The 66419-nt window shown below is 37.8% G+C and overlaps 2 protein-coding genes across 3 annotated transcripts; both read left to right on the forward strand.

Moving 5' to 3' along the window:
* Positions 1 to 4217: 4217 nt before the first annotated feature.
* Positions 4218 to 29222, forward strand: sema3a (semaphorin 3A). The gene is made up of 17 exons (XM_011476200.2): positions 4218 to 4335; positions 11881 to 12041; positions 12394 to 12456; positions 15618 to 15737; positions 17285 to 17375; positions 18068 to 18187; positions 18968 to 19110; positions 20940 to 21054; positions 21172 to 21241; positions 22023 to 22167; positions 22275 to 22494; positions 22571 to 22662; positions 22729 to 22770; positions 23276 to 23433; positions 25568 to 25635; positions 26407 to 26552; positions 26892 to 29222. Exons 1-17 carry the CDS (start codon positions 4218 to 4220, stop codon positions 27408 to 27410), a joined length of 2391 nt encoding a protein of 796 aa, XP_011474502.1. The 3' UTR covers positions 27411 to 29222.
* A 14237-nt stretch (positions 29223 to 43459) lies between these two features.
* Positions 43460 to 59602, forward strand: sema3e (semaphorin 3E). Of its 2 annotated transcripts, none has more exons than XM_011476202.2 (17): positions 43460 to 44383; positions 51100 to 51260; positions 51454 to 51513; positions 51865 to 51984; positions 53311 to 53404; positions 53584 to 53700; positions 53956 to 54098; positions 54188 to 54302; positions 54528 to 54597; positions 54675 to 54819; positions 55114 to 55339; positions 56193 to 56284; positions 56663 to 56704; positions 56917 to 57083; positions 57264 to 57331; positions 57591 to 57724; positions 58214 to 59602. In XM_011476202.2, exons 1-17 carry the CDS (start codon positions 44266 to 44268, stop codon positions 58712 to 58714), a joined length of 2373 nt encoding a protein of 790 aa, XP_011474504.1. In that variant the 5' UTR covers positions 43460 to 44265; the 3' UTR covers positions 58715 to 59602. The 2 variants fall into 2 exon arrangements, with proteins under 2 accessions (XP_011474504.1, XP_011474503.1); XM_011476201.2 differs by having other exon boundaries at positions 43463 to 44383; positions 57261 to 57331.
* The last annotated feature ends 6817 nt before the right edge of the window (positions 59603 to 66419 follow it).

A 66419-nucleotide genomic window follows, 5' to 3' on the forward strand; every position in this document is an offset into this window, starting at 1 on the left:
ACAGAAGATGTCTTGTGGTCGCGTTTAAGAGTTTAAGATGATGCAATGTAATTTATTCATAGGCCTGACATTTTTTGCCTATAGTTGTCATACATTTTTAATTCAGAATGCGTAAATCAGAAACTGTACATCGTTGTTTACTCGTGAATATTGTATTCCAGAGTTTGAGTTGATCTTTTTTGGTTTTGTTGCTTTGCACATGAAGATCCTCTTTTTTCCCCCAAGGTATTTTTATAAAAACATTTTAAAGAAAAAGTGGTTGGGTTACATTTTAATAATATTAGAAAATATTCACCATCTTACATTCTGACTTCAATTCTTCTCAGATAACTCTGCAAAATACCCCCCAAAAAAAACAAACTCCAATGGATTTAATTCAATAATTCACTCTAATTTCTTTCATAATTAGAGTGGAAAAGAGTATGCTTCCCTCACCAATTCCTCAGATATGATTACAGTGTTTAACCTAGAATGGGTAAAAAATGTCCTACTAATTCTCAACAGCGTTCATATTTGATTTGTTTTTCTTGTATTTTGTGATGCCCCTTGGGTAAACTGGGGAGGATTTGAGCTGATCCCAGAGCTATGAAAGTTCCTGGGATCAGCATTTAACCCAAGACCTGCTGGCTCAAGCAGCTGGCTTCCATCATTGCAACCTTCTGTCTGTGTTACGCCTATGACAACCAAAATTTCAATGCGTAAAATCTGTCAAAATCAGCAACCTTATATACTTGGGAGCTGAGCAAAGCTGAATCGACATAATCATCCCACCTGGCTGCTGAGATTGCATATGGACATATACATATTAAGACTACATCACTTTTTTTTTAATGTGAACTATTTATCTGTGATGACTAAGTTTGCTTCCATTTGAAAGGATAGATGGGTGGCAGACGTACGTGCTTGTTCTGTGATTCCCTTTATTGGGCCAATTCCTTTTATCTTGAATACTGCGTTCACAAATTTAAGAGAAAAACTTGCAGCCTAAAAAAACGAAGGGGTGTTGTCCGTGGGTGGAGGACTGGACAGAGGAATGAGAAAACTGGAGAGTTTTCAGTTAAGTGTGTGGTTGAAGGGGGACGCCGATTGTCATTAATGTGTGTAGTGGTGTGGAATGGAGGGAGGTCATGCTCCAAAACAGGACAAGGGAAAAGCCGCTTGTATGTGAAGCATTTTGGGGGTTAGTGGTGTGGCTTGTTGGCAGGAGCTTTGGTGACGTGGGGGAGCATTGGTTAAGCACTGTTAAGTGATCTTTTGATGGTGGTAGCTCAAGTTTTCAAGGGGGCCATCAAAGGATCCACTGCTGTCTTCCCTTCGACATCCCATCAGCTCCACTTTAAGGCATAGCACCCCACTCCACCGATTAAAGGAGTCTCCCCTCTTGTGTTGTAGTCACACACACAAACTGATGAACTTTATCAGGAAATTTGTAAGGCATCTGAGTCATCTGCTTTAGTGAATAGATGAGACTAAACAAAGCTGAATGGGGCTTCAGAAAAAGGCTCTTTCCTGGAATGTCACAACTCTCCAGACTTTGGTAAAAAGCCATACATTGTCAAGGATATTCCAGCACTAGCACTATTCTAATAATAATAATAAAAAACACAACTAACATTTTAGGCCACACAAAAACAGGGGATCCATGGTTTATACATAATTAGATCTTATTATTTTAAAAGCTAACATAAGGAAAACATGTCAAAGATGCAGATTACTTATATATATTTCTTCCATAAATTGTTGACGTTTGAAATTTGGATGCATATAAACAGCTCTGAGCAATTAAAAAGGAAAAAAAAAATCTGAAATCTAAAACTAACATTACATTTCAGATGCTAATTCATTCCAGTTCACCGCTAATTGATCTCAGGTGAAAACCTTGTGTGGTGCCTGCGGGTTACCGCAAATATGTGGTAACCCGCAGGCACCAGATGTACTGAATATTGCCAATTAATGTGCTGAATAATGAATCCGTTCATCAACTCTGAATAGCAAAAAAAAAAAAAAAAGTTGGCATGGCTCTTGTTTATCACAGCCTCCATGCCGGAACCTCGATGCACCAGCATTAGCATAACCGTGAGGCCCATCCCTTCTCTACCGGATTAGTTCAGCTCTCCTCCCACTGTCTGATGGCTCTTTACATAGATAGATGCAGACTTAAAGGTCTTAACAACACCAACCACTTGAGTCATTATCATGCACTATGAGAAGCTTGCAGAAGATCTGCTGTTTAGCATGAGAGTGACATCTCATTTGGGATGGTTTTCAGGAGGAAAACCCCTTTGGACAATGATGAAGTAACTAGCAGGAGCTTGACTGATCAGTCTTTCTGCCAAAGAGAACCTATACATTTTTGGTTCTACCGTCTGTTATACATGGCAATATATAAAAATCACATCCAGTAGGAATTGAATGGATGTTTAACAAAGAATCACTTTCAGTCAAGCCAGAATTTTAATTTTAACTTATGTCAGATGCAAACACTGCAAAAAGAGGAATAACACAATATAAGGAGGACATCTTTAGAAAGTAGTTAAATGATCTGTCCATGCCAATTTTTATTTAACAAAAACTCTTATTATATAATGTTTAAATCTTTTAACAAGGTGTTCCACACAATTTTATATATATATATATATATATATATAAAACTAACTGATGGAATAATTTCATAATAAATGTCGTACAGTGCAATATTAAAGTTTTTTTGCTAGTTGTAGTCAAATGTTTTGTATATTTGACTTGTTATTAATCTAATTGTAGTTTATTTCGATTACAGTGATAAAAAAGTGTGTAATATTTGGAATTGACTAATCTTAGAACAAAATAGGAATATCATAGTACAAGTTGGTCCGTAAATCCTCACAAAATCTAAAACTGGCATTTATTCTTCTTGAAATAATGACAATAAAAGCCTGTCAAACTTGTTACCAGTTATTACCCTTCGAAATACCACCCTTAAAATAAGCAAAGAACAGTGCAGTTTGAGTTATTTAAGGTATTAAACATAGTTTTTTTTTTTACTGTGAAGAGTATTGGTCAAAATGATCTTGACTCATTTTAACGATAATGTCTTACATTCTAGCTCTTAATGAGACAGGAAATAACTTAAAATCTGTTAAACTATCTTTAATGTTTAAGACAGTATTTTAAATCTTTGGAGGTTTCAACTAGTTTGAAACCTTAAAAAAATGACAAGCTGTTCAACTTCTTGTTTTTTTTAAGTTTTGTTTATCATCCTATTATTTTTGTTTTGTTTGTTTTCTAAAAATGTGATGATCACAATGAGCTGTGTTTCTATGTGCTCTCTACATAAAGTTTTAATCTTAATCTTAATAAAAATAGATTTCTTTTTTGAAGATGTTCAATGTAGTTTGTTGTTTTTTTTCGTTTTCTTCACACTCTTTCTAACCTTCTGTATTGCCCTAACCTTTTCTTCCCAAAACGACTGACAGTTTTCCTTTCTCTCTTTCACTCTTTCTCCCGCCTACACCAGGGCACCGCTAACGCTACATTTCCCAGTGCCTCTCTGCCTCTCTCCCTCCTGTCGTCTCTGGCAGCCTGACTGTGCTGTCTGCCTCAGCTGTTCTCAGTTCCACTGAGCGTCTTGGGCTGTGGGGACGGAACAGAGCCGCACTGAGTGGGGCTGAACTAGTTCAGAGGAGCGTTAAGCAGAGAGGGTCAGGCAGACTAAGTCATCCAGTGAGGATTTTGCTAACCAAGCAGACAGAAGGAACAGCTGAACCAATCTGGACCTGTTTACTTTGGTTAGTTAAAGGTGACACTGAGTGCTCATGTGGATGGCTCCTTTGGAGCTACAAGCTGGTTTGGTGTCAGAACAGATAACCATGGAAGACAGACCTAGATTTTCTTTGAAAGGCTTTTGTTGGTAAATTTTTAACTTGGTTGAGTAATTAATTGGAGTTGGAAGCTTGTGCGCAGAGACATTGATATATGAACCTCAGCTCAGCGAGTTCTGTTTTTTGCCTTGAGTTGGACTTTAATTTGGGCTTTTGACTTCTGGAGCCGGAAAGACTCTTGCAAGGACAGGACCTACTGTGACCCAAACTGGACAAACCCTGAGGCATTTTTCCATAATTATTGTGCAACAGGACAATTTCTCATAGATCCATTTTTTTCTCCTGCCAAACTCGATTTCTCTGCAGAGGAGTTGTTTATTTTAAAGGACCTGTCTGGACTCTTTTTACCCCAGGACCATGGGCTTTCTGTGGGGCAGCATTGTGCTTCTCTGTGCAGTGGCTCTGCTCAGGGTGGAGGGCAGCGAAGCCCAACAAACCAAGAACAATGTCCCCAGGCTAAAACTCTCCTACAAAGGTAAGTGTGTGAGTTGTGTTGTTCTTCCCTGAAGTGAGGCAGTTGTTCACCGATGAGTAAAAGTTACACCAAATTTTCACGCTCCATCTTGTGGCTCATCTAGGCTAACAAGCCCTCATTGTTCTGAATTATGTCTAGATGTGCACATCACATTGAAACCATGTTTTTGCATCAGTCAGAGTGAGATGCAAAATTTTTCTGAATGTGAGTTTTTAAATATTTAATACATGTATTATTGTTAGCATTTCGTATTCATGATTTGACAATAACACAGTCGTCAGATGTTTTGTTAATAATTTCAGGCATTCTAAAACTTTTGGGGTTTGATCAAGAGAGGGTTGTATAAACATGATAGTCACTTTAATAAATGTGTTTTGAGGGAACAATTCATTATTTGTCTCTTTCTAACTTTTATTCCTTTGAAGCAATTCAGTGCCAACTAAACAATCTTGTAGCCAAAGTGACATATTTCCTTGAACACACCCCTCCATCCTAGTTTTGATCAATTGCAGCTGTCTTTTTTGCGAAGAAAAGCAGTGCCAGATAGGGACTCTAACTCCTCTGAGCATCATTTATCCTCATTTTTTTTATTTTTCTGAATGTCATTTTTGCTGTTCTATTCTCTTCTGCATGGTAATTATGCTAAGGATGAATGGCGCAGGTCTGTTTTCAGCAGATGGCCGCACAAAAGTAAAGTGTTTTCTGCGTAGCACTGGGAGATCCATAATTATACACACAAGTACGCACAAATGCGCTCGCATGCGCACAAAAGTACATGATCATCTGTGGATGGCAAATGATACCTGTGAGGGAATCAATCATTTGAAAGCATACCCTGTCAGTTTGGTGAAACACACCTTTACACTGACATCTTCATTGAAAGTCTTCATGCAAATGACTTGCCTGCTTGGTTTTGCTGGCGTTTAATAATTGATTTAAGTAAATCTCAACCTTTCCTGTTGGGGACAATGACTGGCACCAACCCTGAATGAATAATTTAATCAAGCAGTTATGATTTTAATGTATAGAAGGAGTTAAAGTGATAAAAACGAATGATTGAACAGCCCTTTAGAATACTGACATTTACTCTTAATGTCATCACGCTGCACGATACTTAACTTTTATTATATAATTAATGTATCACCCAAAACCAATGCAGTCATAGAAGAATAATGGTGATTTCAATTTTCTAGGTAAATTAAAGAAATGGGACTTTCCTATGGAATCTAATAGACTGTAAAAGCCCTCGGGAAGCAGTGTCTGATGATCTCCACATGAAAAGTTATGAGAAAGAACTCTGACCTCTACAGGTCACTGTGAATACTGAGAAACCCCTTTTGCATTCTCCTAAAGTCTGACATGTTTTCAACTTTACCACAGTTCTCACTGATATATGCACAGCATGGGTTAGCATTTATCTTCAAATCCTGAACTTATGATCCAGCCTAAAGAGCCCCCCAGTGAACACAGAAAGACATGCACACCAACATCCCTGCTCAGCCCCCCCCCCCCACCACCCTCACACACACAGCCTCCCTGTTGAAATAGAGTTTCTAGCAGACCTTTGAAAGTGAGGGTCGAGGGGCAGGAGGCCAGTGGAGAAGGAGGAAAGAAAACAATGGTATCCTACTGCTACCTAAACATCAAGTAAAGCCCAACTGTATCAACAGCTAAGAAACTAACTGATAATGAGGTGGCAATGGAGTTATGGTACACAGAAGCATAATGAAGTGCAGTAAATGTCTCGCAGTATGTTTTTTTGGGGAATAAACAAATGCCAGAAGGCCTTGAGCCCTCAGAGTAAAATGATTTGTAAGCTACTGAGTAGGAATTTGTATTATTTTAAAGTTTATGGGTCACAAGAGCACATGTTCTCAACTGTTCACAGATGAATAGACAATGTACTTGAGTTAATAAATGTGTTCTGCCAAAAGTCTTCTTTTACTCAATTCGATCCACCTTTTCTGTGCCTAGCCCTTGAAGCCTTACACAAAGAAAGCTATGCATTAACCATATGGTAACAAAAATGATGGCAGAACAGCACATATTCATATAAACTAGTGTTGAAAAATCCTTGATCTCAGTAAATACATTTAGCATTTTTACGATTCAATCCAATGTTTTCCTGTTCTGTATGTGAGAGCATTATTGACTCTGAACTGTTTAGACAAATAATTAGCCTTTGACAGTTTTATGTCGACAATCATTATAATCAGTCTTTGTTTTGTGCTAAGCAACAGTACAAATTAGCTATTAAAATATACAATTTGCAACATTGACAAACAGCGAAACGTTGTGAAAAACCTTGCTATGTCAAAGACAATGTGGTTAGTATGTATTTTAATATGATAGATGTTTTTCTTCTTTTTTAAAAAGAGAATTGACTGTTGATTGTGGTGCATTTTTTTTCAAAATAAGACAATATTAGGTAATGTATGCTAAATTCCTTTCAAGAATCCAAACATGTGCCTGGTCATCAGAATAAAAGACGTGACACTGTGGAAACACGAGTAAGCAGTTCAATATCTATGTCTTGTGCCTAAAGAAACGGAGAAACGTCTGAGCCGCAAACCAGTGTTAAGCTAATTTGCCATGTGTCAAAAAGGTGTTTGTCTGCATTTCTGCTTGACATTGGACAAATCACTCGACCGAGGCTTTGTGACATTTTCACTAATGCACGAGTAAATCAGAGCCTCTATAAACGTAAAATGATTCGTGGATATGTTGTGTTGGTCAGCATGCACAGACTTTAAAATTGTGTGAGTGATGGACGGCACAGCGGTTGTTGAAGCAAGGCCAAACACCAACGTTCCCACTAAAAACCCTGGCATGTGTGGTTATTATGAGGAAGCATTGCTGCTTTTTTTTCTTAGGGAGCATTCAGATAACATTCCCTGTGGCCCACAGTTGAGCAAGAGGAAGAAAGACGGAGAATGTAGGGTAAAAGAGTTTATTTTTATCAGTCTCACATGGGACTGTTGATACTTTGCATCTTTCCCATCTGCGCCCCTACCGCTCTGTCTTTTTGTTTCCTGCTTTCCATTATTGGCTCCACTTCTTTTCCCAGATCTAAAATAAAGGATTAAAAAATACCTAATATTCAAATATTTATATTTATTTATTTAAGAAGATATGAATGAATCTAAAATATCTGAAGGAAGAAATCGGGGCTGCTTAAGATATTAGACATTGCAGTGATTTAGACAGGGTTACCAAGACAATTACAGCCTAAAACTACAATATTTGTCAAGAATGGCAGGGCCACGGCTAACACCTGTTACGAGCTAAAGTTTTAATCTTCCTGTACATCTGATAGACAAAAACTAGAGGATATTGAACATAAATGTGAACATTTCTTCACTAGATAACATACAAATAATTAGTTTGGATGTGAAATAAAAGAGTGTTTGAGTCTGTACAAATACTGCAGGAAAACACTAGTTCAGACTTGTCCTGGCTACTGCCTTTGCTGTGACTTTAAAGGCTTTGCTCTCTTTCCATAAACACAACACAGCCTATTCCATAAACACGAATACACAAAATACCCGGAGAGCACCCGTCTCTAGATGATTAGCTTTTAATAAGTTTGCCCAAGTCTCTGTTGAATAATCTGTTGCCATAGACATCACTTCCACCTTTCACAAATCCAATGGGTGTAAGCGTGAAATACAGATGCTGTTTATCTGTTCTGTCAGAAAGGGATGTTTACGATCAGATGATTCGCAGACGTCCCATGTGGGCAGTTTTCCCACAGGTGCTTAACACCTTTGATTGTCTAGAAAAACACAATCTTCCACTGGTCACTTCATTTTTTTTTTAGATAAACAAGTTTTAACACAGGTGCATTTAGTTGGGAAACGGAGATCATAAAACTGCTGCTTCTTTGTAGAACAAGGCATTGTTAGATGGATGTTTGAGTTTTATTAAATATATTTGCACTTTAAAACCATGTTGATATTTGTATGTAAAAAAAATGTGTTAGTGTAACACCTGATGTAATTGGTGAAAAATATAAAATACAAATCTGTACCTTTAACCAGCTGTTTTAATGGATGTTGTCATCAATTGGAAGATTTTCAAGTTCAAAATTTCCTAGAATTTCACTCCAAAGCCATACTTACCAGCCATCTTCTTCTGCAATTTGATTTTCACTCCCCATTTGACCCTAAGGTTTTATCATCTTCTCCAGTGCAATCAAGTAAAATCTCCTCAACTGGTTCCCTTTGTCTATATTGGGCTTGGTGCCTCCTTTTTCAGCACCAGTTCATATGATGGTGGTCTAACTCATAGTCATGAAGTAAAAAATATATGTACTCTGCATTTTCTCTCTGTAACATCACATCCTTCTTGGAGTTTCATTACCTTGTTAAGAGGAAGAGGGAGATGTGTTGCAGAATCAAACTTCATTTTATAAGAGATTGTACTTGCCAAACTTGCTTGTGGGTTGTCCATCCATCAAAAGCATTCTGAGATAAAAAATTAACTAAAAATATTTATTAGAAATCTGAATTCACTCATACAAAGCAGTGTTAGTGTAAGTGCAGAAAAATGTCTTTATTTTATTTTTTTTACCATGGCTACAGTGCTAAGTACTTTACTTTTGGTTAATTTGTAACATGCCACTTATAATATCTGCAACATTTTAGAATTTAAAGGGTGAAAATTATTCAATGGTTTATGTAGTATTAGTTGAAGAAACTGCTCATAAATACTTTAGGGTCAGGAATTTGGAGATACATCTTTCTATATACACAGAGATTTGAGTTTTTTACGTGTTTTCAAATGTATCTGCAACAAAATACTGTGACATTTTTGATAACCAACTGAATCAGCAAAACGTTAACATGACAAACTTGTCTAGTTATATGGTGTTTTCAATAAAAAAACAACACATTTTCTTTTAATTCTTTAATTCCATTACAATTTTAAAAATCTTGTTGCTATAAATTTGTAGTTTTTTCTTACTAAAACTGTCATTGTTTTCCTCTGTGTTTATAAAGAGAGCACACAGAAGGTTGCTTGTAGTCCCTTAACAAGGAAATGGCCTTAGTGAGACCACCTCCAATGCTTTCACACTCAGACACAGAATTGATGATTTAGGAAATAGGATCTTTTTTATTTTATCTAACAGTATGGGTGAAAACAGTCACCACATACACAGAATGACTTGAAATCTTTGTTTATAACATCAAAATGTATTTAGATAAATAAATAAAAACCTTTATTAAAAATGCAAGAGTGTTTTCATTTTAGATTTGTTGACATTTGATTTCAAATATGTAATATACCAGACTAAATAATGTAGTATAGAAAATAATGCCTAATTGTCCTCACCTTACTTTCACATTTTGCCCTTAGTTAGCAATAAAATTCTCATGAATATTGATTTGTTTTTCTGATCCTCATCTCAGTGCATATTTAAGTGTATTATCAATGTTGTCTTTACTATTCAAATTTAGGCAATACTCAGGGTTGAGACAAATCCCATCTATAAGATTCATTTGTTTGTCACTTTAAGTTGCTCTGGGGTTGCCAGTAAAAAGAATTGCAAAGTAATTTAGCTGAAGTTCAGATGCTTCTGCTGATGTTCCTGCACAATAACTGGATGTTGACTTAAACTGTTGACTTAAATTACCAAGGTAGTTTTCAGCTGCACTGCATTATAGCCCAGGGGTGGATTATAATACATTCCATTATAAATGAACAAATACTGGCAAAACACAAAGAAGGCTTTACATAGAATTAAAGTATTTGTTTTATGGAGAATTAGTGGCCATTAAAAAAACGAACAATAAAAAGAGACTTAAACGAATTAGTACACTTTAACTTCTAAGATAAATGTTTCCGTCATTTGAAACAAACACACCCCATAGGACAGCATGACACATTTGAAGGGAAATGGCAGCACATTTGTCTGTGAATGCAATCTGAACAGGAAATGCTTTATTTAAAAAAAAAAAAGGCTACGTCAAGGCCTTGACATAAAAAGAACATAGCCCAGACGCAAGCAATAGGCTCATGTTGGAACTGTAATTACAGAACATGAAGTTCACAATCGTCTAAACAGGCAGAGCGATTTCAGGAAATATTTTGCAGCAGTTATATCTAAAAAATGATAATTCAGACTTTATTTTTATAGTTTAGGACAAGTGGAACTTTTCTCTAATATGTCTCTCTTTGTAAAAATACTAAACATGAGTGTGGTTATAAAACACTGGTCAAGCTGAAGAAAACCTTTTCCCTCATAACATTTTTACCTCTTACTCCAACTTTCAGTTTCTTATTCCCCCATGGCTCTGACACACTTTGAGGGGGGCATTGTGTCTGACTAAACATTCATAACTTTTGTTCTTTTATTTTTCTCTCAGAAACAAAAATAAAAAGAATGTTTTTATTCTAAACCATTGGTATGTAGTACAGCAAAGTGAACAATTTGAAACCCTGTCAGTTAAGGGAACTCATGAACTTGAGCTTGATTTTTAAAATCACATTTTTAAAATCCTAAAAGCAATAATTGTGTGGCAAAAGTACTGCTGGACAGTCAGTGAAAGGTCTTGGCCTGGTGCTGATCCACAGAGACATAGATGGCTAAAGTTTATTGTCAACATACAGCTTGTAACTGCTGTGACACAATAGCATACCGTTGGTTCACCGCAATTTAGGATGACCACATTTCCTCTACTAGTGAGCTCATGCTTTATCAGGAGGTTGTGGCTTCCATGAAGGTGGAAGATGCACACAGTCAGCAGACATACAGAGAACATGTCACATGTTCCAGACAGAACAAATCACGTTGGTTTCTTGTGATTGAGTAATTAAATAAGCTTTTTTGGTGGGAATTGTGTCAATCATTGATCCTTTAAACAGCTTCAATTTGCTTCCATTCTTCCGGCTGTTTCAAGATATAAAAAAAAAGGTTTTGTCCATATGTATAGTCAATATAAATGTGAAATTTGAATGTTTGCATAATGGGCACTTTGGTTCACAGAGATTTAATTTAACATATAACCAACTACAAGTATCACTAGCCAGTATGCAAAATAGAAAAATATTTGAAAGATCCACTCCAAAATCTTTCCTTTGGTGTTTTGAACATGTTTGTGTGGTAATTTCTTATGATAGAGGACATATATAAAGAAAATGAAGCTTAAAATGGAATGTTTGAGTATTTCTCTATTTAAATTGTTGTGAATCAGGAGCAGACAAAAAGCGAGGGGCTGTAAGCTAACGGGATTGCATTTAAATAGATGGATGATGGAAAAGGGAGCGGCCTTATTTTGTACCGTCCCGCTCACAACTCAAAGGCAAATTTCTATTGAACTCCTTCCGCTCAGCAGAAACTATATCCCACAAAATGACACAGGCTTTTTGATGTTTGGCTAAACGGCATAATTATAATTAAAAGACCACTGGAAACACTTTGAAAATAGATGAAAAGATGATCTGAGTGGGACTTTAACTAACTAAACATATGTGATGGGCTTTCTCCATCATTCATTGCAAGATGTTCATCAGTTTTTATTTTATTTTATTTTTTTAATGCAGAAATGTTGGAGTCTAAAAACCTTGAGACGTTTGAAGGCCTTTCTAACAGTTCAGCTTATCACACTTTGTTCTTGGATGAGGAGAAAGGCAGACTGGTGGTGGGGGCCAAAGACCACATCCTCTCTTTCAACCTCCTAAACATCAGCAAAGGTTACGCACAGGTAAAACTAAGAATTTTGATTTCCATCTGTCTTCATTCTTATTGTTTGGCCACCTTCCTGTGTCCTGACTTTTAGGACGTGCTGTCTTCAGAATTATTTTCAGTTTCAACGGAAAAGCACCTCATGCATTTTTCATGATCATGTGCTTCTCTCGGCATGTTAGCCGCTCTCTGCACACCTGGATGAATAATGTAGTAAACAGGAACAAAGCGGATGACAAATAGCAAAGTGACCCCTTCAACTTGATACACACCCATGCACACAAGCTGCTCCGTTACTGATTCAGGACAACAAATGCAGGAATGAATGAACTCTTTCCAGTATTAACGGGGAATTTTGTTTTTTCTTGCAGATTCCCTGGTCTGCTTCTCCCACAAGAAGGGATGAATGCAAGTGGGCAGGAAAAGATGTCTCAGTAAGACATGGGTCTTCATATCTCTTGATACTTTACTAAACATTGACAAGTTAATGTCTTATTGAGAAAATCAAACTTTTGAAGCTTTGTTTTTTACCAAAAAAAACATGAAACATAGGAGATCACACAGCTTACCAAAACCAACACTCACTTGCCAGACCTTTGGGCACCCTGTTATTGATAAAACAAAGTCTTTAAAAAAGTGTTTTTTGCATGAGAAGTTTGAATATGTAAGATATTGCCAAACGTGTAAAATAAGTTTTGACAATGGCCATGACAAAGTGGCCTGGGCTGCATAAACAAATAGTTCAGTATGTTATGAAGGTCTGTCTGCCTTGGGCTCTTCACTTTGTTTTTGTTCCAATAATGTGGTTTTATTGAAAACAGTTGGACCTGGCAGCAACTGCTATATTGGCAATAAACCAAGTTGTGCTGCATTAAAAATACAGTCTCTTGATAATCGAAGCAGAACATAATGCCCCACGCAAAATACCTTTTTTCATTTGGATTTTCCAACAGGAATCTAAAAAGCCTTCCACAACACCAAACAATGCAAATCTATCTAGTGCAGGATTTTTGTGATACTATACCAGTACTGTTGGATCCATTCTAATCCAGTAGTTATGGCAAATTTGGTTTATTATCAGAAATATCCGATATGGACTTGTCGGAAACATTCTCTTTCCCACCAGAGAGAATACAAAGTGTTTACCGGTATCCTCTTTTTTTTCTCTGAGCAAGCTCAGCATATTATATTAAATAAAGAATGTCTCATTAACTTTCAATGAGCAGAGGCTTAGTCTAATCTAAAAAAATAATGCGTTGTGGTTAAAATTCTTGGATTTTCAGCATTTTTACCTTGTTCAACCATTTCATAACAAGCCTGGAACTATATCTCACTGCATGCAATCAGTCACAGCAGATCGACGTGCCTCTCACATACAATGAGAGGATGTCTATTCACCAAAAGGGATGTGGTAAATCTTACTTGCAAAAAGCCCAGGGCAAGAAGCTTGGATAAAACCATAGAAATAATATCTGGGACTCAGTTTACTCACCAAAACAGACCGAGTTCCCATGGACAACAGCTATACCCTGTGGCAGATCAGCGTGTGCACGGTCTTCTTTGTTTTCAGTGAACAAATGGATGAAAAGGAGCCATAAAAAGTGGTTTGAAACATGTATAATTTGAGAATTAAAAGTAGAAATAAAGCAAAGAGAAAAGAAAGAATTCAAATTTAATGAATGCACATATGTTTTCAAGGACTAAAAATAGCTGTTGTTATTGGATTGTTTATCAAGTTAGAACCACTTTCTTGGGTATAAAGAAACATTTAAAAACTTACTTTTGCTAAAGACCCACCCTGATGAAGATCTTGTTTTTGATGTTCTTAACATGTTCTGGTACCATTTTCATGATTATATATATATATATATATATATATATATATATATATATATATGACAGAGAGAATATTGCTCAAAGTCTGTTAAAAAAAATAGAATTTCTAATGAAAAAAAAAAAATTTCTAATGAACGTCTGCAGAAATTATGTCCTAGAAAACGATACAGGTCTTTTGACTTTGACTAAAAATCGCATAATTATAATTAAAAGACCACTGGAAACATGTTGACAGATGAAAAGATGATCTGAGTGGGAACGGAGGCAGATATTGACTTACAAGACACATATTTTACATCAATAACTGGACATTTCCGAAAAACCTGACTTTGGTTTACACACACGGATCAATAACTTTCATCAAACAAATAGTTTCCTTTAAAAGCCTGGAAAAAAAACTCAACAAGGCAGTGGGAAGTAACCAGATTTCACAATAAAATAACCCAAATGAATCTGCTTCATATTTCAATTTTGATGATCTCAATACACTGAAACCTTTTAGTGTGGCCTTGTTATGACTATCTGTATAAAAACACATTGTGGAATGTCTGCCTGTTTTATAACCAAATCAGTTAACACATTTTGTGAAAACAAAATCAATTCAAAAAAATAATTTAAAAATTCAGAGAAATCATAAGCAAAAGGTATCACATATCCATTCTCCACTGTTCTTCTTTAATTGATTCTTCGTAAAAAGGTATAAAGAAAAGTTCAATCATCAAGTGAATGAGCAGCTGCTTGCTGAGGATTTAGTGAATCAGAATAACTTAGTCTTTAGCGCTACGTACTTAATGGCTAGCGCTCTTGCCTCACAGCAAGAAGGCCCCTGGTTCATGTCCTGGCTTGGGGACCTGAACCAGAACATCAGTGGGGGACCTTTCTGTGTGGAGTTTGCATGTTCTCCCCCCCCTGCGTGTGTCCTCTCCAGGGACTCCGGCTTCCTCCCACCATCCAAAAACGTGCCTCATTGGTTAATTGGTTAATCTAAAATTGTCCATAGGTGTGAATGTGAGAGTGCGTGGATGTGTGATTGTGGACACTCTACCCTGTGACAGACTGTCGACCTGTCCAGGGTGTCCCCTGCCTTCACCCACAAGTGGCTGGGATAGGCCTCGTGACCGAAAGGGAATAAACGGTAGAAGATGAATGAATGAATGAATGAATGACTTAGTCCAGCATGATTTGTCGTACAGATGTCCTTTAAATTTTCTGTCCTTCCTTTGTATCTTCTTTTATTTTAGGTGTAAGTCAGTTTTGCTCTGGGAAACTCTTTATTCTAGCCTGATAACTTTTCTTATTTTTTTATTTTAGTATTTCTTTCTATTCTAGTATTCACTGCAAGTACAAATTTCTCCCCTAAAAGCACTAGTCTACTATTAAAGAAGGGAAGAAATAAACAAATAAAATAAAATCCAACACTAACTAAATGCAAAGCAACAAAAATGAAAATAAAACCAGGTGATCCTCACTTTAACTACTATCTTTGAGTTTATTTTTGTTTTAATTTTATAAGCCAACATCCCTCATGACATAGAAGGGCGGAGGGACATTATGGCATTATTGCGTAAGATACTTTCATACAAGAACATATTTAAAAAGTGTCAAACAAATATTCTTATGACAGCATATTCTGCCCCTTTTTTTTATTTTCACAAGAAAATCCCTAAGCTGGTTCAGCTCATGTAGCATGTATCCATGGATCATTTGTAACAGATGTTGTTTATGTTTCTTTTTCTTTTTTTTTCTTTTTCTGCATTAGAGGGAGTGCGCTAATTTCATAAAGGTGTTGCAACCATTTAACCAAACCCATGTGTATGTGTGTGGGACGGGAGCCTTCCATCCTGTGTGCTCCTACCTGGAAGTGGGCAAGAAGCCTGAGGTACCAACACTTTTCTATGCTCTTCTTCATGTTTTTTTCAGAAAATATAAATACAAAGTTTAGATTGCAGGAAAGAAATCTTTCAAAGTTGTGTGTTATGACTTTTAGATTAGGGTTGCTGAATTTGTCGGTGTAATAAACATAAAAATCGTTCACCCAAAAGAGGTTGAAAGTCAGACACATGCAGGGCTTTGCTTCATCACACATGGAAATGGTGTGCATGCTTGGGTGTGACTCTATGAGATGGAAATTGTTCTCTTCTCCTTCAAATGTCAGACCAATAAATGTGACTTTCCCCATTCATTAGATCGCTATTTACAGACAATTAGGGAGAGAAAATGTCCCTGAGAAAAAATGCCTGTACTTTGTGTGAGTCATAAACTGCAGATGCAATTTCTCCAGTGTCAAGGTCGCAGAGTCACCACAGTAATTAAATTTATTATTGTCATGTTTCATTTCTTTATTCTTTTGAGCCCTGCGCTGGGGCTTCATAAAATAACAGCTCTGTTGGGCAACACATTTTTTGCTTGAGGGCATGTCACGTAGACACTACATACATTGTGTGTATACTGCAAGGATCGAATTCGTCATTTGTGAATATACGTGGAAAAAGTGCGAAAAGTTGTGGTATTTACATGAAATGTTCACAGATGTGACACGAAAGAACCACGTTGAAACCACGGAAGAAGTACGAATAAACCACGCAAAGAACACGTAAATCAACGTAGAACATGAACCGTTCGTGATCGTTACGCGGTTTATATGCAATTCATTAGAGATTTGTGTGTCAGTTACATTATTTTTAACATGATATGTGTATATGTGATATAAAAGTTATACATCGGTGGTAAATGCATACAAAAATCTGTTGGACACATGTCGACATAAGTGGAAGGGTCTATGAAAGCCAAAAATTAGCATATGCATCTTGCAAAAACCATGCACAATTGCTTAAGATTAACGTTATGAGTATAAGCTACGTAAAATTTGCATAAACTGCACAATTTCCTCAAATGAGCAAAAATTTTAAACATCTCAAAACCGAATTCATGCAAAGACCCGTCGGCCGACACCTTCCACAGACATCTGCGCACATCGATGTATAAAATAGCAAAAAGCGCACAAATTAGGTTTATCATGCATGTATCATAAAATAAATTTAATACATAGAAAATGTGCAAAATATAAGTAGTGGCTGTGTGACATGCATGGCATTTGAACAGCAAAGTAGCACTTTCAACATATGTATACATATACAAAATGTGTATTTTTTGTGACTGTCATATGAAAAGAAGGAGACATGGTCAAATATTTCAAAAGATAATAGTTTTTAGGCAAGAAAAAAAAGAAAATATGTCAACTGCTTATTTTCATAACAGTCTCTAATATTATAATCATTTGGACATCATGAAGTGCTGACAGCCAAATAGACTCCCAAGAGAAAGCTCTGCTGAGACAATGCATTTCTTTGTCCTTGATATCTTTCATGCCAAGAAAATAAATACACCAACCCATCTAATAGTCTGTTTTTGTGTTTTTTTTTATAGGATGGTGTATTCAAACTTGAGCCCCATGTGGAAAATGGCAGAGGGAAGAGTCCTTATGATCCCAAGTTGCTCACTGCATCCATGCTAATTGGTAAGTTTTAGGACAGAGCCTTACTCTGTCATTGAAGCCCATGTACAGGGTGTAACCTCAATAGGGTAAAAGCAGGAGTCTTTCTTGTCATTCATTAAATGTGGACCCACTTCATCTTTACACACCTATAACCACTCATTGAAAAACTGTAAACGTTATTTTAATCTGACTGCATTTCCTTTCAGCCGTGGCAGTGACTTTTTATTACTCCAACCTCCCTTTTCACAAATAAATCAATAAAAACTGGGCATGGTGTTACGTTCCACCCCCAATTATCACCAGCCACACTCTGTTATACCACAACACAACCAAGCAGATGGCCATTTTCCAGCCCATCACCCCCCGTTTCTTCTGTCTTTTTTTCTCTCCATTCTCACCAACATTATAATGTACTCCCCTTGCCTCACACCTCCGTCCTCTCCCTGCTCATCTGTCCCACCATGCGTTCAACCTCCCCCCCAGCTCTTGCGTTAACCCCCCCCAGCTCTGGCTTCTGTTAATGTCAATTTCACACTCCTAATGTTCTTTACATCTGGCTCTCTCTGTGTTCTGTCAGGAGTGCCACTCTACCTGTACTGCTAAGCCTCCACACAATTCATTACACTTTTCCACGAGAACTGATGAGAGAAAAAAAAGAGTGTGATCTTGTTTCATGTTACTATGCAAACACCAATCATTTCTCTCCCTATCAGATGGGGAGCTGTATGCTGGCACAGCAGCTGACTTCATGGGGCGGGATTTTGCCATTTTCCGAACTCTTGGCAAGCATCATCCAATCAGAACAGAACAGCATGACTCCAGGTGGCTAAATGGTGAGTATTAGGGTTTTGGAGTTTAAAGACCAATTTATCTAACATATATCTAACAATTTATTAAACAAGAGATGCAGATAAAGATTTAGATAGAAATATAGTAACAAAACACACCGATATGCAGAGTTTAAAACTCTTGTCCTATGGTTGGAGTTGATAGCAGCTCTGCTTCAGTCAGGGAACGTAATGCATGCTCATCCACAGCATAAAATATAAACATCCAAAGAAAAAGAAAGATTCAAAAGTGCATTTTAAGTTTAAGTGCACTTTAGGGTGTTTTCAGACTGGACACATTTGGTTTGCTTAAAGTGAACCAGAGTTTGTTTCCAATAATCCGGAACAAATTTTTAGTAATTAATTAAGGTAAGTCAATTATTTGTCAATTCGTTTCTATGTCAAATATTTATCCATTTCCTTGTGTTCACAGTTTATGAGTAAGGTATATTTACACTTCGTAAAATATTTAAAATAAATTAATAACATTTTACACTGCAAAAACAGAATCTTAAAAAAGCAAAAACACCCTTGTTTAATGTCTACAAGAAAAATTATCTAATAAAGCAATTTTTTTCAAAATAATCTTGGTTTTAGTAAAGAGGTTTTATAGATTGTATATTTTCTTTTAGCATATGAAATTACTGGTAAGACCATTTTTCTTACCCCGTTGTAATTTTTTTTGTGCTAATTTAAAGAACATTTTTCAAATCTAAGAATCTGGGGTGGGGGCTGCACCAGTGTAAATAATAGTGTTAAAACAGCGCATGTATGCTTCTTTTTCAGATCCTAGATTTTTGGGAATCTATCTTATTCCAGAGAATGACAATCCAGAGGATGACAAGATTTACCTGTTCTTCAGAGAGAATGCGATGGAGGGAGAACATGCTGGAAAGGCTGTGTATGCTCGCATCGGGCAGCTCTGCAAAGTAAATAAATACACAGACAACAGCTGGCTCCATAAATAAGGAACATTAAGGCCCACACAATGAAATAGACTCACTGTGAAATTGCTTCTGTTCTAACGGCTAAGCTTTTAGATTTTTTCTTTTCATAATTGTCGCTTTTAGAAGAGGTCATTTCTCATTTTTGCCTTTTATTTATTTTTAGCCTGAAGAATTGTCAGGCTTGGTGCATATGCAACAATTGCTTTCAAAGACAGGACCTGAGAGAGATGTTAAATGTCACCAGAATCTTAAGGAAAGTTTGCATTAATTCAGCAGCACATAGCTTCCATGCCAGGTTTTGACTTTTACTGGATCTGCCACCTGCCTGGCTCCAGAGGAGGCTTATGTCAAAGATTTATGTGCAAATTCAGAGACATTGGATATCAAAATTTACATTTCTACTTTACCTTCTTCATAAAATATGGTCTACTAAAAAGACTCAGTCATCTTCAAAATAATAAAAAAAGAAACTTAAAAAAAGAGCTGTGTAGAATGAGAAATGTGGATTTAATTAGAGCCTTTACAAATCTGTGCATGCTTTAATTTACTATAATGAATCATTGCAAGAGCAAGGAATTTTTTTAAAGTCAAAGTCCCACTACTGTCACACTACGAAAACGAGCTGCAGTCTCAGATGGACTCAGGAACCATTTTGTTGGTTCATATATATTTATTTTAAGAACTCTCACTTTGTCAAGCTGTATTACTTTATGTCTGTTTTGTTTTTAGATTGTTTTTGCCATGATTTACAGAGACAAGCTAAGGCAAAACCATTAGAAAAATATACTGAACTTGAGTTTAAGGGGTCAAAAGTTTAAAGCCAAAATTAGTTTGCATTCAAACCCCACTTTTGAAAAAAGAAAAAAAAAAACGCTTAGAAATATGAAAACTATTGATTAGATATTTTTGAGCAAATGTCCCAGCAAATGTGTGCAGTTTTTATTTATTTATTTATTCCCCTTTCTTATCTAAAAAAGGTTTTCCCTGAAAGCCTCCTTTGCAGACAGACAAACAACCAAACTAAACAACAGTTATGAAAAAATACTTCTTCGTTTTAAATTAATGTAAACTCTAAACTCTACTGATGTATCAATAACCTAGTAAAAAAGCAAAACACTTTAGATAAACACTAAAAGGGCAAGCACAAGCAGTTAATGACCAGAAAGTAAAATCATGACAAGCACTCTGTCAAAAAGAGGGATGAGAATTCAACAGGCAACATCTGAAGCCAGGCTTCCAATGGGAAATCTAATGAACAACCAGAAACAGCTGTGAGGACTGGCACAAACCAGGTGTAATCAATTAACTGGAAAAGACAAAAGGCAGAACATAGAGAGTAAGAGGTAAAAAAATATTTAGTGATCTGAACAAGAAATAACCAAATGTGATTTTAAAAAAACATAACATTAAAACACTAACATCATAACATTAAAACATGTTTTATGTATTTGAAAAAATCAAAAAGAAAAGAGAATGCAGTTACAGATCCTGACCAAAACAAATTTTAAGATTTGGGTCAATGTCAAAATTATTTGTTTTTACAGATGACACCTCTGCAGGAAACAACATACAGCATTTTTTTTAGATGTTGTCACAACCAAACTGCATTTTTATCCCATCATTTTTGAATGGTCCTCATGATAACCCCAAACAGCTGGTTGACTCTTTCTTTAGAGATTATGGTATCAAATGATGAAAAGGCCTCTGGCTTTTAGGCATTTCAGACTGTAACCTGCTTTTTAACTGATCACAGTTACAAACATGGTAAAATATTTTTGTTGCTAATATTCTACATGTTGTCCACCTGACAGAATGATCTTGGAGGCCATAGAAGTCTTGTCAACAAGTGGACTACCTTCTTAAAAGCTAGACTTATTTGTTCTGTACCCGGCAGTAATGGAATAGATACACACTTTGATGAACTACGTGAGTGACTCTTTTTGTTGAATGTGTTGAATTTTTGCAATTTTTGTCTATATAAACATAATTATGTTTTCACAGATTGACTATTTTTAATTTATTTGTCATTCATTTGGCTTTCAGAGGATGTTTTTGTCCTGAGCACAAAGGATCCCAAGAGTCCACTTATCTATGGGATATTTACAACATCAAGGTAAGTTACAGTAGTAGGGACCACAAGCCAGAGACAATGGTCGGTGACCACAAATGATAGAGCTTCCAATTCTGTACACAGAAACAAATAAAATAGACCTAAAATTAAGCATGTTATTATTATATTACGTCTTGTGGGAAAACTTGTTTTTTTGTCTTTTTAGATACTTTATCTTCCCCATTTTTGCTCTAAACACCATCAATTTGTCACAGGACATTATTTAAGTACATCAGCAATATTTAATATATTTTAGAAGATTGTTCTATTTATGTTGTCATATGCTTTACGTCTGCCGAGTGCAGTTTATTTTTCTGTAATAAGGGCCTAAACCTGCAGCCTTACCGTTCTCATTAACATTGTTCATCACGATGTGACGTGTGGTACTCGGGTCTGCAACGACGAATGTTCTGCGTTTCATCAAGTTTCCTTGATGTTTAGGGGGTGGTTTTGGGGACCTAATTTAATCATCTTGTACCTTTCACGAAGCTGTGAAATTGATCCAAAGTCATAAGAAGGCTGCTGTTGGTTCACAAATGTCCGTTAAGTCCACCCTACCTTGTTACAAATTTAAATCAAAGTATAAGCTATCCCAGTCACTTTAAATTTTTCAATGCAGAAACAAAGTTATTGAATGTTGAACATGTGCAAACGGCATGCGGAGTGACACCCTTTGCAGTACCTGACAGTAGCCTTTAGAAAACAATTCCCATGACCATAAATTGCAAGATTTGTTAGTGTTTTTTAGATCCTGCCTCATTTTTGCATTACTTTTTCTTATCAGCAACATCTTTAAAGGTTCAGCAGTGTGCATGTACAGCATGACAGACATCAGAAGAGCGTTTCTGGGTCCATACGCTCACAGAGATGGACCAAATTATCAATGGGTACCCTTCCAGGGTCGTGTTCCCTACCCGCGGCCTGGTACTGTGAGTACAGAATGTTCTTTCTTTGAGCACACGCTAGCTATGTAACCTGCATTGTGCATTTTTCTTCTCTTAACAAATGTATTTATCAAAGATTGCCTTGCTTTTAGTGTCCCAGCAAGACATTTGGTGGATTTGACACAACCAAAGAGCTTCCTGATGAAGTAGTCACTTTTGCCAGAAGTCACCCAGCCATGTTCAATCCAGTCTACCCAATTAACCATCGACCCATCATTGTCAGAACAGATGTGGACTACCAGTTCACCCAGATAGTGGTTGATAAAGTGGAAGCAGAAGATGGCCAGTATGATGTCATGTTCATAGGCACAGGTATCTATGAAAAGAACAAACATTAATACAGAGTCATGTATTTGCTTGTATACTATAACACGTGTGTGTCTCCTAGACATGGGAACAGTTCTAAAGGTGGTATGCATCCCTCGGACCTCCTGGCATGATTTAGAGGAAGTCCTTCTGGAGGAGATGGTTGTTTTCAGAGTAAGTGACCCCCCCCCCTTTATCCTTTTTAGCAAGAATTTGTAAACTGTATTTATTTCCTTTTAGGAGCCAGTTCCCGTTAGGGCCATGGAACTTTCAACAAAACAGGTATGGACTTTTCCATTCTTGCTTGCTTTGCATGGATTTTCATCATCTAAGCCACTGAAGTTGAACTTAATCTTGTGGGATTTATGACCACAGAGAATCTCTGTAAATGGACCTACTGTTTATACACAAAATGTACATGTCTGAAAACCTTTTGGCTCTACTGTGGTGATACACCTTACTTAACGGCAGAGAGACAGAACAAAGACACTATTGAAACATTTTGAGATAAACAACTGTGTCCTCAAACAAAGACCTCAATTGCTGGTTTTTTAGTGACTGTTAACGTGTCATCTTAAATGACAAGGAGTTGAAAGATGAGCTAGATAATTTGCAGGTAGGCCTAGCTTAGTGCTTTTTCTGTTACGGACCGTTTGTTAAGATAGGAGCAGGAGATGTGTTACAGAAAAAAAAAAAAAAAAACTAGTATGGACCCAAAGTTGAAACTGTCGTTGAGGGAAGAGGACTTAGATAAAATAACCGAATGCTCTTTATTTTCCCTTAACAGCAACAGCTTTACCTCGGGTCAGACATCGGTGTGTCTCAGATGCCTCTACATCGGTGTGAAATTTATGGAAAGGCCTGTGCAGAATGCTGCCTAGCAAGGGACCCTTACTGTGCATGGGACGGCACAGAATGCTCTAGATATTTTCCCATGGCTAAAAGGTATTTACTGACATTCTGTAAGTTACAAACAAGTCAAGTTATAACCCACATGACCAGCAAATACACATAAACAAATAGAAGACTTGCATTATGAAAATATTCAAATGTTCTCATTCAAAGGGGGGATGCATTTTGTAAAGGCCCGTACACACCGGGACGAATATTCGCCAGGCGTTATTCGCCAGCATTTTTCGCCACGTTTTTTGTGTTCACACCCAGGCGATTTTTGCTGACGATGAGCCGAGCGAACATGCAATTTCCTTCCCTGACATTAGATGGCGCTTAATGTAAACAGAAATACTCCTGTACACAAGGTGGCGCTGCGCAACTTTACGCTTCTTAAAGTCGCTTTTCACTCAGAAGAAGAGAGCAAGTATTTACGCACTTGTCAGAATAATACAAAGAAAACATGAATACTTCAAGCACCAGTTGCTCCAACTGGTGCTTGGTTCGGGGATATTTTAGAATGTCCGTCATTATTTCTTCGCGGCAGTGTAGACGCTACTTGGCGTCTAACTTCTTCGCTGGTATGTGTGCTCAGCAAGGCAGTTTTGTGTTTGAGCGCCCCCAAGTTGTGTTTTACTGTAACTTCAGAAGCTCCAGACACGTGTGCAAAAGCACCATTCTCATTGGTCGAATAGATTTCGACGCGACGCGTCGAAAAAAAAAAACGAACCCGAGGCGGTTTTTTTTTTTGACGCTTTGGCGCGTGGCGTTTTTCCGCGTCGGTGTGCACACTCTCATTGGTGCCCTTTGTTTAGTCACGAGGCGTTAAACGTCGGCGAAAATCGCCGGCGAAATTCTACCCGGTGTGAACGGGCCTTAAGGTATCTCATTCTTGGTCTATGCAGGGCCTTGACACACTGCAGATATAAAAGCCCCCACAATGCACCACTGCACTAAAGGGGCAAGGATCTTTGATAAAATACTATAAGATAAATACCTCAAAAAACAATAAAACCAGTGATGGTCTCCTTTCAGCAATCAATGAAATATATGCAGCTATAAAATAATTATTTCTTTTATTTTTTGTCGAACCAGAACCTTTGGTTACATACATGGTGAAAACTCTAAACCTTTTTCTTTAGATGCCAAGAAATGCCATCATCTGAATTTTGTTTTTCTTTAATTCTGAGAAGTGTCTAGTTGGAGTGAGTTTTGACATCTCTTCAGAAAAATATAAATGTTCAAGTCAAAAACACAGTTTTGAACTTGATCCACCAATGTGAGTTTAAAATTGTTCAATTTCCCCCCTAATTCCATTAACATGCTGTACTGTACATGTTGTCGATATTGCACAGATGGAGGCACTTAATCTCTCCCACTATGTTTTTACGGACACCAAAGCCAGTGGATTCCCATTACTTCTGCTGGACCTGGATCACAAAGTGCTGACAGTTTAATGGGACATCCATGAAGCAGATGTCCATTTAACTAAAAAAAAAAAAAAACATAACACAGTCGCACTTCAGATTAAATGTCCTTAAATTCCCTTTTAGGGGTGCAGTTATGTTATCAAAACGTCATAGAAAAACCCTAAATTGTTTATTTACCTAAAATGACAACCCATTCTAATGATATTGAAAAAAAATAGGTTAATAAATGTTGGAAGTGTAAGAAGATTTCAATTTAGTTTGACTTGAGCGCAGCCTTCCACTTCACTGGGCATAACTCTTAAATCCCAGCTGCAAGGGCTCCAGTTCTCATCTTTCACTGCATTCCAATGGTCTACAATCAGAAATAAGCCAATCAAAGCAAACTGTAAGGCCCAAAACATTTGGTGCGACAACGTGAGGCTCTTTGCTTTGCTGTCTCCATAGGTGCTTCCCCTGTTGTTTATAAAAAAACAACCTTCAGGGAAGTTTCTCACCTAACAAGTCTTTAGCATCTGCAGCCCATTGAAGACAGGCTGGAGTGATGGATTAATTTTGAATTCCTCTCTCATACACACCCTATAATTAAAGCCTTTCCACAAGGCTGCAGGCTGCCTGCCTCTTATCTGTTTTCACTGGCCTGCAATTCAGCTAATTCAAAATCAGTTGTAAGTCTCCAAACTGGATATGTTCTTAGTTTAAGACACACATGCAATGTTTTGCTAACTTATGAAGATGGTAATAATATTGTGTTTCTGCAGGAGAACAAGAAGGCAAGATATCAGGAACGGAGATCCACTGACTCAGTGCTCAGACCTTCAACACCAGGGTAGGAACACAGCGATTTAAAAACGAACAACAAAGTTCTGAAAACGAGCCTGTAAAATGTTGATTGGACTGTGTTCCACAGCTGAGCAGATAAACTCGTCTATCCGGCACCAGCTGGGTTTTAGTTGGTTTAAAAAATGTTATAGTCTGTTATCCTTCACCTGGCACACTCGTTAAATGTTTAATCCCCAGTTTTGCAGTCATGCAAAAAACTGCTGAAATCAGTACTTTTTTGAGTACCTCTGCTATGATTTGCAGTCCATCCTCAGCTTTCAGCACAAAGTCACCTTTAGTAGTAACTATTTAAAGAACAGACCATTTTTGGTATTTCTAAAGTTTGAACTTTGTTGAGTTTTTATTTTATTATTGTAAAGTTTTGATCTGGTCTGTGAGTCATAAATGTTGCCACCACTTTCAATTAATCTCAAAAAGAATAATTTTAAGAAATTCTGACTCTTCACACCTGTAACCTCAACTCAGTGGGAATGGATAAATTTGAGCCAAATACTTAACTTCATGTTCACCGCAAAGAGTGAATTTGACTAATTTTTTTGTGAGTTTTTCAAGATATAAGCACCTATAAATAATTAAATATAGAAGTACATAGATTTTTTTGAAAGGGGGCACCTGTGACGTCTATGCTTAGTACACCACAGTCATAAATAATCAAGACAAAAAAGAAAAGTAAAACTTGAACTCCAAGCAATTATCACATTAAAATCTACTTAAAAACAGTTAAAATTTTGCGACTAAACTAGATTTTATTTTCCAGATGAACTGAATGGATTGGCACATCTCCAGGATAAGACAGTGTATGGTGTGGAAAACAGCAGCACTTTCCTTGAATGCATTCCAAAATCCCAGAGAGCGGCCACTTATTGGCAGTATCAGCATTCCACTAATGATCGCAAACAAGAGGTGGGTCACATCTCAACTTCTGGAATCAGCTCATGGTTACATTTTAATTATTATTTTTTACCTTTTTGCTTGCAGAGAAGATACATTTACACGTTTGATCTTTTATCTTAAGAGACTTTTTATTAGATTACAAAGCATCACAGTTTATCAATATTTAATGACGTAGTAGCTTAATTGACTTGAAGGAATTTCACGTGATTGAAAAAAGCTGAGAGAAATGAAAAAATGGTCATATCTTTGGGCATTGCAATGCTAATAACACATTAATGTAGTGATTTTGATTTCTTTTTTTATTTCTTTGTCCTTGACTCTTTTTCTGGTGACTGAAATTTTGTGCAGATCAAGTCAGCGGAACGTTTTATCCACACCAGCCAGGGCCTTCTAATCCGAACTCTGGAAAAGAAGGATTCTGGCATCTACCTGTGCCAAGCAGTGGAACATGGTTTCATGCAGACGGTTTTAAAGGTTAACCTAGAAGTAATTGACTCAGAGCACTTGGAGGAGCTTCTACATCGCGATGAAGATGCTACAAGCCATGTCCATGCCCGGGATTTTAGTTTACCGAGGGAAACTCCCAATCAGAAGCTTTGGTACAGAGACTTCCTCTCTTTGGTCAACCACCCAAACCTGAACAGCGTTGATGATTTCTGTGAGCAAGTTTGGAAAAGGGAGCGGAAGCATCAGAGACAAAAATCCCACGCGGTGCAGCAAATGCATCACCAACAGAAGGCTGTGGTGAACCCACACAGTCACATGCATGCTCAAGGGTTGGCATCTAAGTGGAAACTCCTGCAAGAAAAACAAAAGGGACGTAACCGCCGGACCCATGAGCTGGAAAGGGCTCCCCGCAGCGTCTGACTCATAAACCTTAAATTTTCGAACTAAGTCTCGAGACCACACCCAGATCCTTTTCTCTACTCTTGATAGAATCATTGTGTTGCTGTCCTTCCTTCTGCAAAACACACATTTTTGCTTCAAAGGCTGAACAGAAAGGTTGATAATTGAATGTTTACCTGATCTGCCAGCTGCTGTGTTAATGCATGGTCCGACATAAACAAATGCGGTCCATGCAGAAAACCTGCATCACATTAGTGTTAAAGCACATAATCTCAGCTGGCTGAGCTCTGCAAGAGGGAGGGTGTGCCAGTCAGAAAACTTGATGGAAATACCAATCCTTTAGACACAATGCGGCTTTGTGTCTCGTCATGATTAGCAGATGTCTGTTTTCTCTCTTTGAAGACACTCACAACTATAAAGCCACAGGTTTGCTCATACAAAATGAAGATGTGTCATAAAAGACAGTTGTGTAATGGGTTGCATGGATTTACATCATTTTTGGTTTTAGTTATTAGTGAACCACTCAACATGAGGACAAAAACTGAACGGGTTCTACCAGAAACAAGGGGTACATCTGTTAAAGTTAAAGTGTGTAAATACTTCATTTTATGTATGATGGTCATAAGAAAGGGAATGTCTTGTGCAGTCAGTTTATGTTGTTTTGGGGGATAGAATTTTATTTAAGAAAGGGTTTTCAAAGCAGTTGTGAAGGGGGATTTTATACTTCTGACTGTGTGTTTGTGTGTGTGTGTGTTTGTCTATGGCCTAGATAAGCTTCCCAAACAGAGAGGTTTTATTATTTTTTCATTAGAATCTTTCTGGTCTGAGCATTTAGAAAGCTGCATCATTTGGATGTACAAGACACCGTACCGAGTTCTTCCATGTTTATTTAATTGCTCCTTGAAACTGCTTTGTTTTCCCAAACTGTGTATTTATTGATAACCCAATCTCTCCATTGTTAAAATGTATAAATGCTTATGCGTTAGCTGTTTTTACTCATATAATTTTTCTTTAAAGGACCAATTTAACACAAATAATCAAAAACAGGAAGGTAAATGTTATTAATTTATTTTGCCAAGTGTCACATTTAGTACATATCAGAAGCACTGAGCAATAAGCCAGTATCCATCCACTATACTGTATTTCCTACATATCTGTATTGTACACAAACAGTGCAGTGTAGCACTCTCCTTTCACTGTATGTAAAATAAACAATGCATAATTTAATAGAGCACAGGCAAACACAAACCTGGAATGTAGCTGTGAACATCTTGTAAATATAACTACAGTCTGTGGTCACTGTATGACAAATTGACACTATGTACTAGTGCATGTGAATACTAGTGTCTTCTTGTTCTGCCATGGCAGATGATCTGATGTTGCAACCGCTGAGTCGTTGTTCGCTTCTGCAGTACCCACGAGCAGAAATGTCCATGATATCCATTTGACTTCTTTGAACAAATAGTCAACTTGCTGAGGACAAAAACTCAGTAGAATGGCATTGCAGAAGAAAATGTCAAGGTACCACTAAAGTACTATGAACTTAGGTGAAGCGTGTCTGAAAAACGTGAAGTGAGTTTACGATCTTCGCCTGCTTTCCGAACCCATGACTGGATTAGAGCAAAAGCAGCTGGAGCCCATCCTCAGATATTTGTGTCAAATGAAGAAAGAGCTAAACCCTGGACTCGCATGTGCACAAGATAAGACTATCATTATTAGGAGGAAATTGACCCAACATGTCAAGTGAGAGAAAGGAAACCAAGTGCTGCTGTTGCTACTTTTTTAGCATGATGATGTATTTTACTGATCAAATAAATGTTTCTTCATGAAAAACTGGTCTCTTTAAATCTGTTTCTCTAGGATTCTTGCCTGCAGCCTTTCCCAGACAAACCAATAATAAAAAAATCCTAATTTGATAATTGTTTTTTTTGGAGTTTTGAATATGTAGCCGTGTTCTCTGATGTGCCTCGGGCAATAGAAGTATTGTGAGATGATATTAGGGCCTTGATGGTTGATGTGGTTTGAATAAAACATGAGCTGCATGCAATATCCCAACATAGCTGGTGAGTGTGCATGCTAACTGGGCTTCATAACAAACTCAGGAGACAAAACCAATGAGAGATCCTCTATTTTGTCAAGAACATACATTTTTTAGCTGGATTAACCCCTTGTGCTATCTTAGATGACCCCACCCTTATTTGACATGTTCTCCTTACCATAACAAAGGTGGATAAAGGTGGAAAGATTTCATGTAGTCCATGGACACCAGTGAAGATCACAAAGTATAAAAAAAAAGGTTCAGAGCACTGTCTAGTGGGTCTAGATGACCCAACTCCCAATGTTAAAGTGCCTAGGATAGCACAAGGGTTAAAAAAAGTTTTCAAAGTTTTAGAAAAATTCTGTGCAGCACTGCCAACTGGTGGACATAATAATAAAAAATAAAACATCCACTTTGGCTACTTTTTTAATCATTTTTCAGTTTCCTGTTAAATAGCGTATAAGGTTTTTTTTTAACAGCAAACACATATTTTTAGTCAAAGGTGCTGGGTTCTCACAATGGTGCCTTTGTTGACATCAGTGGCCTAAAGTCAAAGGTCAGACAGTGTAGGGCTCACCAGGGCTTTGGCTGTGACCTCTGCAGGCTTTTCATATGCTGCTGTGGGAGCTCATGAGTTTCAAGCTAAATAGTCCCGCAAGGACTCTTCAAAGGCAACATTTCAGAGAGGTTCTGGTGCCGACAGTGTCAGCTGGGAAAGCGCGCTTTCATCTAGAAAGAGATGCATGCCCTCATTCAGCTCATAAACAGAAATGTGGGTGTATATAAGTAGCCTGTGGATGGATACATGGCCACAGCAGGAATAACATCAGTTTCATTTGTTTTTATTTGAAATGAAGCAATACATAGTTATGAGAATATAGTGCAGCACATCAGCAAGTATGAGGTTATTACTGTGTGATTTAAGCAGTTCATGAGAGTTCTTACATAAGAATAAATCAACAAAAAGAGCAAACCTTAATATGAAGTTATGAATTGACAAGTAAGGACATGCAAACAATTACATTTTGCACTGATTTTAATTAAAAGCCAAAAAGGAATTATGGTTTTGTTTGTTTTGGTAAAAACTTTTATTTATTTTTTTTTTACAGATGACAAATGATTTGATAAAGGAATGAAAAAGAGTTTTTCTCAATAATGGATTACAGCACTGTCCCTGGTGTTGCAGAAAAGAACAGCACGGTGCAGGGCTGCCCTCCTGTGGCCGAGGGGCCTCCCTCCACACAATTTAGCATTCCACAAAATCCGATGGAAAACAACCCTTTGAGTTACTGTTGAACCATGAGTTAGACTGCCAGAAGTTGAGGAACATTGCTTTCATACATTCCTATGAATAATCCACTATTTTGACATAACTGTCTGTTTCCAATCCAGTCTGATTGTAGCTCAAAGAGAAAAGAGAAGATTATTTTTAACAGAATATCATAACAGAAACTGGAAAAAAAAATTAGTCTTTTACTGCTTAGGGAAAAACAAATCTTTTCCAGAAAATGTGCACTCGAGAAATCATCTGTCACCCAGCTGTGTGAATATGTAAAAACATATGTTAGCATGCAGACAACAGTTCTCCTTGACAGATCTTTTACTGGAGCTACATTGTATACTGGAGGTGTGGGAAAGAGATTTTCCCCAATCAGGGGTCATGAGAAAACTCAAAAACACCAGGTATTCATTTATTTTAGTGCATTGACACACTTCAATTTGATGCTTCATCTGGCTCAACAGAGATCTTCTATAGAGACACAAAAAGGGCTCAGAGAAGCAGCAAAGTTTGAATAAGTGTTACAAACAAAAGGCCAGAAGATTTTAGAAATGTTTAAACTTTAAAGTCTTTTCACCTGTAGACCATTTCATTTATCCTATCTTTATCAGTCAAATGAACGCCCTTACCAGTTGCAGATGTGAGGAGGAGTTTGCGATCCGTTTCCTATTATTGAGATTAAAAAAACAAATGTTTTTCAACTCTACTGTTCAACTGCTTTAAAGCTGCTTTAAAAAAAATGGATAGTTTTTTATTTTATTTTGTTTTACTGATTTTTTTGTTGTTGAGAGTTTTAGTTTTAAACTGTGCCGATATGGACCTAGTCGGTGTTGTTTATGATCAGTGACATCTTTTTGAACAGTGACATGAAGAAAATTCTGTCAATCCTGTTTTTGTTGGATCTGAGTGCAGCTTTTGACTGAGTAGATCACCCATTTCCTTAGAGACTCAATAATTTGGTTGGAATCACTGGTGCGGTGCTTGACTGATTTACGTTGTACCTCAAAGAAAGAAATTTGTTTTTTGTAAAAATTGTTGAATGTTCATCCCAAAGGCACAGATTGCCATGTGGGGTGTCTCAAGATTCTGTCTTGGGTCCCACACTTCGAAAATATTTTTCAGTGACGCAGATGACACGTGACTTTATGTTGCTGTGTTCTTAGACGACATTGGAAACATTTTCAACCTTTCTTAATGCATCATAGAAATTGGAAAGTGGACGGTAAAGATCTTTTTGCAGTTGAATTAGGACAAAAACGGAGGTCTTAATGATTAAGGCTGAAAGAGAAAGAATCAGAATAAAGCTACTTTGCCATGTCAATATGTGTGACAATCCAACACCCTGGGGTGGGACTGTTAATGATTATCTTAACAATATTGTTCAAGTCATATTATTTCTCTCCAGGGCCAAGGCAGAGAGATATTAATTCATGAATTCTCTACATCTACATCTGAATATTGTAGTGCCCTTCTTTCTTGGTCTTGATATAAGGCAGGGCTACAGCTTACACAGATTTTAAAAGCATGTCTTTTGACCAGGACACTATAATTATAATGGCAGCTGTATTTTGTGTAAGTTCATGAGCTCTTTTAATTTTATAATTAAATTTCCAGTGTCTCTTGCAGTCAAACAGCACTTAGTTATTTCTGTCTTTTAACATTCGTTTTACTACTTTTAAATAATATGTGTGCACATGTTCTTTTCAGAAGGGTTCTTGTCAAGCACTTTAAGATGCAACATTGTGTAATAAACCATGTAGTTAAAAAAGGTGATTTGAAATGTTCTCCCGTTCACCTATTTCATTTTATCTATTTATTTATTTTTGTTATTTGTCTACCTAAAAGGCTAAAACTTACATACATCTGTTATTATGGGCTGAGGTCAAAGATGGGAGTTTCAGATAATCAGTCTTTGAAAATGCACTGAAAGAGAGATCAGGCTTTTATGTCATAGTGAAAACAGAGAAAGTTGGATCCCATAATCCCTTTTTTATTCTCTTTTACTCTGACTAAAATGCTGATTTGACCATGGTTAACTTTGTGAAAAAGTTTACTTTAACCTTAACCACAAACCTTTGGTGATGTAAGCAAAACAGATGCCAATGCCCAACAAAACCAAAATGGAAAAAAAAAGCAGAAGACACGTGGCTCACGTGCCTCACATAATATCTTGTGGCCACATGCAAAGGTCAACTTTGTGGACAATCCTGTTTTTTAGGTATTCAGGTGTTTAACGCTTCTTACAGAAAAGGCATGTGCCAAAAAAGCATTTTTTCGGTTTTAAGGAACAAAGCTCCCGCATAAGCTCAGGGAAAGACTATTGAAACGATCTCTAGAGCCTTAGGCTGTGCTTAAAAATCCACCTAACAACAAGAATTCAGGAAACAAAACAGCTTAGGACTTCTTGGTTAATATGGAGCTCAGCAATTCTCACTGCTCTCCTTGTTGCTGTCTCCAAATAGAATTCCACAATGTTCTGTTGAATTAGCTTACTGGTATACTAGCACCAATTCATAACCACAAATTAGAGAATTTAACAACCTTATATTGATTTGGAGATGATGGAGGTTGCATGTTTAGGAACTAGATTTGTCATGCACCAGCTGGGAAATTTGAAGCAAGATCCTTAACCTATATTGTCCTGCTGGTGTTTCTTTGCCTAGACACTGCATCCTGAACCTATCTGCATGCATCATTGTTTTAGACATAAAAAAGGCAAAGCATGAGTTGTGACTGCCTTTGATTGAACATATTCCAAAACTACTAATCTGCTAAAACAACAGAGTAGTTGCAACATAATTGAAGCACAATTAATGCCACATTAGCTTGGATTCTGCAGGCCTGATCAGTCAGTGTGCCAAGTTGGAAGCCTTTTTAAAAATTGATGAGCACTTTGCTTTATATCAAATGAGCTAGTTTGTGCTCAGGTCAGCAGAGGCGTCAGTGTGCAGCGGAGAGGGAATGAAGTGGGCTCTTTGTTTCATGCTCATAACCAGACAAGCCGGCGTGTTCGTTTCGTGTTAGCATGTTGGAGCATATCCATTTCTCAATTTAAAACAAAGGACACAGTCTTTAGATGAGGGCAGTTTGACAGTCTAAAGTCAGGCAGATTCTCTATACAGCTCTGGCCCCTCATTGCTCACTTATGCTGTACTATGATCTGCTGCAATTATGTTATTTTGGGTGACAATAAAAAACATATTACAGTAGCCCGTAAAACTGCCTGCCTGAAAAACTAAAACACATGGGATGTTTATCCTTCTCAAAATGTGTCGAAAATTTGGTTGATTAGTTTAAACAAACAGTATGAAAATATTAAGACACTATTGAAAACATTCTGTTTTATAGAAATTAAGGATTTTAATTTGTCAAATTCATTGCTGCTCTGAAAAGCGCACTAGATTATCAGCTTTACAGTTAACACTGTGATGTGGATCAAAAAAATAATAATTACAGCCTCACAGCTTTTAGTTTTTGACAGAGTAGTTTATGCAGCACTATTGTTAAAATAATTTTAGTCTGGATTGTTCTTACAGTCATCAGCTTGTTCTATTTTTTAATTTAATTTCTGCAAATACTGTTTTCTCTGAAAGTTGATCTAGAATTCAAAGTTTAGCAATGGTCAGCTTGTTTTTCTTTTTATAGAAAACATAAGAACAAATAGGGAAGAAGTTCTTATTAAATAAAAGTGTTTTGTCCATGTATTCTGTAACCACAACGGCCATTGAGTTCTTCCTGATTTAATTTACTTCAAAGTCCAGTTTGAAAGTGGATCCCTGACTTTAGCAGGCTTTGCTTTTTACATTGTTAGGAACATAAAATGGAGTTTCATATCAAGATTGAGAAACCCAATAGCCGTCCAGCTGGTCATATTTACGGTCCAGTGTTTCTAGCCAAGATCCCTTAACAAGCCAATGGGAAACTAGTGAAATATTAGCTGTTGTTTGTGCATTTTCATCTGCTTACAAAACATTTACAGATTCCAAAACAGACAAGAATTTAGAATAGTTTACTTCTGGTTCCAGTGCAGCTTAAATTTAGCAAAAAATACACCACGGACAAACATTTTAAAGAAAATTAATGACGCACACAAACTTTCATTTAAAATAAAACAACTTATCACCTTTCACTTGGGTTGTACTTGTTTAGGCCAACATGTTGATTTCTGTCTACAAGGAAACCATACACAGATACAAACTTTGAAATTACATTAAACAGCCATAACGGCCCAAAGAAAGAAGAAAAGTACAAACATTTTATGGAAAGGATGCAAAAATTAAGTAAGTGGTGATGTAAAATGAAAATAAGATTGTCTCTTCATGAGGAGCCCCAAATGCAATTAAGTATTTTTCATTTTCATTTATTTATTTGTTCCTTTTCATGAAAATTGATGTTCAAATGTTTACATGTTTCTCTTACATATTGAACATTTTCATGATTAGAAGGGACCAGAATTGAAGAACACTTAATGACATAAGTATGAAAATGAAAAAATAGAAAAACAAAGAAAACCATTACAGGAAGTTACAACAAAAGCAAGATGATACAGAAAAAATAGTACGACAATCATCAGTTTATTCCTAAAATATAAGGCTGGTATATTGGACTAACACTGAACACAATCTTTTTGTTTTTGTTTAAAGTTTTGAACTAAAAGTACACAAAATGAAAATCCCTAAAATTAGAGACTGCATAGAGATCTTGCATAAAACAAATTGAATTTCTATGTAACCATTAGGCCTGCACAATTAATCGCAAATTTATCGTTATCGCGATTTCAAGCTGTGCAATATCCACATCGCAAAAAGTTGGTGAAAATCGCAATAAATGGTAAACCTTAAATTTTAAAAACAATCTTCTGGCAACTTGAACTATTTAATACATTTAAAAAAATCCCTTTATGCATTTGACCAATCAGATGGAGCCTTCCACGTTGTTGACCAATCGGATGTTAGATGTTGCCCTCCTGATTAGACGAGAGTCATTTGGAGACTAATTTAAGGTATTTTGACTATTATCTAAATTAAACTTTTGCAGTGAAATGGAAATGTTTGTGTTGTTTTTGCTATTTGTTCATTTATTGCAAGTTATATCGTCATCGCAATATTGATCACTGATATCGCATATCGCATGTTTTCCTCATATCGTGCAGCCCTAGTAACCATTATCCAAAATAAAAAAAAACATATAAAACACATATTTTGGTTTTTTAGTTCACATAATGCACACATTATCAAATATACATATGAGCTTTCAAAATGAATGCCACTAAGAATAATTAAATAACTATTAAAAAAAAATCTGCTATGTTTTTTTTTCATTTTTATTCTTTTTTGTACTTGCTCAGTGCATTAGCATGATGCATGTATGGAAGTGGAAGATAGGAATGGAGGTAAAAGCAAATCTCTGGACATTTAGAGAATTTTCAGTCAAGAAAGTTTCTACAGACAAAACCAGTTCCAGAACTAAATACGACTAAAGAGAAGAGTAAGTCTGCATTTTCTACCAAGGTTTCAAAGGAAATGCTGCTAACATGAAATCTAGCTATAAACACAGAGAGTTAATGAAAACAAAAGCTTTAAGGCAGCTGAAAGGAACTTCTGAGATACGATCAGACAATAGGTAAATGAGGTCTCTGGTTTGACTCGACTTGATCCTGACATAGGTCAGAGGTGCACAGAAGAGCAGAGGTCAATTTGTGTTGAGAAACATGTTTGGGTATCCTGCCATGTGTCTGACAACCGCCTGGCTGCTTCCTTCCACACTTCTAATCAGTCAGCGATTGAAAACTGCACAGACAAAGTCAAACTGGACCTCCTGGAACACATCAGCCAGCAGATGGGTTAGCTTTGTCAGCCGGCTAAAAATAAGCCTAATTGATTTTTTGGGGTTTTATCCATTTTTGAAAAGCCTGATCCCCCCCCCCCCCCCCCCCACATTTGGGTTATGTTAAATTTAATACCAAATTTGATTAAATCTTAGACTGCCAACTAATTGCTCTTTAGTTTAAGTTTTTTCATTTTTTATTTCCATCATTTTGTTCATTAAATATTCCTTTTTTTCTGTTGCATTTATTTATTCCTCCCAAAACCTTTTTTAAAAAAAATGTTTTTTAGGGTTTCTGGATGCTTTGAACTATTGTAATTTTGGTCTGGTTCTAAAGCTTTGTTTCCACTGAGCGGTACGGTTCGCTCCGGTATTTTAAGCGTATTCATTATAAAATATACCCATTAAACCTTAACAAACCGTACCATTTTTGGTGCCCCCATCTATTGCAGGTCCACAGACAAATGAAACTGAACGGTTAGGGCGGAGCTACTGTCGTCACATAATGAAACCTGTTGCTTGGCGGAAAGTAAATTTGACAAAGGAAAGCGGCAAACCAGCACCAACGTTTCTGACAATCTTCTGTCAAACCGCATTAACCCTTGTCCTTTCTTAGATGGACCCCCCCCCCCCCCCCTTGCATTGACGTGTTCTCCCTGCCATGACAACGGTGGATAAAGGTGGAAAGATTTCATGTAATCCATGGACACCAGTGAAGATCACAAATCATTGAAGAAAAAAGGTTCAGAGCACTGTCTAGTGGGTCTAGATGACCCAACTCCCAATGTTAAAGTGCCTAGGATAGCACAAGGGTTAAATTACTTGTACATGCAAAGTATCAAAAAACAAGCAGAAAAAAATAGCTCCTGGATGACCTCCATTGTTCTTGATAGCTTTTTTCATTAATAATCTTTTTTCCACTCACAGTGTTAAAATGTGAAGTAAACATTAGTTTCTCTTTTTGTGGTGCTTTTAACACAGCAGAGAGATATAGGGGGCTTGAATTTAATTGCCTTTCCCTCAAGGAATGGAAATGTGAAAGAAGAAAATTATTTGTTCTCTCTAGTTGCTACATAATCAAATTAGTGGTTAAAAGAAAAAAAAATCTCAGCCACCCTATAATCTGCTTTTCCAAGTTCATTCTTGTAGTTTGAGACTATCCTGATGAGTAAACATAAGTGAATCCAAATACCTGAGTCAAAGCGACTGCTTCGTGTTCCAGGAAGAGGGCCACATGGACACATAATGATGATTTCTTTGTGTGTTTTATGTTTTTTTTTTGTTTTGAGAGAAGCATCCAGTGTTTATCTTCTCTTCTCAGCACTGGGTTCTGGTTTTTGTGGAATTATAAACCCAGTAATTCTGGATGCAGGAGGTAACAAACAAAATTGGTTGACATTTAGAAAAAATATGAACCAGAAAGTCACACAGATCTATGTCAGCATTTTCTTGTTTTTTTTTTTTTACTGCACAACTTTTGTTTAAAGATAATACAAAACAAAAGGGTTATACGTCAGGCGTTGCAAAGTTCTAATGATTTTATATAATTGACATTTGGCTTGAAACTTTAGATTTAATGGAGGGTGAGCTTTTTTGATGTTCATAAAATGTCTAAAGAAATGTTTAATAAATAATGGGCATGGTTAATATGTGAGCTTTAAATCCATAATTTAATATTTTAAAGCACTACATCTGGATTTCTTAGTTTTAGTGCTGAACTAACAGAAACAAAGGAAGTTTAATGTTTTAAACTTTTTAGACATTTTCCTTCACTGCCCTGAAATGAACAAGCATGTAAATTGACTTCTATTGGATATGCATGTAGAATTTCTCACTATCGTGAGTTGTCACTGAAAGTTGTTCATCACTGTTAGGGTGAAATGTAAACACAGTGACATCTACAGATGGATTATCACACATTTTTAACACCAGTCAGTGATAAAGTCTCTTGAAAGAGTCAAAATGAAAATAGTTTATGTTAACAGGTTACCTGGTATCTCTACTAGAATGCCTCTTGGATAAGACTTTGCTCAACCCCTTCAATCAAATTTTTAACTGCCCTTTCCCATTCCTGCTTGTTGTTGTTAATCGTGGTTGCACCCTGGTTCAAATAGAATATAATGAAACTGTGTGATTAGCAGTTTTTCACTTGCGTGCTTATTTAAAGATTACACCCTGGATTTAGATAAGACAAGGTGTTGATTTGATTGATGCCTGGTACTTGAAGTTTGAATTTTAGAAGAAAAGTGGAAGACCAGTTTCGCACAAACACCCAAAATCCAAAATATTATTTTCAAGATAATCATTTATAAAATCTTCCCATATTCATATGATTATACAAACATACAATCATAATTACATATATCTAAAAAAAAGCCATTTTATTTATTTATTTATTTTTAGTCCAGGGGCCGCAGGCTGGAAACGACCTCAAGGCAAACCCCGAACTCGGTGGACAGACGTCATTGTGGGAAACGTTAAATTTTATGGGGTTGCTATGAAGGATGCTCAGCTTCTGGCACAAGACTGGAGAAAATGGATTTTCTTTGGTCTGCTCTACGCAACGGGAAGGGACATCGCCCTCACTCCAAGAGTCTTGACGATGATGTTGAATAATAGAAGGTGCTCCGGTCAATGCAGTACATTTATTGTAAATCCCCAACATTATAGCAACATATTTAGCTTGAAAAAACAGTACAATGAATATGTATCTCTTGTACCTTCCAAGTACTACCAATTACAAGTAAATGAAATTGTGCAATCTTAGTCATTAAATTCATTCATTCATTCATCTTCTTCCGTTTGTTCCCTTTCAGGGTTACGGGAGTCGTTAGTATGTTTTGTATAAATTACTAATCAAGAACACACACAGTAGGATTAATGTAGACTGTAAGGATTGTGTCCTTTGTTCGGATGATTTACTGTAAGGTTTACTTGGGTCTTGTTTCCTCCAGTCAGTCACACCAGGTTGAAGTTGATAATCACCCACATCTGTCCACATTTTAGGTAATTACCCTTAGTGTATTTAAGTGTCGGTTCATCTGGTATGTTGCTTTTTTTTAATATAAAAAAATGCTCTTCTGTGTCTCAGTTTGTCAATGCTTGTTTATGACAGTTCTAAATCCTGGTATCATCACTTTGGGTCCACCAGTCTTCGACACCTCACAACCTGAAATTCTTTCACTTAACAATCATTGGAAGAAAATTGAGAACATGCCATTTTGTACTATAAATACCATATCTACTTTAATAGTTTGCAATTTTATGTTTATACAACAGAAACACACAATATTTATACATGTTCACCTTTTTATTTATTTTTTTAATTTATTTATTTATTTATTTTACTTCAGCAAATTTCAATTTCAGGTTAATGATTTGAGCAGCTCTGCACCTTCTTGTATTGCTTCAGCCTGTACTGCTTTTCCATGTGTTCCCCCATGTTTTAATTCTTTAGGTTTGGTGATGTATAAATTTTACGTGAGATTCCAGTAGGAGCATAAATCATTAAAAAAAAGAAACTGCAGTTAAGTACATGTTAGAAACAGATGTTTAGTCTATACCACTCACCATGATTATTACATCAATCCTTATTTTGTCTGCCAACGGTAATCATAGTGTGTTTAAAACAAACAGTCTGGACAGAGACAAGACTAATTTGAAAAACTGCATGCTCTTTTTTTCTATACTTTTACTATATCAAAAGTGAAATTGCTGCAAAATGGCAAAAAAAAAAGACAACTGGAGGATAAGTTAGTATTTTGATGTGTGCACATATTTTTCTATTCCAGCTCACATGTGGAAGGTTTTGCCAATATATACCTGAATTCATTGACATACACCAGCAATCAAGCAGGCAAACCTTCACTCACTTACCTGTAGGTCATGTGATGGTTACTATGATGATGGATGTGAACATGCAGGAAACCAGATGGTCACTTTCCCATATCTCTCAAGAATTGTAACCCATTCCTCCTCTTCACCATCTGTGACTTTCGGAAGACCGTTTGGAGAAGGGTTTTCCATTACTAACATACAACTAAAAATTACGAGCCATAAGCTGAATCACAGGAAGAGCAGAATGCCAGAATATTGACCACATAGTCCTACGCTTCGATGCCACACACATTCATGCGAGACAGGCACCTACTTACAGCCTCACAAGAGGGGTTAGTAGCACTCTGAAGGGTGTTTGGGATAAAACAGAACATATACAGAGGTTTTTCCGTTATCCACCAACACATGTTAAAAGTGATTCAAAATGTTTTTGGACATAGTGAATATTATGCTTCTTGTTGCAAACTCAGCAAAGTCATCAGTGGCATTTCTGGCTTTCTAGTTAAAGAGACCATCACTTTGCATTCTCCATTCAGTCATCTGTGGCTCATAAGCAGGCACTCCCTCTCTCAGCGTGGTATCACACACAAGGAAACTGAATCTGAAGAAACAGGATAAAGATCCATGTGTCTCGAGGTTTTCTTATCTACATCTTATTTTTGGAATCAAGGAAATACATACCGCCAAATGCCTTTCAGTGCTAACTGAGAAGAGTGCGTGTAACTGTGTGCGTGTCTCTGTGTGCGTGTACAGCTTTAACTGGCATATGACCGCCACCTGTGTAAACGGTTGGAGTATATCATGGCTCTGAAACACTGGATCCTCAGAGCACTGCTCTTGCTGCTGCTGGAGACCAGAGAAGTACATGACCTCCGTGTGGTAGGGGGGTTGGAAAGACGGGGTGGTGAAACAGCAGGTGGTCGGCTGTAGGTCAGTTAAAATGGGTTAACATGCATAAATGTATAAATGCATGTATAGGTTTCCAATGTCCTGTTTTTAAATTTCTCATTTCCCTTCCCTTTCCTGCTGTCATGCATACTGCAGTGCACTGCATGTAGATGACAGTCTTTATATTGACACAAAAAACAAAGTGAGAATGGTTCAGGCCGTGAGGGTTTGGGACTGTCTCTGCAGGTCAAACAGGAGGTGAGAAAGGCTTCTGTTCCACGGGGTGGCTGTGGACACAACATGAGCATGAATGAAAATATTTTCCCATGTTCAGTGACCATGAAAGGAACACCGCTAGACATTTGGACATGGCTTGTTCAAACAAACACTGGGCATTAGCACTCAATCAAACTCAAATTGAAAAACTACAAAAGCACATTAAGACTATCTGACAAGATCTAGAGGTAGAATTCTCAGTGTAGTTAACACTTCTGAAATTTGATGCATGCAGAGCAAGTATGCTGCTGAGCCAGTGTGCCTGCAACGCACACTGAATGAAGATTTGATGTACCGACAGAATTCCAGGGACACAGATAAAAAAAAGAAAAGAATTTCAATGAAGGTATTAAAAACGTGGGTGTTTGGCTGCTGCAGTTATTATGTGTGGGAGTGCTGCATGGGAGGCTCCTCAGTGCAAGCCAGGAGAATATGAACAGAGACGTGGCAGTCTTATTATTTGTATTCTGAGGCATATGTCTGGCCGATTGATGATATCAAATCCGGGGAAAAAATAGCAGAAGGAAATGTCCATTTGTCCACTTCAAATGCTATCATTCATAGATTGGGTCTTGTTTAAAAGCAGCTGAGAGACCTGTTTTATATGGGAACAAAGGCAGAACAGTTTTTGGTGTCTTGGGTAAGTCTGATAAAAATACACATCACTTTGATAGTAACAGCTCCAGGATGGCTGGCGCTGAACAGTTGCCTCACTCTTAACAACAGACGAGTCTACAATTGCACCACGCAATGCAATAAGAGGAATAATAAGTTACAAGACCTCCGCACACAATGTCCTTCTGTTGTGGTTGGAAACAGGTGCAACGTGGGAGTTGCAGTCAGACACTGGATCCCAGGGTGGTGCAGGGGCGTAGGGTGCTTAAGCAGCTGCTGCAGTCCAATCATTTGCAATTCCACATTACTGCACTTTAAATGCTGGTTATTTGGCAATGGGAACTGATTTCCACACAACTTTGGATGTAACTCTGTCAACATTATTTGTTTGCTGTAATTCTGACAGTATTGTGGAGATATGCCACATAAATCTTTGTAATTAAAACACTTAAATAAAAAGGTGGAATTTTTAAACAAGTGAACACACTTGCAGTCATGAGACAGACAGAGAAAAAAAATTGTATCATACTGTGGGCTGCACAAGAGACAGAGCTTTTACGGGGTTCTCATTTGGGGATAAGCCATTTGCAACTTCTCTTGTAAAACGAGTTATATCTTGCACATTTTTTATGCCTCCGAAGCAATCGTCAAACATAAATTATCACAAATCATTATTTCCATATTTCAGGTCTACAAGAAGATTTGAATGTACATGCAGAAACTGTATTTTGATAGAATAGCTGTAAACTGACAAGAGAAAATGTTTGATTTAGGGAGTGGAAGAAAAGTGTGTCATATACCCACAGGAAAAAGCTGACAACTAGGTTTAAGAAAACTGAGGAGTGTGAGAGACGGTCAGAAAGGTAAACAGCAGTAGAAATGAAACAGGAAAACCAAGAAAAAAAAAATACAAAAAGTGAACCTTGTGGAGGAAAATCCATGGTAACAGTGATAATCACTGTCCACATGGAAACGAGTACAAAGACGAATCATTGAAAGTCAAAGGAGAGCCAGTTAACCTTGGTTGAAGTTCATGTAAGTGCAGCGCCAGTTGAGAATAGTGGAAGAGAAGCAGGGGGTGGTCCAAAGAGGGGCACGGAAGGTTTATTTTATTTTATTATGGGAGGGGAATGTCTTATAGAATCTGACTAAGAAACGCAGCTGCCCAAAAAAAGAGAGAGATCTGAAGGCAGTCTACAAAGAGAGGGCAGACAATTTTCAGCCCTATTTCAGAGAAACACACCCTCCACAATTCCTGCAAGAACCACAGACTTTGCCACACTTAACCCCCCTAGTTTTGGTGGATGGCCTCAGATCAGTAGCTGTGGGAGAAACCATTTTCACTTACTGACACAGGTTGGAACTGAGGTGTGGATCCTCCCTGATTGCTTGAGCATGAGCAGAGTTAGGAGCGAAAGCTTCACTTTCTTCTCCAGTGAAGAGAGACCACACGCTAGACACAAGATCTTCCTACTCCTCCCCTCTTCCTGGGCTCTTGTCCAGAGAATGACTGGCTCCAGAGGACCCAGGAACACAGACTGAGGACAGTGTACAGCAGCTCCAGCTCTTTTTTTGCCAGCCTGCTGGGACAGCCTTTGCAAATTAGCAGCTTCAACACCTTTTTGGAATTCAAGGCACATTTTTTTTAAATATGTTTTTTTTCTTCAGATGAGATACGGAGATTCCAAGCTTTATGTTTTGACAGTCAAACAAACAAACAGACGGACTGACATATGGACAGAAAGCAGTGAGCACTGCGGCGTGAATGCAGCAACTGGACTTCTCTTCTCCCTGGTTGCTAAGACCAAACAAGGATAATAGCCAAAGCATATCCTTTCCACCAAGGTAGTGGGTGGATGCAGCTTTCAGCAGACTGCTATAGGAGGAGAGCAGTGACTGAAAAGAGACTGCAGGGATACATTTAGCTGATCCATACTGAAGGGATCCTCATGAAATGGATTGTTACTTTAGTGTAAACTCATGCAGGAAATTCAAGCCCATCTACTCGTAAACATTATTTGAAGGGTCGTGCTGCGCAAAACCCTGTGCTGCTAATACTGAGTGGACTTGCTTTTTTTTTTTCTTTTTCTTTTACCAGATCAGTATAGAATTTAGAAATGATGGCAGGATACATAAGGACTCAGACTTTGCCCCTGATGCTGCTGTTTCCTATTTTGCTTGGCATGACGCACACAGCACACAGCATCTACCCAAGAATAAGACTCTCCCACAAAGGTAAGGAATCCCTAAAGTGCACTTTTTGTAGTTTACTTCAATAATGAGTGCATATGTGGAACAAGTTTAAGTCGTGTTGCACTGATTTTCAGAAAAATGCATTGACTTTTATTTGGCTTAAAATTAAATTTGACTTTTTTGACTGAGATTAGAGGTTGAGAGTGAAACAGGTGCAACAGAACATCATTCTTTCCAGGTCTCTTTTTTTTTTTAAATATTATAAGAACTTGGCAGTTTATATATTTTTTATTTTGGTGTTTAGAAATGTATGCTTTAGTTAGTAGAAGTAAGCTAACCATGCAGAATCCTGATCTCTAAAGTGCTTTTTATTTTTTTCTATTTGCTCACCCTCAGTTTCTGCATCATGAGCTTCGCTGCAGTTTGTTTTGGTCGCTCAGTCATGGTGGCTGAGAATCCACAATGTGTCTTTCTCTCATGCCATGGTGGCAGCAAGTTGGAAGTGTAACGCTTTTTTTTCATTTTCTTTTGGCATAGGAATGTGTCAGAAAGAGAGAGGTGTGTGCATGTGCCTGTTTACGTGTGTGTGGGGGAGTGAGCGATACGGGATGTGCATGCACTGGTATGTGGACTGATTGCTGTGTATCTTTCTGACAATAATGAGGGTTTTATCTCTTCAGATAATACTCTTGAGTAAACACTGTCTTTTTCACACAGTTTCTTTGATCTCAACAAAAACAGAATGTGGTGATTTAACATAAGCCTGTTAGTCATGGTTGGAAATAGGTGAGGAATTCAACTAGTTAGTAAATCAGACAAATGATCCATATATTAGGAGTTTTGTGTTGTTGTTTTTTTCTTTTTTTCTTTATTTTAAATTTATTAGTAATTGTTCTGTGAGGTATGCAAAACAATTGCACTGAGTTTGTTTTGGATTAAAAACAAAATGCAAAAAAGATACATAACATGGGAAATAAACCATAAATACCATTACACTTTTTGAAAAAATAAAAGGATGCAAAGTTTTAGCTGCAATAATTCAAAAATATTTATCAACAGAGAAAAGAAAGGAACATTGCTGATCTTCTTTGTCATCAATGGCACATAGGTATCAGGTGTGGTTGTGGCTCTCATATATCACCTACTTCATTAACTGCCTGAGGGTGGAGGTGCCAAGGTGATTGACAACCCACCGCTGTCTCTGTCTCCTCGCCTTGCTCCTCTGATACGTGTTCTGGCTAGCACAGGGTGCTGTGGAAAGGCTGCACTTGGATCCTATCATTATGGAATGATAAACATCTAAGTCCTAATTCATGCCTCATGGGCTCAACCATTGACTTTTGCACACACCCTTCAGCTCTCACAAAACTGTGCGCACACACAGAGTGAGAGACAGGGGGAATAGTTTCAGTTCTGAGTTTGCCCGGGGCTTTAATGCAATTCAGGAAGAGTGAAGACAGATTTGGCTGCAGCTATAAGACTCGGGGAGCATTACAATAACATCTAGTATGAAAGCAATGTGAAAAGAATACCTTTAGATCCTTGAGAGAAAATAGGTTATTAATAGTTTTGCTGAAATATTTTAAGCCAGATCATTTAAGACAGATCAATAGAAAGCTCAATAAAATCAAGCTCAGCTTTCTTCAGGCATATTAATACTTGTCTTGTCCAGAAATTACTGCATGGTTCTTTGATGCCGTCCATACCTCACGCATGATTTGAACTTTATAGCTTGTTATTCCTTGTTCATTTTTTCCCCTCATGTTCTGTCTTGACATTTTGGGGGGGGGGGAAGTGGTGATTATGTCAATAACTTTTACTCTCTGTGATCCCATTTCATTTGCTTATTTCTTCAGTTAACTTGGGGACCTTGTTCATATCACATGGAGTATTGAATTACAAACACTGACGTGCCGCCGTCTTCAGAAATAATTGACCCTAATCTTTGGCTGCACAACATCCAAAAGGCTTAAAACACATGTCAAAAGATGTTAATGCACCCCAACTGCTTGGACTTTCAGCCAACTGAACACCCTTAATCCTGTGATCATATAAGTCTAAAAGATCTTGCAGGGATATGACATAAATAAAAAAGACACATTGCCATTTGTACCATTTCTGATCAAGGCTGCATTTGATTGGAATTCACATCGCCTAAATGACTATATGCAGAATAGAATATGCTTTTATTTTGTAAAAGTAGACACTTTTTCTTCGAATAAAGCTGCAAAAGAGCATTTGAATGTCAGCAGACTGAAAAGCTGGTGGTCAGGCTCGATTTTGTTGAATGCTTGTGATGACCCAAAGACATTGGAAAGGCGTCCTTGTCGACTTAATATCAATATACAACTTGATACATTATTATTATCACACAGGTACTTCATACTCCTGAAGGGGAATGTCTTGTGCATTTAGTTCCTGCTGACTCATGTTTGTCATTCATGATCATGAAAACACATTTCTAGCGATGTTACAGCGACAAAAATGACTGCCTATTCCAAACTGCTTCAGTAAGGCTCTTAAATGAGACAAGAAAAACCTTTAGAAAACTTTATGCAAAAGCTACAGCACCAGTTAAATTGTTTTATACTTGTAAACATGTTGAAAAATAGCTAAAAGGCTTATGTTATAATAATTGAGCCAGCAACATATTCCCTCTGGTTTCTGCCATCCAAGGCCTTTTTTGACTCTTTTTTTCCCCACGTTAAGAAACAGAAATGTTTTCCTTTAGGGGGTCTATAAAGTAGCTCTATATTTTTCACTGAAGATAAGTGGTTTGGCCATCAAGCACCACATATTCACAACTTTAAATAAACACATTGCTTTTTTTTTTGAAACCGCTGTTGTATATATTGTTGTATATAGTGAGATATGGGTTTTCAAAATGAAGAAAATAAATAGTTCACACTAATTTATATGTAAAATGGAACAACAGTTTTTCTTTTAGAAATTTCTTTGCTCAAACATTTTGAAGTTCATTTTGATTTCAGTTGCAGCTTACCCTTTTTCTGCAGTTGGATTTTAGTGCACTCAATGGTAATCCAATGGGATTCGCAACAAAAACAGTATGTTTATTAATTTAATATACGTTAGTTAAGATCAAACTTATTTTTTGGTGGAAGTTTAGGCTGTGTTGACATGTTCCAGCAAAGTTTTCTTTGTCTGAAATTTAGAATTTCTATTAATCAAAAGGACCTTTTTCTGCAGAAAAACTTGTTTCTTTTCCATTCTAAAAAAATCTGAATTTAGATTGGCATGCGAGAGAAGAAGCGACCTATTGTTGCAGGAAAAAGTACAGGCTTCTTTCTTTGTGGCCACAGAAGGACTCAGGAGGAAGCTTTCATGTGATCCACAGAAAGAACCAGCAATATTGGCTTTTCCTTCATTTCATATTTTGTGTTGTGTTAGTTTTTGTCAGGGCTGCTCTTAAAATGAATGGTTTCAGAAAGTAGCGGCGCCACTGATGTGTTTGGTCTGAAAGGTCTAATAGAGAGAAGGTGCTCAGGTTCATAATGGTGTAAACACTGGGATTACGCAGGTGGTAATTACTAATGCTGGAAATGTGCCTTTGAACTGTAATTTTAGACTTTCCCCCCCAGACAACAAAAAGCTCTCTTTATGGATTTTAAAGCATTCAAACGATGAAGCCGGGGGAACTTCTTAAGCTAAGATGGGAAATGCCAGAAAAGGCCAAGTGCATAGCAGAAATGAAAGGAAGGTGGGGATTTTTTGTAACCTTCTATTCAAAGCTAATGCAGTAAGTGAGGATTCATATTAATTTTCTTGTGTCTGAATGCGACAAAGCCTGTATTTAACATTTACCACACATCGTCTTGGCCTTAGTGCAGTCATCCTGGAGCCCTTTAAGCAAACCAGAGAAAGTGTTCGTTTTTCTTCCTGTCGCTATCACTCACCCCTCCATCCTTCTCATTTTCTCTGTGTACATCACAGCGTCATTTTCTCCCCCCATTGTGTCATATGTGTGCTCTCCAGTTCATTAAGAAGATGTCCAGAGGGGAAGGCAGCTGGTGAGACTCTAATATCCTCTCTGACCTTTTTGCAGTTGAAGGAACCAGGGGAGATGAGTTAAATCTGTAACATGGGACATGCAGGGGGACACAGATTGTTGGGGTGATATTACTACAGGAGAAAAAAAAGCAATAGAGGATGCCAAGAGGGAAAAATCTCAAGAAACACAGTGGATATTGTTTACTGTCATTGTAGAAGGGGGAAAATAACAGCTTTCTTTCAGATTTCAGGACTTATCACCTATTTACGCAAAATCAAGTGTTGTATTTGTTTGTATTGGACTCATTTTACAAGATCACATCCCTGCTGAGAACAGATAATCCCTAGACCTCCAACCAAAAAGCATAGTCTCATTCAAACTACCAGGACACCAAACTAGATAAATCTTGAAACCAATCAATTCTTAATTTTCCTTTACTGACTTTGATAGATTTACATTTAAAAAGTAAGCATCTCCTAATAATAAAAAAACATTGCTGCAGATTGAATTTTGGTTTTAAGTGATTTTCATGATCTGCTGTCTTGCCCGGATTTATTTAACTGTCCTGAAATCTGACTGGAGAAGGCCTGACCTTCTCAAACAAGCACTCATTACACTCTATGATATAAGACAAGAGTGCTTTCATAGTCTGATGAAGAGAAAATCTCCACGTTTATTTGACTTTAATTTCCCCTAGAACCTCTCAGTGCCCATCAGAGAGATGATGAGTGTGTCTCTCCGGAGGGAGGCCTTTTTCTTTGTTTTTCCTTGAAGCCGTTACCGGCTGTCTTCCAGACACAGTCAGGCAACGGGTCTTCCTGGATATGCAGCTTCTATCTTCTCTCAATTCCACAGCTGATGGGTTAAGAGCCCCCGCCAGCTGCAGATCGTGACAGTCAGAGGACATAAACTAAAAGGAATGAGGATGTTAGGAAATCCCCCTTTGCCCTCTATTCAGTTTGATCAGAAGCTGACTCACGTAATGACATAGGAGCTGTCAGTGTTTCACACTCACCTGTTAGGTTGAAATAAATTACACTCTCTGTAATTATAATGATCAGAAGCTTTTTTAAATACTTTGCTTCTCCAGGTATTTTAATTCATTTCATTCCGGCTGAATCAAAAGTCCTTCAGGATTGTTTCTTTGTTCAAATGACTTTGGAATTAAGCTGCATTTCACATTGACATTATGAAGTGCTGTGAAGCCTACCTCCAAGCTGGAATACATTTATTTTGTACAATGTTACCCCCCCAACACAGATTACACATGAAATAGATTGTTTGTGTTCCCTCCTATTTGAGTCTGTCATCAAAATAAGTGGCAGGAAATCTGACTTCATCTGAAGAAAGCGCTGATTGTTCACTTGACAGCTTCGGCACAAGTTTGTGGTCAAGTGTGAGCGAGAGAAAGGCAGAAATAAGTGTGTGTGCGCGTGTGTGTGTATGTGTGAGAGTGAACTCAATAATTACAGGAAGCATGTCTGAGCCCTGGCAGAACATGAGTGCAACATCCCCTCTGTCTCTGCCACCCAACCACCCAGGATCTAATGCAAGTCAAACAAACAGTCACTCGTCTCCAACATAGAAATCTTATTAGCAACAAAATATACACAGTCTCCCACTCCTCTGTGGATACCTAATCCTATTTTAAACAAATAAAAGTCTCCACAGAGTGAAGTGTGGTTGCTACGGGTGATCTTCAGAAATAGGATAAACACTGTCTGCTTCTACTTTGGGGGATCACGTATCAGTAAAAATATACAGATGGCAGAAAAAAACAAATCGTGCAATCATCAAGTGTTTCCCCATCGTTTGGAGGCATGCTACGTCAGCAACGTTTAAGGCAATTTAAAGGAGAATTTCTTTCATTCTGAAAAAATGAGCACATTTGTTTGTCCTCACCTTTGAAGGAAATGTATGTAAAATTTCATGGACTGTTACCTTTGTGGATAAAGCTGTGCAGACCTCTCCAACTCAATCGAGATCCTGATTTTTCTTGTTTGAGTTCACACTGGTCAAGTGGTATTGAAAGGTTTTTCTGAGCTGTGCAAAGGCACACCCCCGAGGTGCAAGGTTTTCATTAAACCCTTCAAACACGACCTTTTAAGAAGCTTTCAGACATAGGAGATCAGCTTGTCAGATTATGTCAGTACCACAAAACCAGAAGTGATGGCATCAGCATGGCTTGTGTGCATCCAGGTTAATGTGCAGTTTTATTTTACACGTGTTTAAAAACATGCCTGTTTGGGTCAGCTCTTTAAAAGGGAGACACCAGATCTAAACTAATTGCTAGAAAAGGTCTTGTTGAGTTTCCTGCCTGATAAGTCTGTTTCCTCCCTGTTAGAAACACCACAGGATAAATCAAATATGACGCCTCCCCCAGAACCAGCCTCGCTGTGGTGTCTTTCAAAGCTGAGAAATTGGTTTTGTAATCATGCTTTTGGTCATTTTTTTTTTCAGTGCTGTTGAGGTTTTCAATGAGCCCAGTATGCGTCAACCACTAGTGATGATAAGAATTTGTGATTACACTGAGGCATCACGCAGATGGAAAGATTTGAGAAATGCCAGAGTCTGTCATTCTCTTGTGGTGGCTATAAATATGCAACACATGTTACAATATATGGCTCTTGAGCCTGTGGGATAGTTAAGTCTCATGCAAGAGGTTTCTTTGCCTGTTGTTTTGTTTGTAGATGTATTTTTTTGGTGTACATTTTTTAAGAAAACATTCTCTGTCTTCTTGTCTGTGCAGAGCTTTGGCAGATGAACAGGACCTGGGTATTTCAGGGACACACTGGACCTCTGCAGCCTCAGACTATGCAGCTGGACGAGAGCCACCAAAGGCTTTATGTTGGAGCCAAGAATGCATTGTTTTCCCTTAGCCTGGACAGGGTTAACTCTCACCACAGACAGGTGTGTCTGGCTTCCCTTCCTTTCTCTTTTAGCCTTTTGAACTCATGTACATGTGTGATTGTTTATGTTTTTGGTCTGATAAATGGCTACATTTTTTTAAATTTTAAAGCATTTTTCTGGCAATTTAAATATGAAGATATATAAAAAAAAGATGCTATTCTGTTATGAATACTGTTTTTTGTTTTCTTTGTAGGTCAGTTGGGCCAGTACGGAATCAGAGACGGAGGAGTGTTTAATGAAGGGAAGGGATAAGGTAAAAATAATCAAGTATAATAGAGTCAATATTTTCAGCCTGAACTCCAGCTGTATTTGCAGCTAAGTCGATGAAGTAAATTAGCCTGCCAGGCATACACAGAAGTTATTTATTGTATGGGCAGATAGAATTGTTAAATAGATTAATTCCGTCACTGTGTATGAATGGTTTTACTTATCTCACTGTGCTCGTTAGCCTTTGTTTAACCTCGAATATCAATGCCATTGATGATGCAATAAAGCCTGGCCTTTTTCCATTATCCCATTTTCAATGAGAGGCCTTAATTATCTCTTACAGCCTCCTGTCACGCACCCCGCTTAATTAACCAACTGCTTCCTCTTTTTCCAACAGCATGAATGTGCAAACTACATCAAAGTCCTGCAGAAGTACAACCAGACCCATCTGATGGCTTGCGGAACCGGAGCCTTCAACCCCATCTGTGCACTGGTCCAAGTGGGACATACAGGGCAGGTGAGAGTTTGGTTTAAAAGGCACAGAACAAAATGAAAAAGCTGAAAATTCTAAATCTGTCACAGATTTAGGAAAAATGTGTTAGCAATTACCCTCCATGTTTCTCTGTGAGTGAACTTTGCCCAAATTTTGAAACTTTAAAGTAAGATATCAATCTTGGATCCTATCTCTGTGGTGTGAAAGCAGAGTAACTTTAATTTATCAAGTTGCATGTGTTTAGATGTCCTACAGGAAAGGCGATTTGTGTGTGAAGTGTAGGGGGGCATTTGTGTTTGCAAGTTTTGTCTTGTCTTAAAAGAGGGAAGGAGGCAAAAAAGTTTTGAATTCCAAGATGAAATTGTAGCATCTCCCTGAGATCCTCTTAGTCTCTGCACATCTCTCTCATTGACAACCTATTTGTGGTTCTGTGCCAAGGCCGGAAGAACTACTCATTTCTTGTTTCTGGTCACATGAGTCTATTTCAAGCTGCAAGAATTTCACTTAAATATTTCCGGGGTTTGTTAAAACCTTACCAAGTTTTTCTTGTAGCTAATTTTCAGCCCACGCCCCTCAGTAAACCATCACTTCCACAAAAGTTTTCAGAAAAAAGAAACCATCCAATCTTATTGACTATGTGTTTATGGACCAATAACACCAAGTTTAATAACTGAAACTTTTTAGAAAGGTTGGTTTCATTAAAACCTGGGCTTGAGCCAAATATCGGCCACATAGTTCGAGCACAGAAAGCTTTTGTGGTTGCTCATCAATCAATAGTTGGCATGGTTTCTGTGAAATGCCAGAAGCATCAAGGTATCCCACAATGTATGATTTGCAGCTTTGCTGGGAGTTCTTTGTGGGGGGGGTGCATGTGTGTATTTTCAGCCATTCGCTCTGCAAGCCAGCAGCATTAAAAGCGTGGGTGTAGTGAATCCACAGCAGTGCAATACCAGAGTAAATGTGGTTTACACATCCAGACAAGAGTTTTTCATTTGGTCATCCATCAAGCCTTGTCTCATCTCGCTTCATTGCTTCTTCTCATTTATCATTTTCTGATTTTCTTTTCTTTTTTCAAATTAAATTGTGTCTCCTGAAGCAATTGATGGGACCTATAGTTATTTGTAGGTTTTTTATTTTGCTTAAATTTAGTCTTAAAATGACAGAACCTTCATCTTATTGTGCTACAATGTCCCTTGTGAAACTTGAACATTTTTTCATTAAAAAAAGCCTTAAAATAGCACAACAAACAAAAAAATAAACGAAGTTGGAAAAAAAATCTCTTTAACTCATTGAACTTTTCAGACTGACAAAGTTGAAACAAAAACCCTTTTTGTGCTGGGATTTTCTCAGGACAAGCTTTTCATGCTCGAAGAGGACAGCATAATGAGCGGCAGGGGGCGTAGTCCCTACGACCCGATGAGCTCCTGCACATCTACACTGTCTGGTAAGACCCAGCTGTGAGACAGCTGTGTATGTTTTTGTTTTGAGCTGAAGGATGATTTTAACGATTTGACCCTTCACTGGTTTTACAAAAGGTTCAACACTGCCTCCTTGTGGCCACTTTTCTTAAACAGTAAAAGGGGTTTGGCTTTGCCATCAAACAAATCTCCTTATATTCATCAGGAGGAGAGCTTTATATTGGCCTGTACACAGACTACTGGGAGAATGATGGAGCTTTGTGTCGACTCAACAACCATACATACACGCGCACTGAGAGGAACGACAGGGAACAGCTCAATGGTTGGTATTCAGGGAATATGAATATTCAAATTTGTTTAGTTTTAAATAGTCATTAAAAAACATATGTCTCATACTATCACAAAAGCCTTAACTGTGGTAATGATTTAGAGCCATAGGTTGTTTAAAGGATGTTTTTTTTTTCTTTACATTTAACTCTACAGGATACAATTTAAAGCTGTACTAATATGTTTTACATAAACTATATAGCTTGAATCTTTTTATTTATTCATTTATTTTATGAAACTATCCACACAGCCCCCAAGTTTGTGGGTTCAGCACTTATTCCCGACAACGATGACAGAGACGATGATAAAGTTTACTTCTTCTTCACTGAGCGAGAGGTGGATGCCGAGGGGGTGAACAGAGCCGTCTACACTCGCATCGGTCGAGTTTGTGCGGTAAGAATGCTGACGCTGAAAAGACTCGGTAGACGTCAGTCGGTCAGAGCTTCAGTTGATTGCCAATGTATCACGGTTTCATCCCCCAGAATGATCAAGGCGGACAGAGAATGCTGGTGAACAGATGGAGCTCCTTCCAGAAAACTCGCCTCATCTGCTCTGTGGCAGGACCCAATGGCATTGACACCCACTTTGATGAACTTGGTAAGCTTGAAAAGAATCCTCTCTCAGCTTTTGCTTGTTGGTAAAACGTTTCATGGTTAAACCTGCAAGGATTTGAAATTAAATTATTCTTTGAAATACAAGAGGAAGGTTGTGATTTTTTTATCCTAATAAAGTTTTACTTTGAATTATTAAAAAGCAAAAATGACTTCACTTGTAAAAATATATATATAATTATGTGACTCATGTTTTGAATTTTTCTTTCAGAGGACGTGTTTCTACTCAACAGTAAAGATGAAAAAAACCCTGAAATCTTTGGCCTCTTTAGCACAACAAGGTGAGCACACAGTGGCATCAGTGTTAGACGAAGATACTTTCCTCTTCACCAATCACCTATGACCCCTTTTCTTGTAGTGCTGTGTTTAAAGGTTATGCAGTGTGTGTCTATCACATGGATGACATCAGAGCAGCCTTTAATGGGCCATTTGCGTACCGGGAGAAACCTGAGCACCGCTGGACACCTTTTGAAGGCAGAGTCCCCTTCCCCCGGCCTGGCTCTGTAAGTCTTGTCATCTAATTAAATTATTTATTTAATTATTTTTTTACCACATTGCACAACATGATTCCTTCATAGTAATCTCAATTGCACAACAGATGGATACCTAGAGGAACTGTGCTGATAAAATGTGGCAGCTTTGCTGAATGTCAGCATTATAGTTGCAGGTCATGCAGGGACAGTGTGAGTCTGTCTAATGAATGTCAGCACTGTGGCCTGCTGACGTACGTAACATTGTTCTGTCTCTGTCCAATCTCCCTCACTTTCTGTGTTTTTGTCACCCCGTGGTCTCAACAGTGCGCCAGTAAAGTGAGCGGCGGTGGCTTCTCCAGCTCCAAGGAGTTTCCCGATGAGGTGTTACGCTTTGTGCGTTCTCATCCGGTCATGTACCGTCCGGTTCTCCCCCAGCATCACCGACCTGTCCTGCTGCAGACAGAGCCAGGCGGGAGGAAGCTGACCCAGATTGCAGTAGACAGAGTCCAGGCCCAGGATGGACACTACCATGTTCTGTACATCGGCACTGGTAAACACTTTTCAACAAAACAACTTGTTCCTTAGTCAAAACTAACTGGTTGTCTGCTGGCAAAAAATGGGGACACCTGTTCAGGGCGTGCAGGTGGCCCTCAACAAAAATGTAAGCTCATAGAAGCTCTTTTAGCTCATAGAGCAAAAATGGCAAACACTTCAACAACGTTATACGCAGGTTTGTCATCCAGGTTTGTTTTTTAATACCCCTGTCCTCCCAAACCATGCAAACTGCTTGAGGGGCCTGTTAGTGTCCATAAGCTTCTGCTCAATGGTCACCTGTTGCGTGCTACTTATATGTGCAGCCTTGCTGCTAGAAATGAGGAAATTAGACAATCATTTTTTTTTTTTTTTGTGGGCATCCTACAGGCAATTACATGTCACCTACACACCCCGTGCATGCAGCATTTGTGCACAGTCAGTAAAGAGCCAATGCTCAGCCAATACAAACAACTACAGTGGGGGTGTCAGGGCACCGTATGACAGCATCCCCAGCATGTCATATATGTGTGAAACTTACATTATCCTTACAAATACTTCATGATACACTAACCACACTCATGACATAGGTACAGTCCATTGTCATGATGTCCCTTAAGGTGGCCAAACTACTAGACACACCTGCGCTCCCTTTAAGATGCAGCCGCTCCTGCCTTGGACCCTCCACAGGCCTGGACAACCCAAAAACACACAGCACCCATAAGGGTCAGCCCCCGTATGGCCACATGTGACTAAGACATTAATCTTCTTATGCTAAAAACGACCACAGGATACCAAAATATATCAAAGCTGCAACAGTTTGCATGAATATTTTGAGGCAATAGTACCTTAAACACATTTTCTTCCACTAGATGACTCTGTGATCTTAAAAGTAATCACCATCTACAACAAAGACACCGACACAATGGAGGAGGTGCTGCTGGAAGAACTGCAAGTATTCAAGGTGATCTACCTTTAACTACAGTCTGGGATCAAAGAGATTTTTATGCACGGTAGTTCCAGAGGGCATGCAGTCTTATCTTTGGTGTAAAATTAAAAAATATATATTGTAAAAAAACATTAACATTATCTTTCCAGCTAACATTTAATAATATAAATTAATTTGTTCACGTCAAATGAGAATGCTTATTCTCTAAATAATTCTAAATCTTTAAAGAACATTTTTGTCCTTAAAGGTGGGTTTTTTAAGTTTTAATTTTAATTTTATTTCATTCTTAAGTATAATGGTTGTTTAATATACATTTAATAGTTGTTCTACTTTATATTTAAAAATGTACTTGTGTTACTATTTTTTCTGAATAACATTTATTTTTATTTTTAGGTACCAGCACCAATTGGAGAGATCATAATCTCCCCTAAAAGGGTAAGACAATAAGTCGGATAACGCTCATGGGTCTCAGTTGATCCCTGCACTTCCCCCGTTCAACCACAAGGTGACAATACTGATACAGTTTTGATGAGTGTTGACCTACTTTTACCAAAGTAGTCCATCTAGATGAGGGAAAAAAATGGTTGAGGGAAATCTGATGCTGAAGCTGCAATTGATACCAGTGTTTTGCATTTGTCAATCCACAGCAACAGCTGTATGTGGGGTCAAAAGTGGGCGTGGCCCAGGTTAGACTGCATCAGTGTGACCTCTACGGCTCGGAATGTGCTGACTGTTGTTTGGCCAGAGACCCATACTGTGCCTGGGATGGTCTCACCTGCTCCAGATACTACCCAGCTGGAGCTTACACAAAGAGGTAACGGATAATTGTGATGTATGATGAGTTGTGTTGCTCTCGCTTCAAGTCTGCAGTCATTATCAGAAAAAACAATTAAAATCCATAAAAAACCTGACCATACATTTTCTGCTTTCACATATAAGTTGTTTTTCCCCCATTTTTATTATCTCTCTATACTTCATTCTGTTTTTGCAGCAGACGATTTAGGCGGCAAGACGTTCGCCATGGCAACGCCGTGCAGCTGTGTAATGGGCTGCAAATTGATGGTTCGTATCTTAGTAGACTGTGAATCTGTATAAACGCTGACTTTAAGTACATATTAAATATGGTGTGAGAGGAATTTAAAACAACAAATATTTCGTTTCATTCTACTATATGTTGAAGCTGCTGTGTGGTCTCTGTGCTTGTGTTGTGGCAGAATAACTGCGTGCCGAACAATAACTGTGTAATGAAAGGTCAATGCGGTGCACTGCCGTTATTGTTGCCTCATTGTCTTGTGTAATGTCTGTGCGTGTTTGTGTGCAGACGAACAATGGCAGAGAGGTGAGAGGAAAATTGTGTACGGTGTGGAGAGCAACAGCACTTTACTGGAATGCGTTCCTCGATCACTGCAAGCCAAGGTTCACTGGTTTTTACAGCAAGCAGAAAGAAAGCATGAGGTATGCACCTTTGCATGATTCAACATCTGAAACACTAAAAAAATACAGCTTTCTGAAAAACTGAAGCGACGTCTTTGGATATTTTCGTACAGCTTTCTATTTACCGTCTCCCCCAAATGCCCGTTCCTTTAAAAAAAGGTTGTATTCTCTAATTTAGTAGATATGTACAGCAACACAGATCCATCTTTATTTGATTTGCAAGATTTTTTTTTAATAGAAATGCTAAACCTTCAGTTAAGTTTTGCATTTGTGGTGTTTTAATAATTTTCTTTAAAACTCAAATTAAAAAATGACTTGACAATAAGCAGAACCTGAGCTGTATTAGCCTTAACATTAATTTATTTCTTAAGGTTTCTCTCTTTAATTGTTTGATGTACATTGTTTCATGTCCTCTTGAGAGAAGACCTAATGTAGAAGTAGCTTGACAAAATTCCTGTCAAATCAAAAAAATGTTTTCTTCTTTCTTTCTTACTTTTCTTCCTAATTTAGATTCGAGGTGACGAACGGGTCATCGTGACTTCCCACGGGCTTCTGTTCTTACGCGTGAGAGGCTCTGATGCTGGTGTGTATGTGTGTCAGACAGTGGAACACGGATACGTGCACACATTATTACAGATCAGCCTGCACGTGCTCGGAGGGGAGAGGGTGGAGTCTGCGATCCGCACTGCTAATGATGGCGAGGGAAGCAAAACTGCAGCTGCATGCCACACTGTGCTGGGCTCCCCACCCGGCCCCAGTATTAGCCCCAAATCTTCACAGCCGCCCTCAGTCCCTGTTCCCAACTCCAGGTTATGGTACAAAGACTTCCTTCAGCTGATTGGTTATGGTGATGCAGAAAAAGTGGAGGAATACTGCGAGAGAGTGTGGTGCAATGATAAGAAACGCAAAAAACCCAAAAGGAAATACATTCCTGCTGTTGGTGAGAAAAGAGGCAAAAGGAAGGGAGAGGATAACTCCCACAGAGCTCCCAGGCACACATTGAACACCTGAAAAAGGACTTTTTGTAATACTTGTATGCAAACACAATCCAGTGGTTGGACTCTTTGTTAACAGCATGTAAAGGGTTTTTTATTTTGCTTTTGACAAAAGTAGTTACAGACAAACCACAGTAGCACACTGCTTGCACGTTGTTGCTACAACTATCTGTTTGTGTGGTTCCTGCTTATTTTTAAAAGATAACGTCTTGTCTAGTTGGTCTGGTATAAGCTTAATATTTAGTGCAAACCCACACCGAGCTTTTAACAGCTCTGTCAGAGCCGAGCGGTGGCTCTGATGGGGGCAGATGGACAACAGATTAAGAAATGTTGCTGCTGATCAGAGAGATGCATCAGCTCTTGTGGACAAACCCAGCTAAATGCTGCTGTCAATCAAAACGCACAGAGGCCACATCTCTACTTTCCTGCTAACAGATGGCAGAACTCTTCTTGTACAGTCAATGAAAGAAAAAAATGTTTACCTTCCTCTCTTTTTTCTTTTTTTGGTCGTACTGTAAGTTATTTTCCAAGATTTTTTACCGTATGAAGCTGTTACAGTGTTAAAAACTGGAGACTAAAATGTTTTTTGTACAGTAAAACGTGTTTTGATATTATTATTATTATTATTATAGCTGCAGGAATATCAGTTACAATGAGCACAGTAAATGGTTGCTGCAATGGCACTACCATTTAGAAAAGGTGTGTTTACTAACTATGCTCTCAAAGTGGATACTTACTATTTAAGAATGTGTAAAACCTGCTAGAGTGGAAAATGGTCTTATGCATCATATTTATCTTTATGGACAATAGTTACAATTACAATTGCTTCAAATGTATTGGCAGAGTTTTGTGTATTGCAATTTTTATTTAAAATAAATTTCCAAATGTTCACATCTGGTTATTGCAACTGTGTATTAAATATGTGCTTCTTCTTTGCAGTCTGTTATCTTCTGCTGATTTTCAATTACAATTTTCATCCTCTCAGTCCCTTTATGCAGTGATAAACAGTGTTGATTTAATTTATAATTATTTCTGCAAAACTAATATACGCCACCCCATTTTAAATAAATGCTGCAGTGACCATCCAAGCATGGCAGAAGCAAACTTTCAAATGTTCAATTATTCTAGATGACAAAAATGAATTAATGTCAAATATTGGGCTTGTCTCAAAAAGTCGTTAAATGGTTTGGAGTGAAAAAAGTTATAAAATCAAAATATACACATAAAAACTAATAATTACATTAAATATTTAGTTTTTTAAAGACAACCTTTTATAAAGAATTATTCTTATTAAACCTAATGATTGATTCCATGCAAACTTTCCTAAAAGGCTGCAATTTTACAGTTTTTCAATCAATTAAAAGGAATGCTGCAGTTTTGTTGCAATCGTTCTACTTTTAATTAGTAATAAATTGTTGATTCTGATTTTTTTTTAACAACCTTTTACTATTTTCTACCAAAATTGGTAACAATTTCAAGAAATGTGATAATTGTCAATATTGCAAAACTATATTTGTTTCTTACAGGTATTACATCTTTAGCCCATTCATGTAGCTGTGAGCTGCTAAGCTCACCATGATAATACACTCATTCATATTCTGTTTAGGTCCACCTGAGCCAGTGGGGTGCTGAAAGCATCTGAGAAAGGAATTCATGCCAAAGATTTATTCCACATGGCTACCATAGCAACAGGCTCTCAACCAGTTGAACCACCTTTTGCATCAAAAGCTGGCTTTTCTTTCTGTGTCATGCTGTACACTGCTCCTCTGGTGCATGCACCCTTAAACCAGTCTGACATCAGTCCTGTATGCTCAGTGTGGAATCATTTTCAGATTGGCAGTGTTTCGTTGGAAACTGGTATGCAACGATCTAACATTACAGGTGCAAAAAAAAGAGGCGCGCAATATTAGAGCTATCCAGCCGAACAGTTTTGAGCCAGAAGGCAGCTCAGGCCAGGAAAATGAAGGCGTACATGGATCTATTTGTCTGCAAGTGGATGCATCAGAATTTGGCTCCCTGCTCTGCAACATCAGAAAGTAGGATGAAAAAGTCCAGCACTGGGTTAACGTGTACCTTGTTATCACACTGAGACAGCTGTCATAGCGGCACAGTACCTGTCTTTAGAAGCTGGTATTTTAAAACACCAAACGAAGATGAGGTGACCTCTACCAGTTTTTAAGCAGGAGTCTTTTTGAACCTGATGTGTTTGATTTATGTTTCTCTGATCTCGTTTAAAGGAAGTCCTGCACACTACCCATCATAGATAATAAAAGTTCATTCATTTCCCATGATTCATTGCTCGTGTGAGTGCTTCTGCATGATCCCCCTGACTGGACCTTTGTGTACGAACAGGAGATGTCAGCCACCCATCATACTGTGATGTTTCCCACTGCTCCCATACCTCAGCGGGCACAAAGGGCACAGAGAAGACAGGATGCGAAGTGAGAAAGATGGGAGGTGTAGATCATCAGGCTTTTCTCTCATCTGAGGGCCAAAAAGAAGACAGGCAAGCCAGAATGAGTCAGCAAGAGGGGGGGAAGTGTGAAGAAAAGAGTGAGAGGAAAGAAGAGAGGAAATTCAGAGCCAAGGAGCATGAAGGAAGGTACGCAGTGACAAGCCTCCTAATCTTTGCCTCCCGTGGGGTTTAAAAATGTGTAAATTTATACCTGCTGCATTTGGCAACTTGAACTCTAAATCTATAAAGGCAGAAAAACTTAATGCTTTAAGACACAACACAGATCAGGGTTAATCTTCATGTATTCATGTAAACTCCTTTTGATAAAATTAAATTCAATTTCAGAATTTATTTTTATCTGAATATTCCAAGAAAACCCTCTCAGTTGGTTAAAGTACTTCATGTTCAGTGACAGTGTAATAATACCCGTGCATGTGCATGTTTGTGATGTGGAGTCATTAAGCTCGCTGTAATCACTACATTTGTGTACATGTGGGGGTTGTCCACTAATCCCTGACTTTATCCTAACCTCTTTCTTGTTACATCACTGAAAACTTTGCATTTGATCTGCCCCGAACAGCTGGTCAGGGATGCTAAACAGCAAAGTCAAACTGCAAAGGCTGTACTTTCACTACAGGGTGACATGCTCAGATCATCATCAGCATATGTGATCCTGGGTTTTTAGATGGAAATAAATTCTGAAATAAACTCCAGACGTGTGAACTGCAGACTCTGTCGCTTTGATATATTTCCCTATGGAGCTGTGGGATATATGAATAATCTAGATCAGTCTGCAGGCAACAAGGATGCTTGCTTGCTGTACTGGTTTATGCTGTGGCTGCTTTGATGAGTTTTGACTAAAATGCTCCATTATTGTATGTATTTGTTGTCAGGTTGTTTTTATTTGAATGTGTTTCATTACATAAATTAAAATTCATACCAAGATTCCCTCCATCTATTTTCTAAATCTGCTCAACCCCTTTCGGGGTCATGGAGTTGTTGGAGCCTATCATAGTTATTGATGGGTGAAGCTGGGGTATACCCTGGACAGTGTGCCATTCTCTCGCAGAGCCATCCTGAGCCATCCCAAAATTATTGTTTTTTTACTGATTATGAAACTAAGCTAAACTAAGTTTTTGTGATGTTTTTTTTGTTGAGCTAACTATCAGAATGGAAAGTATTTGAGACATCTTTGAATACTATATGTTGCTGAATGTCTGCAAAATGAAACTTTCCTATGAAAATAAGTTGAAAAAAATACAAGGACATGGAAAAACGAAAACGGATTACACGCTAAAACTCTGCTTCTGTGACGTTAAACTCGAGCAAAGGGAAATTGGCTTAGTCGTAGGAAATCACACACAACAAGTGGTCATTTTTGCATGATGAAGATGAAACACACAGCTTTTCTCGACTGCACTGACGAGATAAGACATGACAGAAACAAGGGACAAGGAAATCCTTTACCCTATGTACATTAATTGAAAGGCTGCTGGATAAAAAGTGAGTGACGCTGCTTATGTCTGTATGATATCAACAGATGTTTGAAGTGTGAAAAAAAGAATTATCCGGGAGAGAGTAAGGATTTGCTTGACTGATCTAATTCGAAGACTTAAGCAGATTGTTTCCGCTCAATGACATTTCCAGAAACCTTTTTCAAAAAGTCCTTGCAGCTCTAATAAATTGTGAAGGAATGAATTAGATTTTTTCTTTAGTGTTCCGTTTCAAAGATTAAGACTCTGTAACCCCCCAAAAAACCTGCAACAGTAAAAAAATACAAACTAAAAATACAAAAACTTCAGAAATCATTTATAAGTTTTTTGATGGGTATTTTCTTACCTGCTGTTAACCAAAGCATTTGTGTTTAAAGTATCATACAAACCCAAAAAGAGAGGGAAGTGCATCCAGCGGAAGATAGACAATATTTTTCTTTGTCATTATCAAGTCATAAGTAAATGTTTTATTCATAAAACGTGCATTAACACATACGTTTTGTTCAACACACGTTCCTTCATTCCACGATATGAAGCTGAAAATGATTTTCAAAAAGTCAGCAATTTTTTTGTTAAACATCAGGAACCAACAATGTGCACATATTATAGCAGCAGCCAGCTGGGAGCCTGCCTGTGGTTGCTGGTGAATATTTGATGAGAGAATGGATCCTCTCCCTGGGCAGGTTGAGTGTAACCTGCATAAACAATCAAACACATGAGCACTCAGACGGGCACAGTCCCGTGCAGGTGTGCACACACAGAGGCCAGGTGGAACCGTTTTCTTGTTGCTCAGCAGTCCTGCACCGTAAAGGTGCCAGTGAAGGTGATATTGGAGTATAACTCCTCAATGAAATGCACACCAGAATGTGATGCCCTCTTGACGGCTGGCACCTTAGAAAATATTGAGATATGGCTGAGAACTTGTTTTATTTAATAGTTTATTTTGCATATAGATTTCATGAAGCAAACAAAACATCTTAAAATAAACTAAAGCAATTTTTGGATGTTTTGTATCTCATACCAATTTTATTTCCCACACTACACTGACAATTTTACAGGGTAGTCTAAAACCCCTTCTTCTTTTACACCTCTTCAATTATATAAAGCCTGCTGTCTAGACATTATCACTGGAGTTCAAACATTCTGATGTCCATAGCACGAGTGTTATTTAGTTTGTTCAGTGGTTGGCTAAATAAATATGTGGAATTCGTGTTGCAGAGGGTTGTTTACTAGTCAGCAGCAGTGCTCCAAACAGAGTGCAGATGAAATATATCCACTTTCCATTGCTGGAGAGCCCTGCTGATGATAAAATATGTCTGACACTGGAGCAATAGCGGTCCAGACATTCTTACTTTAGGCATTTGCCAGCTCCAATAAAAGCCTACATTAGCATTAAAGTAGAAACAGCTCTGCTCTGTTTGCCCACGAGAAGGCATGACTGACTCAACATTTTCTCTCCATTCCTCTCTTCATAAAACGCTCTCACACATGAATTCATCTTTATATTTTTTCTCAATTCAGGATACCTATTTCCAGTCACGTGAAAAGTTTTAATGGACTGCCAGGTTTAATTTCCTTTTCATGCATTTACTTTTTTCCATTCTGTCTCTGATCTGCAGTGATACCCTTTCCACTGACTTGTAATATTTGGAGGACGTGAACCATGTTAACCTGAATATTCTCCCAATCGGTGGGATCAGGCGGAGGAGCTGGCCGGGGGAAAGAATTGAGATAAGAACATTGAGAGCAGTCGATAAGATTGCACTGATGTCTTGTTGGCGCTGTTTCTTTAAGAGTATTTTTAGTACGTAGATAGCAGCGGTCACTCATCAGGAAAAAGGACTGGGTGGCTGAACGGACCTGAGCAAAGCTCTAGTCTAGAAAGATGCTAAGTGAGAAAAGCAGTACCTTCAGAAATGCACAACAAACCACAAATGTGCAGAGGCTGGATTTTCTAAGTTGCTAGTTAGCTGCATGTTCAGAAAAATAAAATCCATCAAGGCCAAATCGCCAGTCAGTTTATATTTATTCATATTTTGGGCATTTTCCTGATTTCCTGGTCCCATCCAGAGTATGGTGTGTGCTTATTACCCCACTCTCATGATAGATATGTAAATTTAATGACACTGGCAAAGAATGTGTGATCAGGTTACTGTATAGATTACCAGGAGGCCCTGAAAAAACATTAGGCAAAGAGACCAGGAGAGGACAGGAATACATCTCCATGCAGGTTACAGCTCCACAGCCCAACGGCACTGCTCCTGAGGGAACCATGCCCAAAAAAAACTGCTTTGCCTTCCTGAAGGGTCAACGTCAGAGGTGTGTATTTGTGTTCTTTGCAAACTGCGGTAAAAAAACTGAAAACTGAGTTAAAAGCTTGGTATTGTTGTAGAAGTCTGCCCCATTAGACTCTATAAAGAAGATTGAAAATGTCAGACGGCATGATGTTCCACTCCATCAGCTTAATTAAAATGAAAATAAGCACCAATTTTGGATTCCTTGTTTGTTTGTTTGACTTTGTTTTCTCAGAGGGAAGTCACATTGAGAAACATTTAGAGACAGATAGAAAAATGGGTGTGTGGGCCGTCAAATTAGGTGCAGCTCCGTAGAGAAGAACAAAAGTGTTTTTAAGTAAGTCTTTCTTATGCATTACGATATATAAGCAACAAAGAAGGCTGTAGGAGTGGGCTGTCAGCTGTCTCATAAAATCTGCTAACAATGTGAGGAAAGCAAAAACAAGAACAGGCACCAGAAATGTTGCCAACCAACAATGAAAGCAGGGGTTTGATCCTTGGCATTTAAATTTTCCAAAGTGTTTCTCACCTTTAAGACTCTAAAAAAGAATAAGATGCATTCTGGCTAAATCTAGGCTGTGTTTTATGTACTTCCCGTTGTTTTGCATGTCTGCATGATCCAACCTCCCAGCCACGTCAGCAGCGAATCAGCAGAGTTGAGGTCTGCCAAGTGTTCGCTTAATGAATGACTTCCATGTGTAAACATTTTTGCATGATGCTGGACTTCTGTACTCACTGTTTTTCCCAATAAGCACATTGAATCAGCTTCTCCTAAGAGAAATCAACTTTCAGCTTGACTTTTCTGAAATAAGATCTAAAATGAGCTTTGTTGAATAGAATCAGAACCCCAGGACATGAGTTGAAGAAGAAAAGGATCCTTATTTTAAGTGTAAAAACACTCAACTAATAAACATAACATTGATGCCCCAAATTCTATGGATAAGAATTTGAAATGGTGGTATAACAGTGAAGTCAACACAAATAAAAATCTTTCTGGAGCTTGTCTTATAGAATGTGTGGGATCTCTGCATGCATGCACTCTAGCTTTCTCCTACAATCCACAGCCATGCATGGCAAGTTCTGAAGCTAATGGTTCTTAGGAGCAAGTCTCTTGTGAATACTGTGTTTTGTCTGTATAAAACAGTCTTTCCTTTCTTCCTGTGCCAGATGTTGCAAACTAAATCTATAGGACTTAAATCTAAGGGGAGCTAGTATCTACTGATAATATAACCTCCATCTACATAATATCTTTAAAATCCCACCCTAAAAAGACATGACCAAACACTTCTTTAATACATTTTAAACAATTGTGTATTTATGAATACATACTGTAGCTAGAATGACAATAATAAGAAACAAACTTTTTTTAGGAGGCTTTTCTCTCTATTGTGAATACTAATGAGACTTGACAGCAGGCAGGGAACATCTTAAAACACATTTTACTATTCATTGGTGTAAAATTGTATCTAGCATCTCATC

Source organism: Oryzias latipes, chromosome 6, assembly GCF_002234675.1.
Source record: "Oryzias latipes chromosome 6, ASM223467v1".
In the NCBI taxonomy this organism is placed as follows: domain Eukaryota; kingdom Metazoa; phylum Chordata; class Actinopteri; order Beloniformes; family Adrianichthyidae; genus Oryzias; species Oryzias latipes.

Coding starts and splice junctions, on each gene's coding strand:
- sema3e (XM_011476201.2), top strand. CDS start 44,266: ATGATGGCAGGATACATAAGGACTCAGACTTTGCCCCTGATGCTGCTG. Junction 54,303..54,527: donor CACCCACTTTGATGAACTTG/GTAAGCTTGAAA, acceptor TTTTTCTTTCAG/AGGACGTGTTTCTACTCAAC. Junction 56,705..56,916: donor TCATAATCTCCCCTAAAAGG/GTAAGACAATAA, acceptor GTCAATCCACAG/CAACAGCTGTATGTGGGGTC.
- sema3a (XM_011476200.2), top strand. CDS start 4,218: ATGGGCTTTCTGTGGGGCAGCATTGTGCTTCTCTGTGCAGTGGCTCTG. Junction 22,168..22,274: donor CCTACCCGCGGCCTGGTACT/GTGAGTACAGAA, acceptor CCTTGCTTTTAG/TGTCCCAGCAAGACATTTGG. Junction 22,771..23,275: donor TGGAACTTTCAACAAAACAG/GTATGGACTTTT, acceptor TTCCCTTAACAG/CAACAGCTTTACCTCGGGTC.